This window comes from Pistacia vera, unplaced genomic scaffold (genome assembly GCF_008641045.1).
Source record: "Pistacia vera cultivar Batoury unplaced genomic scaffold, PisVer_v2 Contig1019, whole genome shotgun sequence".
NCBI classification, from domain to species: domain Eukaryota; kingdom Viridiplantae; phylum Streptophyta; class Magnoliopsida; order Sapindales; family Anacardiaceae; genus Pistacia; species Pistacia vera.
Genome location: NW_022195049.1, coordinates 196056 through 268144, shown reverse-complemented (window position 1 = coordinate 268144; position 72089 = coordinate 196056). Strand labels below are relative to the sequence as shown.

Here is a 72089-nt window from a genome sequence, read left to right as displayed (position 1 = left end):
TGTTTTTTTACCTTATTCTAACTAGAAGATGGTGAAAATTTGGCTTGAAGTTGTGAACAGCCCGTTGCAAACTGAAGAAAAATGTATTTGAACATGCATCAGTATTTTTTTCATAACGTGAGATGTAGACCTCAAATTTGGATAATTCTTGAACGAGTAGAAATATAAGACATAGGGCTACAATTTTTATTTTGGTCATGATCTAGTTCAGCTTATAAAATGGTTAAAAATTGAGCCGAAAGTTACATTAGTGTATGGAAGACAAGCAGATTTGTTATCATGTATTTTTAATTTAATTGTGGCTTTTTACCATAATACCCTCACAACTTTAATACCAAAAAGAGAGGTCCTTAGCAAGAGGGGAGGAGACTAGGGTTTAAAAAAAAAAAAAAACACATCAAAGAGGAGGAGAAGATCAAAGGAAAGAGGCTAGCACATTCATTCGGGAGAAGTTGACACGATACTTTTCCAGAGATCAATTCTTCAAGATTTTAGTTTTAGTTTTCTCTTACTCTACTTTTATGCATCAGTTTGGAATTGTTATGATGATGAGTTCAAAACTGATGTTGATTGTTATCACTTTGATTATGGAGTAGATTGTTATTGTTAAGGGGTAGATTCTACCAAACCATGTTGACTTGATTTTCAATTTTATTAAAGCATTCAGGAATTTATTGTTCTACAAGAATCTGTGTGATTTGCTTAATGCTTTTGGATATGATGTTTCTTTAATTATTTAGGGCTCTTATTGAATGATGAACCAGGCGGTGAACTTTGATTAGAAATCTTTTGATTAGGAGAAATAAGTAATTCATACCTAATACAAATATAACTCTCACAAGCAGTCATCAACATGTGTTCAAACAAATCCATCAATCACACAGCCCCTCATCAGACTAGTCTACTACATCACAAGTCCACACCAAACAAAACACAGCAATCTGGATCAAAGAGAGAGAACAAGTGTTAAGTGTGTACCTTGAGCTTGAAGTCCAACTTGAAGTTGAAGCCTGGAAGAAGAGAACAAGAGATGAAGAAAGCTGAAAATGTGAAGACTGAGGAAGAAAAGCTGAAGAAGAAATGAAGAAGAAGAAGAAACGAACTGAGGAAGAAGAAAGAGAATTGAAGAAGAAATGATCTGTTTTAATTTTTAGTAAAAACCCACTAAAACGACGTCGTTTTGGGGATGAGATTTGTTTTTTTTTTTTTTCAATAATTCGCAAATTATACGGGAAGCTTATTTATGGAATTATACGGCGGATTTTACAAAATACATATACGTGCGTTTTATACGCGAATTATACGACTGTCCGTACAATTCGTGTATAATAAGCGTTTTTACTAACTAGGCACAAAAAGTGTTTATTAGTAAAAGAAAAAATATAAATTACAAATGTAAGTTAAATTATACCTCCAAATCCTCATTCATAACACAATCAATACAAGGAAAGATAGGAAAAGAAGTAGATTTTAAAATCATCTGAACATTACAACTGTTGAATAGAGTAGTTAACAAACAAAATTTCAAAGTATAGTAAAACTACATTACCTGCACGTTCAGTTGCCTTTCTTGATTCTTGGGAACTCCCAGCATGTAATCAAATCAATTTTATAGTACAACACTTAATAACTAATGATATATAAATTCTATAAACAAATTTTAAATGTTATAATGTAGTTGCAACACTCACTTGGTTATGCAATTTCTTCTCTTTAACTTACGTACAATCTGTTCGACCTTGATGCTTCTTTTGAATGAAAGTCGACCTTTGGTACAAAAAACCCATGGAGTTAGAATATACTACTCTCGAAAAATGAAGTACAATGAACACTATCGCAATTCGATCTACTATGGATGACATGTTTACGCATTATCATGACCGACAGCATTGTCATTCAACATTAATATGGTTCTTCATGTCACATGATTATTTCCATCACCATATATTATCATCATCATTACTTGATGCCAAAATTGCACCTCAGAGAATGAATTAGACAAATGATCAAATCGTTGTCCTTCAACAATCGTGCTTCAACTATATAATTATACTAACCTTGGTGTGGCATCTGTAAACATTTTTTTCTCAACCGTTCTAAAATGTACTTTTCAGATGTATGATAAATCTCCCTATGAATTAACATTGCAATTGTATGTCGACATAAAACCCTCTAAACTCAAACAATTGACAATTAAAACGAACCTCACAACCACGTTCATAAAAGCAACCACAAAACAAATACGACGACAAGTCTCTCCCACCTAACATCTTCCTTGACTACATTCAATATTGGAATCAAACTCCTTGAAGAAGATATCTCACAGTGGAGCTTACTACCAAGCTCTTTTTGAAACTCTTTGAATTTTGCAGTGGTGTATGCATCTTGAAATTGTTTCTCCATTGGGTAGATGCTTATGCAAGGGATCTATTATTTGAATGATTTGAAATCAGCCTAATTTATTTTTCTCTTTATCAATGCATTCTCATATGTTCACATCTGTTTTAAAGTGGTTTCGAATTTACGTACTCATCAAAAAAGCAGCATACTTTTACTATGTTGATAATAGAAAATCTGCCCAGAAAGTATTTTTTACAAATGTCGGCACCAATATAAACCAAGCAACCAATCATTGTCGTGAAGGTTGTGTGTATCAATGAACGTATTCACACGTTCTTCAAACTCCTCATGTGTAATGAATCATACATGACATTTTGCAAAAGAAAACTTTATATGTTCATATTGTAATAACCTCGCAACTTTTCGTCAACTTCTCATTATTGCGCACAAAACACCATCTATGTTGTGTACTAGGAAACACATCTGATTGCATTTGCATTGCTAGTCTTGATAAGTGATTATTGCCTTCACAACACAATTCCGCATACATGCAAGTCAAGGCTCAAAAAAGCCATACCAATGCTTGTGTGTCTCTTTGGAGATTAATCCACAACCTAACAGTGTGGAATGGCCATACTAGTCAACATCGTCAAACGCAACAATGACATATCATACTGTGGTCAAATATGTAGTGCCCGAATGTGACAACATTGCCGAATTCCCTAAACACGGGCTACTGCTTGCAATCCACCATAGAAGATTATGTAGTTGACCTTCTTCATCTACAATCCTAGTGTAGAAGAAATTTGAATTATCATTTTCAGAAGATATTTAGGATTGCAAAAGCATCCTCAACACCAAGTTGAATTCTCCTAACTGTTCAACGTTATCCTTACAATCTTTTTGTAGAAAAGCCAAATTTTCAGCACTCCTACTTCAACTAACATGGAATTGAAATTCTTATTAGGTCTAATCCCAACCCTATCCTTCACTTCAAGCTTCCTTTTCACAAACGGTTGTGTTACCATTTCTTTTGGAAAACTAATTTACTAGGACTACTAAGTTCATGGTTATGATCATAGATGATTGACATTATGTTCCATTTCCATCACAACATCAAGATGCTGTACTATGTGCCTTACAACCATTTCTTGTCAATGGTAGCATTTTGAAGCTATTTCTAGACTACTATTCCACTTCCCACCTCAAGAACAAGCCAAGTTTGTGTATATCAACTCTCCATCGACTCCTTTCCTAGAAGATCTTTTAATAACTTCAAATCCTATTTTAATTATTTCCATAGCTCTGATAGTTTTGGGAAAACTTTTCAAAAGATTCAAAAAACCATTCCAAGCATAGGCTTTCATTCCTCTTATGGACTTTTACTATCTTTTATTTCTTGAAACTGATTATCCTAGTTATTGATATTAAATAGCCAAAATTTGAATATAATAATACTGTAGAAATAATACGATAAAAAGATAGAAACGGATTACAAAGGATAACTTACCTCACACATCATTGAATTGAGAAGAACAGCTCTTTAGGTTTTTTATTTTTTTTATTTTTTGCACTCTCGTCTTTGAGAGTGGTGGTGGAAGAGGAAGAGCAAATGATGATTGTTTACGGTGGGGGTGCGGTTGGGAGTGGTTGGGGCGCAGTTGACACTGAAGGTGGAAAACGATCGTGACTAATGGTGGTGCAACGATTATTTAACAAACTACTCATGCAAAATTATTCTTTCAGAAAATAAAGTTTATAGTAAACCATAACAACCTCTCAATTTAAGGAATTTGACTTTGACCTACAACAAGAACTACAAAAGTTAAGCAGCTACACTCATAAACAATTGAATTAAAACTAAATTATAAAAATTTGAGGGAAAAAACAAATCAAAATTACCATAAATTGTAAATCTATCTGATACTATTCAACAAAATGTAGAAATCCCAATAGGATGACAAAATTTAGAGAGAGCAAAAATAATTTATAGTATTGGGAGCAAGTCAACAGCATAAAATGATCAATAAAACAAATGATAAAACATCATATATACCTCTGGAAAAAGGTAACCAGCTTGAAGTTTGGCTATATTTGAATTGCGCGACCCTTTTGTCTGTAAGCTTCACCAAAACCAGGAATATATTAAGAACAATTCAATTGAACAATTGAACTGAATTAAAGTAGAAGCAAATCTACATAACATTTTTCCACAAAATAGAAAGACATAGTTCAGGCACTAGCACTTCAGGAAAGAACAGAGCAAAAAACGAATTCCATAGATATTATTCAAATTTTAACACCAGATATATGAAATAAACGCAAGCAGAAGCAAAATCATAGGTGTGCAGTATGTATCAGATGAGAACTAAAGTGTAAAATTTCTTTACACTTCAGATAAAAAAGGAAAAAGAAAAAAAAGATAGACAAAAAAGAATCTAGTAAACATAAGGTGGAAGGAAACACTATAATTTGTAATCATCTCCTCAGCAAGATCCTTTTTTGGGCATTTTCTTCACTATTTAGGTGGATATCCACAGAAAGTGTTATACCAACACGGTAGCAAACCAAAAAACAATAATTAACCTTTTTTTTTTTTTTTTTTCACTTTGTAAAACATTGTTTTTTTCAAACACAAAACCCTAGTTAGTAAATACAGGTACGGCAAAAAAAGGGTACGGGTATAATACGGCAAACGGTGAAAAATATGTTTATAAAAATTCGGCCACAAAATTCGGATACGAAAAAAATACGGTACGGGTATATACGAGTTTAATACGGTGCATTGTCAATAATACGTTTTGAAAAATACGGCAATACCAATCTTAGTTTTAACACTTTTATGGACTATCTGGTTAAAATCAACATAACATTTCAAATGCAAAGTATTCAATTAACCAATAACACAAATACACAATATATAACTGATATTCAAATTATAGTCTCAAAACTCAAACACAATATTTAGCCAAGATTCAACTATAGTGTCAAATTAAACACATAAGTCATAACAAAATCAAAATTCAAAGTCGAATAAGAGCTCCAAACAAATAAAATACACAAATAATACAACAAAGATTCAAATTATAGTTTTGTAACAAAAACCCACAAATTACATAAACAACAATAAGTCAATAACAACTTAAAAAAGAGCATCGTCCAACCAAGCAATGTCATCATTATCCATTAAGTCATTCATGTAACCCTCAACTATTGGTGTGGAATTAGCATCTTCGTCCATATGAATTTCTTCATATTCATAGTCTGGAAGCTCTCCCAATTTCTCAAGATCTATAGGTTCCAAGTCACGACATCATCGTGTTCATCCTCACATACACAAGTGTGTCTAGCATTTCATGTGACAACCTATTCCTTTTTTTTATTTGAGCAGCTTCAAAGGCACTCCAATTTCTCTCACATGATGAAGCGCTACAAGGTTGACTCAGAATTCGAATGGCATACTTCTTGAGCACAGGAAGATCATCCCCATTGTAATCCCACCATATTCTTGCAAATGACATAAAACACTTTCTTGAATATAAAGAGAGAAGCAATGTACGTAAAAGATATTGAAATTTTTTAAAACACTTACGAGAATGACTTGTTTGTAACATCATTTTTGCCGTATTGTATTTTTTAAAACACCTATGCATTATATTTAGAATAATCAGCTTTAATTTAGAAATTAGAATCAACTTTGAATATATCATTATTCAGAATAATTCGCAATAAAAGAATATTACATTTTCCACAAAAGTATGATTTGTCACAACTCACACGTATACATGAATTTAGTTAAGATTATTATCAATTAATCTGCCATGCAATCCATAGATTTGAGGCCTTGTACCATGCAGTGCATGTGAATGAAACCACTAATTAAGTGTTATTATCCTGTCACAATTAGGTTTGTCCTTATAACTTTTTTGTCACAAGATTTCTTCGCTCCACACTCAACATTTTCTGAAGAAACAAAAGTGTAGGATCCACATTGTCTGAGACTTTTCTCTGTTTGTTTTTATCTTAGAAAATCTAAACATATTCAATTATGCACCTTAAAGAAAGAAAATGCCCGATTCTTTTTACAAGGTATCTCGTGAATACTTCAGACTGATTGTAAATAGATTAAAATTTAACAGGATGAGGTGAATTTGGTCATTAGAGATCAGACAAAGACAAGTTTAAATGAAGGCAATTATGATAACAAAGAGTTAAAGAGATGTAGGAATTCAATAATGTAGACAGAAAAAGCAGTTGAAGACAAAAGTTGCTACAATTTGCGGTGAAAAGGCTCTGATTATGATGGTTTTAAAGCATAGCTACCATTGCTATAGTCAAATGCTATGTCTAAAAGTGTTTTAAGGTAAGATTTGTTGTATTTTTTGATTTCAAAAGCTAAACAGGGCCTTAATCTTTGAAAAAGAAAATGTGGGTCTTATGGTTGGAAGCAGGATGAATTTTTGCCTATATTTTTCTTTGCAATTAAGGAGTATATACCAACTTCACTTTGTTTTAGCTATAAATTGAGTATTTTGAGGGGGCTTAGATCCTCCAATTCTATTGCTGTTTTTTTTTTTTTTTTTGATAATTATGGTACCATTATTGCAATTAACCCAACAAAAAGGTGGAACAAGAAGGTCCATGGCACATAAACATTCAACAAAAAATACTAACTTCAGCCAAAAGAAACTGTCAACATTGAGAAATCTGGTAGTTTTTCAAGGTCAGAAACTGTGCGGGTGGAAAAAGGGGAAGAAATGGCAAGTGATTCAAGGCAACAGGAGATTAACCAAATTAAAGAGAAAGCTCTGTTTGACTGTGAGCGAGGTATTGCACCAAATGCTACAACTGATCAATTTAAGTGTGGTCGTTGTGGTCAACATAAATGCACTCACTATCAAATGCAGACTAGGAGTGCCGATGAACCTATGACAACCTATGTAACATGTGTAAACTGCAACAATCATTGGAAGTTCATCTAATTAGATTTCCTCTATATCTGCCATTCTTGTTGAGAAGAAAAGTATTATAAACAGCAAACCTCTATGTGATTAGATAATAAGTAATTCATACATATATACAAATATAACTCTCACAAGCATGTCATCAAACATGTTTCAAACAAATCCATCAATCCACCAGCCCCTCATACTACTAGTCTACTACTACTCACAAGTCACACCAACACAAACACAAGCAATCTGAGATTCAAAGAGAAGAGAACAAGTGTTAAGTGTGTACCTTGAGCTTGAAGTCCCGAACTTGAAGTTGAAGCCTGGAAGAAGAGAACAAGAGATGAAGAAAAGCTGAAAATGTGAAGAACTGAGGAAGAAAAGCTGAAGAAGAACTGAAGAAGAAGAAGAAACGAACTGAGGAAGAAGAACTGAAGAATTGAAGAAGAAATGATCTGTTTTAATTTTTAGTAAAAACCCACTAAAACGACGTCGTTTTGGTGGATGAGATTTTGTTTTTTTTTTTTTTCAATAATTCGCAAATTATACGGGAAGCCTTATTATATGCGAATTATACGGCGGATTTTACAAAATACATATACGTGCGTTTTATACGCGAATTATACGACTGTCCGTACAATTCGTGTATAATACGCGTTTTTACTAACTAGGCACAAAACTGTGTATTATTAGTAAAAGAAAAAATATAAATTCCAAACTGTAGTAAATTAATACCTCCAAATCCTCATTCATAACACAATCAATACAAGGAAAGATAGGAAAAGAAGTAGATTTTAAAATCATCTGAACATTACAACTGTTGAATAGAGTAGTTAACAAACAAAATTTCAAAGTATAGTAAAACTACATTACCTGCACGTTCAGTTGCCTTTCTTGATTCTTGGGAACTCCCAGCATGTAATCAAATCAATTTTATAGTACAACACTTAATAACATAATGATATATAAATTCTATAAAAACAAATTTTAAATGTTATAAATGTAGTTGCAACACTCACTTGGTATGCAATTTCTTCTCTTTAACTTACGTACAATCTGTTCGACCTTGATGCTTCTTTTGAATGAAAGTCGACCTTTGGTACAAAAAAACCCATGGAGTTAGAATATATACTCTCGAAAAATGAAGTACAATGAACACTATCGCAATTCGATCTACTATGGATGACATGTTTACGCATTATCATGACCGCAGCATTGTCATTCAACATTAATATGGTTCTTCATGTCACATGATTATTTCATCACCATATATTATCATCATCATTACTTGATGCCAAAATTGCACCTCAGAGAATGAATTAGACAAATGATCAAATCGTTGTCCTTCAACAATCGTGCTTCAACTATATAATTATACTAACCTTGGTGTGGCATCTGTAAACATTTTTTCTCAACCGTTCTAAAATGTACTTTTCAGATGTATGATAAATCTCCCTATGAATTAACATTGCAATTGTATGTCGACATAAAATCCCTCTAAACTCAAACAATTGACAATTAAAACGAACCTCACAACCACGTTCATAAAAGCAACCACAAAACAAATACGACGACAAGTCTCTCCCACCTAACATCTTCCTTGACTACATTCAATATTGGAATCAAACTCCTTGAAAGAAGATATCTCACAGTGGAGCTTACTACCAAGCTCTTTTTGAAACTCTTTGAATTTTGCAGTGGTGTATGCATCTTGAAATTGTTTCTCCATTGGGTAGATGCTTATGCAAGGGATCTATTATTTGAATGATTTGAAATCAGCCTAATTTATTTTTCTCTTTATCAATGCATTCTCATATTGTTCACATCTGTTTTAAAGTGGTTTCGAATTTACGTACTCATCAAAAAATGCATGCATACTTTTACTATGTTGAGTAATAGAAAATCTGCCCAGAAAGTATTTTTTACAAATGTCGGCACCCAATATAAACCAAGCAACCAATCATTGTCGTGAAGGTTGTGTGTATCAATGAACGTATTACACGTTCTTCAAACTCCTCATGTGTAATGAATATACATGACATTTTGCAAAAGAAAACTTTATATGTTCATATTCGTAATAACCTCGCAACTTTTCGTCAACTTCTCATTATTGCCACAAAACACCATCTATGTTGTGTACTAGGAAACACATCTCGATTGCATTTGCATTGCTAGTCTTGATAAGTGATTATTGCCTTCACAACACAATTCCGCATACATGCAAGTCAAGGCTCAAAAAAGCCATACCAATGCTTGTGTGTCCTCTTTGGAGATTAATCCACAACCTAACAGTGTGGAATGGCCATACTAGTCAACATCGTCAAACGCAACAATGACATATCATACGTGTGGTCAAATATGTAGTGCCCGAATGTGACAACATTGCCGAATTCCCTAAAACACGGGCTACGCTTGCAATCCACCATAGAAGATTATGTAGTTGACCTTCTTCATCTACATCCTAGTGTAGAAGAAATTTGAATTATCATTTCAGAAGATATTTAGGATTGCAAAAGCATCCTCAACACCAAGTTGAATTTCCTAACTGTTCAACGTTATCCTTACAATCTTTTTGTAGAAAAGCCAAATTTTCAGCACTCCTACTTCAACTAACATGGAATTGAAATTCTTATTAGGTCTAATCCCAACCCTATCTTCACTTCAAGCTTCCTTTTCACAAACGGTTGTGTTACCATTTCTTTTGGAAAACTAATTTACTAGGACTACATAAGTTCATGGTTATGATCATAGATGATTGACATTATTTCCATTTCCATCACAACATCAAGATGCTGTACTATGTGCCTTACAACCATTTCTTGTCAATGGTAGCATTTTGAAGCTATTTCTAGACTACTATTCCACTTCCCACCTCAAGAACAAGCCAAGTTGTGTATATCAACTCTCCATCGACTCCTTTCCTAGAAGATCTTTAATAACTTCAAATCCTATTTTAATTATTTCCATAGCTCTGATAGTTTTGGAAAAACTTTTCAAAAGATTCAAAAAACCATTCCAAGCATAGGCTTTCATTCCTCTTATGGACTTTTACTATCTTTTATTTCTTGAAACGATTATCCTAGTTTATTGATATTAAATAGCCAAAATTTGAATATAATAATACTGTAGAAATAATACGATAAAAAGAATAGAAACGGATTACAAAGGATAACTTACCTCACACATCATTGAATGAGAAGAACAGCTCTTAGGTTTTTTATTTTTTTTATTTTTTGCACTCTCCCGTCTTTGAGAGTGGTGGTGGAAGAGGAAGAGCAAATGATGATTGTTTACGGTGGGGGTGCGGTTGGGAGTGGTTGGGGCGCAGTTGACACTGAAGGTGGAAAACGATCGTGACTAATGGTGGTGCAACGATTATTTAACAAACTACTCATGCAAAATTATTCTTTCAGAAAATAAAGTTTATAGTAAACCATAACAACCTCTCAATTTAAGGAATTTGACTTTGACCTACAACAAGAACTACAAAAGTTAAGCAGCTACACTCATAAACATTTGAATTAAACACTAAATTATAAAAATTTGAGGGAAAAAACAAATCAAATTACCATAAATTGTAAATCTATCTGATACATATTCAACAAAATGTAGAAATCCCAATAGGATGACAACAATTTAGAGAGAGCAAAAATAATTTATAGTATTGGGAGCAAGTCAACAGCTAAAATGATCAATAAAACAAATGATAAAACATCAATATACCTCTGGAAAAAGGTAACCAGCTTGAAGTTTGGCTATATTTGAATTGCGCGACCCTTTTGTCTGTAAGCTTCACCAAAACCAGGAATATATTAAGAACAATTCAATTGAACAATGAACTGAATTAAAGTAGAAGCAAATCTACATAACATTTTTCCACAAAATAGAAAGACATAGTTCAGGCACTAGCACTTCAGGAAAGAACAGAGCAAAAAACGAATTCCATATGAATTATTCAAATTTTAACACCAAGATATATGAAATAAACGCAAGCAGAAGCAAAATCATAGGTGTCAGTATGTATCAGATGAGAACTAAAGTGTAAAATTTCTTTACACTTCAGATAAAAAAGGAAAAAGAAAAAAAAGATAGACAAAAAAGAATCTAGTAAACATAAGGTGGAAGGAAACACTATAAATTTGTAATCATCTCCTCAGCAAGATCCTTTTTTGGGCATTTTCTTCACTATTTAGGTGGATATCCACAGAAAGTGTTATACCAACACGGTAGCAAACCAAAAAACAATAATTAACCTTTTTTTTTTTTTTTTTTTTTTTTTGCGCTTAAATAAGCCCTTTTGGGACATTTTTAAGGGACTCTAAAGATGTGAGCAAGCAAATACGGAAAAATAAATGAGACTGCTGCAAGATGATAATTATATTTTTCATAGTGATCTTGTATGAATTTCAATAGGAATTGGATACTTCTCATATAGTTTGAGCCATGATGCTACCATATTCTATTAATTTACTTTGCAGGCCTAAACGATGATTTGAGCATTAAATGACGGTTGTTGAGCGTAAATTAGTAACTTGAGATTTTCAACTTGGAATGACCTGAATTTAAAGCTATGAAAAGCTAAGAAGCAAAGCTACAACGTTTATGTTGTTTTTTACCTATTCTAACTAGAAGATGGTGAAAAATTTGGCTTGAAGTTGTGAACAGCCCGTTGCAAACTGAAGAAAATGTATTTGAAAATGCATCAGTATTTTTTCATAACGTGAGATGTAGACCTCAAATTTGGATAATTCTGAACGAGTAGAATATAAGACATAGGGCTACAATTTTATTTGGTCATGATCTAGTTCAGCTTATAAAATGGTTAAAAATTGAGCCGAAAGTTACATTAGGGTATGGAAGACAAGCAGATTTGTTATCATGTATTTTTAATTTAATTGTGGCTTTTTACCATATACCCTCACAACTTTAATACCAAAAAAGAGAGGTCCTTAGCAAGAGGGGAGGAGACTAGGGTTTAAAAAAAAAAAAAAACACATCAAAGAGGAGGAGAAGATCAAAGGAAAGAGGTCTAGCACATTCATTCGGGAGAAGTTGACACGATACTTTTCCAGAGATCAATTCTCAAGATTTTAGTTTTAGTTTTCTCTTACTCACTTTTAGCATCAGTTTGGAATGTTATGATGATGACTTCAAAATGGATGTTGATTGTTATCACTTTGATATGGGTAGATTGTATTGTTAAGGGGTAGATTCTACCGAACCATGTTGACTTGATTTTCAATTTTATTAAAGCATTCAGGAATTTATTGTTCTACAAGAATCTGGTGATTGCTTAATGCTTTTGGATATGATGTTTCTTTAATTATTTAGGGCTCTTATTGAATGATGAACCGGCGGTGAACTTTGATTAGAAATCTTTGATTAGGGTTTCATTGTGTTCAATGTTTTATGATGTGATGAAAACCGGGTGGTGAAATCACTTTAGGTCATTAAAAATATATAGATCATAGATTGAATAGAATACTCAGGAGGAGTCTTATGAGGTTATGTGGCCAGTTTAGGTTTTAAGCAGGAGTGGAACCTAACCGTTAATAAATTTCACAATTGGTTATATTGAGGGATTAGCATCTTTAGATCAATAAATTTCTTGAATCTGATTTTTATAGCATGGTGTCAACATTGGTTTATGTAGAATCGAACCCTTAACATTTTATCATATAGTGATATTTGTCTTGTTATTTATTGTTTTAATTTCTAGCAATTCTTGTTTTTATTTTAAATTAATCATACAATTCATATCCAAATAACAATTAAGATAGTCAATTTATTTGTTGTTTGGCATTAGTCCTTGTGGGATTCGACACTTTATTCATCACTTTTTTACTTGTCGATTAGTGCACTTGCTAGCGTACGAAATAGTCACAACACAAGAACAGCTGCGTTTGTCAATGGACGATCGGCGACCTAGTGCGGCTCGATAACCAATCATCGTGGTGGTGGTGCGATGGGATGATTGCGACCTGTAGGTGGACAGCGGTTGAGATTGGCAATGGTGGTGCAGGAGGAGGAATATTTGAAGGGAAACTAGTTTAGGATGGTGGAAAGTGGACCTAGTCAGGGTGGGATTAGAGGAAAGTGGTGGCTAGGGGTTTCTGAAAGGAAATTTGGGGAGAAATTGTGTTGGGTGTTTTGAGGGAAATTGAAATTGATTTAGAGTTCTGATTTAGGAAAAAATGCATTCAAATTTTTTAGCTTGAAACCAATTTTTTTTTTTTTTTATTGGGGAAGTGACGTGGCAACTCGTTGACGGGGCAAAGAGATGGCACCATCACGTTAGTCACTACAGTCATAATGAAGAGAATGGTATATGGGGTTGATGTAAAAGTAGTATTACTGAAGTTTTAAAAATCCTATATTCATTCCAAAATTGCCCTATCTAATAATTTTCCTTCTAAATTTCTTTGATAAACCTATCATCCCTATTCTTAGGGATAGGAATTTGGGACTAGACCCAAAAAACCAACCCCCAAACCCAGGTTTAGAACTGGTCCTATAGGTCTGATCCTAAAACCGTAGCAGGACCATGGAGAAGGGCCCTAGCCCTAGTTCGGTCCCCCTCCAAGGCCCGAGTCCATACCTTTTCCCTTTTTTAAAAAAAACCCCCTAAAAAATATCAAAAAACTCTCTGTTTTTTAAATGACAATAAAAAATGGAAGTTAAATTGATATTTTACCCAAAAAAAAGTGAAATGCAACCAACAGTCACATAGGGGAAAAGTTTTTTATTTTGACTTCCCCCCCAAACCTCAACTATAAAACCCTCCTAAACCTTCATTTTCTTACAACTCAACTCTCAGTCTATTCTCATTTCTCAATCTCTCAACTCAAATTCTCAAATTCTTCATTTCAATTTATTTACATTTATTCATATATATTATTATATATTCAATTTTTCCATTTTTTAATTTCATTATATTTATATTAGTCAATTTCTTTCATTTTAATTTTTTATTATTTATTATAAATTCAATGGATTCTCGAAATTTGCATTCAGAGGATCATCCCAAAATGAGTTTTACGTCCATTCACGAAGAAATGGGAGGGTTTGATCCATTTTCACTCTTTCTAGAGGCAGCAATACAATTCCACAACCAAAATGGTTGAGACTAGGTCTAGCCAAACACAGCAAGCTGCGACTCCATGGTTTGACCAACAAAGAGGTTCGTGTTCAGGGGTGTGACAATTTGACCAAATCAAAATGGCCAAAGCCCATGAATTGGGGAAGAAACATGGCGGGGAATGTAATTTTTGCCAACTGTTATCGACACTGAGAATAGGATCGATGATACGGCGACACTGGAGAAGAAGCACCCCCTATATATGAAGTAGTCCGCCAGTCCAGTCAACTTCAATTGGACCCGATAAGAAAATTCAAACTCAACTAATTTTAATCCATAATCCTCAACTCTTCTAACATGGCAATATAAGTAGTCAGAGCATGAGAGTGCATAGCAAAATCATATGTGCTACAGACTCTCAATTTTTATCTGAAAAATCCTATTTTGTTGAAATGATTAAAAATGTTTTTTGTCCAGCAGTTACCCCCTATTAGTAGAGGTACAATTAAAAAGGGACATACTAAGACTTTACGATAAAATAAAAGATCAACTTAAAAAGAATTTGAAAATTTAGCATATATCTATTACATTACTTCAGATATATGGGCTGCTAGATCAAAAACAGATTTTTGGTATCACAATACATTACCTAGATCATAGTTGGCATTACAACAAAAATGATAGGTTTAAAGTATTATATGAAAAACATAGTGCTAACACATTTATTTTACAATATAAAGTTTTGCAAGAATATTTATTATTTGCAAAAGTTGTGACGCTAACGCTTGTAATGCAGCTGCTAACACCTCACAATTTCTTATTGAAAAGAGATTAATTATGCTTGGTGAAGGAAAAAATTTTCACCACATATGTGCATGCCACATCATCAATTTGATTGTTTAAACAGGTTAAAAGCTATACATTCGAGGATTGAAAAGGTGTGGTGTGGCTAATGGATTCATCACCGGTAGCAATTAAGATGGACTGAATTCCGCACAATATTGTCGCTAAGAGGATCCACCGATTGAACCAAAGAAGTTAGTATGGACATGTCTGTCTGTTGGAATCCATGTAGTGATGTTGCAAAAATTATACCAACCCGCAAGACAAATTACAGAGATTGGCAACTGGAAGACCTATCCAGAGGAAGTCGTCAATGAATCCAATTGGACGGTTTGCAAACCTTTTTTTTTTTTTTTTTTTTTTGTTTCTTAAAGTTTTTACGATTCCACTACTATATTAAGTATATTATTATCTTACTATAATGTGGCATTAGATATTTTACTTCGAATTTCTATAATTTTTAGCATAGAATGAAGATTTGAGCAACATTGTTGTTCTAATGGAAAAAAAAAAAAAAAAAATACCGGAAATATTAGTTAGATATTTCATTCTTATATGGATTATGTTTTATTATAGACCCTATATTTAAATTAAACATATTTAATGCACGGTTGCTAAGATAGGCCATAATTTACAATAGGACTATGGTTCTTATTTGATAGATTTTAACTGAATATTGGAAAGCCTTTTTTTCTTTGTATCAGACTAGGTACAATGGAGCGTCCAACGCCAACAGAGACGAGCAGCAAGACCCTAATGAAGAATAAGGAACAAGCATCTGGACGTTTGTGGAACGCAGCAGTGGTGGTGGTGGAAGTAGCAGCTCATACAGACAACTTGGATCAAATGGCTACATTGGTACCTACAAATGGACATGTCCTACATGTCTAAGAAGGAGAAGCGTGAGATGGATGTGCTTCAATGGTGGAACTACAATGCAAGTTGATTCCTTATAATAGCTCAAATGGCACGTGACATTTTATCTGTGCTAGTTTCGACAATTGCATCCGAGTCAACATTCTCAATTAATGGCCACATTGTTGAAGAGAGAAGATGCTCATTAACTAATGAGATGGTTGAAGTCATAACATGTTTACGGGATTAGACTCATGCAGATATAAGAGATCAGTAGGACCTTGAAGATCCCAGACTACTCAACCTCTTCAGAAACATAAATTTGGAGGATGTAAATATTGTTGATGATGTAAATTAATAATTTAAAAAAAATTAAATTTATTTAATTGTTTATTTGTGAAGTGTGATTGTGTGAATATTATATTTATGTTAAAATTAAATTATTATTATCTCTTTAAAGTTTAAATTAAAAACACCTTAAATTTATAACAAATTAAGAATTAAGTCATTATTCATTAACGTTTAACCATTCATTTATATTTAATTATTTATTTACTAATTAATTAAAAAAGTTTACAAATTACCCCTAAAAAATTACATAAACCCCCCTATATAGTTTTGATTAAGTCCCTTAATAGATAAAAAATAAGGAGGGTAAATGAAAAATTATAAGTCCATGAGACTGATCCTATGGACCTAGGACCCGTCGTAGGGATCAGTCTGAGCCTTGAATGTTTTCATGCCTAGGTCCAATCCCATGCCCATTTGAGACCGGTCCCATTGGGATCGGGCCCAAACCCGATCCCAATTGGGTCTAGTCCCTACCCACCTTTACTATTCTCCCTCCTAAGTTAGATCCCATCATTCCTAATTTTTATCCTATGTTGAACTCGAGTTGTCATTTTCATTTTTTATGGAATCCCTTTCCTTAAACATTTTATTTCCTATTTAAATTCTTATATGCAACTATTTTCATTCTATTAATCTTCAACTTCCATGAGAATTTATATCAATTGATGAATGTTAAAATGAATTTTATCTTTCCCATCATTCTCCTATAGTTCCAACATTGTTAAACTAATTTTCTAAATCAAACCCTAGGCAAAAACAGTTAATGAGAATATCTATTACTATTTTATTTTCATAGTTTGATTTAATTTTTCATCTCTTCCAAAAAAATTCAATTATGACAACATAATTTTGAAACAAAAAATTCAAATTCAAATTTTTGAAAAAAAAAATGAAGAGTTTAGAGAATTGAGAAAAATAGTTATATAATATATGGAGAAAGAATAAACTCCCCATTTGGTAATTACTAGTTCAAAAGAATATATGTTCTAAAAGATTATTATTTCGGCTTAGAAAGAAAAAAAAAAAATGGTGAGGGCTTAAATAACACCGATCTAAAGTTATTTATGTTAGAAAATTTCCTAATTGTGGGGTAACATTAATTATGATTTGGTTTGATGAATCTAGGAAAATGCGTAGTCNTTTACAATTTTGAAGTAACAATTTGTAATTGATTAGTTTACAATGAGTCTTATTTGTCTAAATATAAATCGACTAATCGCGAGCTTTATTTATTGTTTAATTTATTAGTTAAGTAGCTCTACTTTCCAACATATAAAACAAACTCGTCACTATTGGACTATCACCTTCGTCTTCCACTTTTTTTAGTGGTGAAATCCATATACTGTTGATGAAGAGAGCCACACAGGTGAGTGGAGTTCGCTTTTAATTGATGTCTAAGAAATGGGAGGACCCAATCACTTTCGATGAATAGCTTGACAAAGATTAGCTAAAAGAGCAGAAAAAACAAAAGAATCACAAGAAGTTTTGTATGGATAACGTTTGTGATTAGTTGCTCTTTATTCTTTGATGTATGCGTTAGCGAGGAAGGTTATATTAACAAGCATGCATCAAATGGTTTCAATTTCCTTCTGGAGAGACTTGAGAGAGGGCAAGAAGGTGAAGAAAATATGACCATTTCTCAATTTTATTCACATTATTATTGAGCAGATGTGGTCATCTTCTCTGATCTCTCTAAACCATTCCAATCCAATAAGCTGAAGTGCTTTATCTTAGTGTGAGAGTCAAAATCCAATCCAATAACACAACCATATAATCTATAGTAGAATGAACACATCAACTGAAACTGGCCCTGAAAGGATCAATACTATATCTTACCTAAAATGATTTTTAATAAAAATCCAGCTAAAAGACAACAGTATGTTGTTTGACAGCAAATTCTTTTTACAGTCTACAAACCAAGTAGAACTTCAAGGAAAATTTTTCATTTTACTCGATGTCGATGATCAACTTTTAGTTAAACACTTTCAGTTTCAGGTGCTGTACTGGACACCAACATGAATTCTGAAATTCGAGCAGAAGTTAAAAATGAAGCGTTATAGGAAAGAACAGAAAAAACCCAGAAAGAGAAAAAAAAATTTGGACCATTTCTCGATTTGTGCGTGTCATCCTTGCGCAGGGGCCATGCTAATCTTCTCTGTATCGTTCCAATTTTATCGAATGTCTCCGAAGAGACAGTGTATGGTTTGCTTCTATCTGTATATAAACAATTGTATTGTTCTCTTAACTAAAGGATGTGGGATAGTTTGTTTCTAACTAGATGACTGAGTGAGTCACTGTGCTGACTCCTTAGTCTTTAAATGAATGCCTAATTATGAAACGATTCGTACCCCGCTGTTGTTAATGTTGGGCCCGGAGCCCCACAAAGCTACACCATGGGCCTTATGTATAAGCTCATAATTGTTAATTTTATAAATTAAATATATTAAATTTCATCTATATTATTAAATTGTTGATTTCAGAGAATTTTTATCTGTAGTCACTCTTATAACTACATAAAAACTATGCCCTTTTTGTTTTTTTAATTTTTTGTCCAATAACTCAATTTAATATAAAAATAATAATATTTCTAGCTCACAAATAAAACCATATTTATTATTTTCAACCTCCATTATAAATTAACTCCATGTCATTCATATGAGATAAACCTCTAATTTCTACAAGAGAAGAGAGGTCATTGATATTTGATCATTACAAGAGAAATTATATATTTTTTTCTTTAAAAAAATAAAAATTTCAAAGGTTGTATTTAAAATTGAAAAAAACTGTGGTTAACATGTATAATATTGGTTGTATCAAATATGTTTTATATAGTTGTGCTATCACAATAACATTCATAAATTAAACTACACAAAAAAGTCATCGATCAAAATACTATCTCTGTAAACATCCGTATATTGTATATAAATCACAAGCACATAGTGTTCCAAAACCAACAATCTCCAATGAAATTTAATTAATTATATATTCAAAAAGAAAATACAAAATACAAAATCAACTAATATATAAATCCTATGTTTACCACTAAACAGAAGAGGAAAAAAAAAAATTCTAAAAAGTTTTTCCACGTCTTAATCATCCTAATTCCTAATAATCTAGTGGGCATACAACATATCTTCGATAGATAAGTTGTTAATCGGAGAAAAGAGCTTTCAACCATCCGACTCTTGTGCAAAATTGGGCTTCATTCCTACCATTCGCCTTGGATGATGCCGCAGGCCCCTCTTGCTTTTGATTAACTTTAGGAGTACTCAAATTTTTCTGTGATTGCGCCGGCATTTTGGTATCCTTTGTTGTGGAAGGGACAGATGTTTTGATCACTGGTTTCTGGCTCAAGCATCCCGCACAGAATGCATCAAATAAACTGAACAATGAATTCATGGTTTCTGAGACAACAAAGTTTAGAAATTAAAGGATATGTATTAGAGAGACTAGAGAAAGTTTCAACAGAGACTTGAATGAGGAAAATACAATATGTGCTTTTGAGACCTTTATTTATATTAATCTCAAACCTTAAATTATGAGGAAAAATAGGTAGTTTTTTTTATTAGATATCTTATTCTAGTAGTATTAGGAGTCTTATTTTGTGATTTTTTTTTTTTTTTTAAATGGATTAATCTTGGTCAGTCTATACATTATTTAAAGTTTTATAAGTCTTATGACTTATCTAATTAGGTTTAGGTTTAGGATTATTACTTTAAGTGGAATACTGATTTATAATTAATATCATACTTGGAGAATAATTTCTATTTAGAATAAAAGGAAAACTAATTAAAAAAAAAAAAAAAATTGGATTCCAAATCAATTGAGGAAAATGTCTTATTTTATTTTCTCGCAGAATATGAGAAGAAAACTTTTACTGGGTCTAGATTAGGATTTAGGAGTTGCCTATTACTTTATGGAAGAGAAAATAAGGTATGTAGTTTATACTAATCTTGGTCCTTGGAGACATGAAAAAGTATAAGGAAAATATTATTATTATAATTATATATAATAAAGTAATAATTAATTGTAACATAAGGTAAAGTAAACAAGCGAAGTTAAAAAATAGTATGCCAAATCCATTAAGAAAGCTACTCTATGCTTATTTTTGTGTAGAAAATTAATGGAAGATCTCAACTTTCTAGTTATTTCAAATTTAAGAATGAAAATATAAATAAATTGCATAGATGCCAAAGAAGTTATAAAATTTAATTTGAATAAAGTGGAAAAGCCACTACTAAGACAAGAACACCTAGGGCTATTCACGAGCTGAGCCGAGCCGATTTTTCAGCTAAACGAGCTCGGCTCGTGAAAGAGGAGGAAAAAACGAGCTGAGCCTCAGATTTTTTAACTCAACTCGTTAGAGATGGAGAGGATTTTGAGCCAGCTCGTTTAGCCGGCTTGAAAAAAAAAACATTTTTTTTTTTTTAAAATTAAGGGCAAATTCCAATTTTTTTTATACTCCTGTCTTGAAACATTACCCAACAACTACTCCTAGTTAAAAAATTAAACATCAAAAGAAAATGCAATGCAAAGAAAATCAATGCAAAGAAAATCAATACAAACAACGCAAATTGCTTAGAAGCAAGGTATACATTTGCAGAGAAGGCTTGAGACCCAATGTCAACATGCCCTGCAAGCTGCAATAAGTTATAAGCATTTGACAGCTGGTGCACCCTAAGGAAAGCACTAAGCAAGGAATTGCAAGTGGGCACATTATGTTGAAGAATAAAGAAGAAGTTAGTTAGTTGTTAAGAAGTTAGTTCCAAGTAGTTGTTAGTTTGTTATGAAGTTAGTTAATCAGTTGAGTTAGTTAATGTTTGTTAAGATTGTTATAGGATTGCTTTATATAAAACATACACTGCTATAACGCTATTTCTTAATTCAAAATGAATTCAACATCATTCTTTCATCTCTGAATTAATTTCATCATGGTATCAGAGCATTTTTGCTTCCTCTAAACACAAACTTATCCTTTTCTTCCAAAATTTTTTACTGCCTTTTGCACTATATCAATGGCGACCTTAACCTCCAATTCAACACAAGATATTTCTAATCCCTATTACCTTCATCCTAATGAAAATCCTGTTGTTGTACTTGTTTCTCCCGTCCTTGATGGCCCCAATTATCATACCTGGGCACGAGCTATGAAGATGGCATTACTATCCAAAAATAAGTTGAAGTTTGTCGATGGCTCCATTAAAGCCTCTCCACCCACTGATTCTTTGTTCTCTGTCTGGGAAGATGCAATACTATGGTACTCTCTTGGCTCACTCATTCTCTTTCATTATCCATTACTAGTAGCATTTTATGGATAGTTAAAGCTTATGATGTATGGGATGATCTTCAAGAACGTTTTTCACAAGGAGATATTTTTAGAATCTCAGATTTACAAGAAGAGATTTATGGTTTTAAACAAGGGGATCGAAGTGTTACCAATTACTTTACCGAATTGAAAATTCTCTGGGATGAGTTGAAAAACTTAAGGCCACTTCCTACATGTACCTGTGCAACACCTTGTTCTTGTGGGGTATTGACAACTTTCAAGAAGTATCAGAATAGTGATTATGTCATTCGATTTCTCAAAGGTCTTAGTGATCAATTTGCTGTTGTCAGAACTCAAATCATGCTCATGGATCCACTTCCTCCAATCAACAAAGTCTTTTCTTTAGTTTTGCAACAAGAAAGACAGATGAGTTTTGGAGTTGCTAAAGTGTTTGTTAATAAAGATGTTAAAGAGAATTTTCAAGCTAACAAATCACAGAACACTCGGAGGTTCAATTCATCAAATTCACAGCACAATGGAGATAATCGGTTTTGCATATTCTGTGGCAAACCGAGACATACTGTTGAAACTTGCTATAAAAAGCATGGTTTTCCACCTGGTTATAAGTCCAAAAGTCATAATTGTTAGGAAACGACCCGGTTGTGCAGCGGAAAACAAAATTTTTTACAACCATGGATAATTCCTTGATGCCCAAAATCAGGGCACAGAAATTACAGTTTATGTTTTACATCAAGAATCTGTAGAAAAGTAAATCTAAGTTTAGATTCATACCCACGTTGGAGGCTCCACCAATATTGTCTCTGAACGTGTTTGCTACCGATCAAAGTGTAGGATCGAACCGCAAAAGTCCACACGAAGACAATCGCAAGGAACCAAGGAGGGATTTGCTAGATCCTCCTTGGCCTTAAGAAATCAAGAAGAAAAACAATGATTTTGGCACAAACCAAAGTTGGCGTGGGACAGAGAATGGGTTGTGTTGTGTTTTTTTCTTTAATCAAAAGGCAAACTAAAATAATCATCAAAACACACAAACACTATTCCTTTTATAGGCAAACCAAGTTGCTCTATTCCCATATGGAATGGGCTTGGGCTCCAACCCAAACACCCTTTGTTGCCAAACACTCCCAATTAGATATTTTAATTTATTTCATCATTATCTCAATTAAAAAATCAATTAATATTTAATTAACATTTAACAATAATGATGATTTAATTAAATATGTGCGAACACATATTTAAACGTAATTTCACTTATTTAATTTTTTTAACAAATTAAATAAAGGCTATGACCTCAGCAAATTTAATTGCATTGTGAAATTAACAAAATACCCTTTCGCCCAAAAAGACGAAAACGCCCTTCTATCTTCCTGGCTCTTTTATCTTCTATGTGTGTGACCCATAGGCTCTCATCATACCGACAGTGTATAGTATCGCGATTAACACCAATTAATCGTCTCACTAATACACAGACCAAGATTGGCCCCTAGCAAGGCATCATGGCCACCCGATAGATTCGGATTCAGCAAAGTAGCTACCTGTCAACGATATGGTTACCGTACAATACGATCCTTTCATCATACGTTATCTCGACGAGACGAAGGCATAGAAATAGTGTCAACCTCCGGTTACTCTCGATATTATGTATTCAGTTTCTAGACCAATGACCTGTATTATAAACTGGATAGAGCAACAACTCAATCCCACTGTGGCCACAGTTTTAGTGTCATTGCCATATACTAAATTGCGCCATGAGATAACTTCTCCCGTACCCGGGAGTGATGAATCCTTGTTAATCCACCATAGTCTTGATACAGTCCTTGATGCAGCCAATCACCACTGTATTGACAGCTTTAAATAGAACTGCGTTAGGCTAGTTCAAACTGCACCAATCGGTGCACAAGGCGCTCCGGTGATCTCAAGTCTAAGGATCACATGCATCACCATTTGTTAGAGGATTTGTTCCATAGACACTAGGGTTACCATCTATATGGAATCCTCTAGTGGGCCAGTCCAGTGAACTTGCTGCGGTATATCCACCTACAGCAAGCACCCATGTGTTGCACCAGGTTGTCACCAAACAACCTTGACAAGTGAGATCAGTCACTGCCTTTCGACAGGGTCGCTCAACACTATGATAGCCTTACCGTATTATCTGTTCCCTTACTTTAGAATAATACTAGGGCTAAGGACGTTTCTAGAATGGCCACTATTTGTGCTCATAGGGTTCTCACTATCAAGATTTGAAACACTTGATACCCTCGTCACGATTCTACCATTCTAAGGACATATATCAAAACATATTGCAATAATAATGATTTACGCGATATAGAATAAAATGCCTTTTATTGATTAATAAACATTATTACAAAGAGTCAATTCTACAATAATTGATTGACTCTAGGGCATCTACTTTAACAATAATCCCATTGCTCATAATGTAACTGTAGAGGAAAATGGCACAGATCTTCCTATGCAGTCGGATGCTTCTGTCAATAATCAAGAAGATTCTGGTGTTTCTTTGACTCAAGATCAATATCATCAATTGCTTGCTTTGCTCCAATCATCCGATTCTGAGCAATCATCTCATGTGACTAACCAAGTTGTTGTTTCTCAACCTCAGTCAACCCTTACATCTCATTTTTCTTCAGCTCCAGATAACCATTTTGCTTTAACCTGTTCTAAATCTTCATTATGGATTGTAGATACAGGTGTAACAGATCGCATTGCACATTCTTTGTCTTCCTTTGATAGTTATAAGCAAATCAAACCAATCTTAGTCATATTACCAAATGGTTCCAAAATCACTGCTCAATATTCTAGGGTTGTAAGTCTCATTGAAAAATTGGTTCTTACAAATGTACTTTATATTCCTGAATTTTCTTTTAATCTGATATCTACTACCAAATTAACCTCCTCACTAAATTGTTGCCTGATCTTCCAACATTCTTATTGTTTAATCCAAGATTTGACTTTGTGGAAAACGATTGGTTCAGCTAAAGTGCATGATGGCCTATATGCAATGACAAAATCTCCTGTTTCTACAGCCAGCCCTTTACAATCTGCGTCTGTCTCTTTAGCATCAAGTACTACATTGTTTGATATTTGGCATTATAGACTTGGCCACATATCTGATTCTAGAATAAAATACTTAGCTTCTTGTATTCCTAGCCTTAAATATCATGACAATAAAGCTTGTACCATTTGTCATTTGGCAAAACAACCAAGGTTACCCTTTCTTATGAGTCATTCCAAAACTTCTAAATGCTTTGATATGATTCATGTTGATATTTGGGGTCCCTACTCAATATGTTCTGTTCATGGTCATCGATTTTTCTTAACTATTGTGGATGACTATTCTAGATTTACATGGATTTACTTGATCAAACAAAAATCTGAAGTTAGGCAGCTTGTTCAGTCATTTTTTGCTCTCATAGAAACTCAATTTTCAGCTAAAATAAAACCATTCGCACTGATAATGGTGCTGAATTTATAATGCCTCATTTCTATGCCTCAAAAGGAGCCTATCATCAAACAACTTGTGTTGAGACACCTTAACAAAATGGTGTGGTGGAACACAAACACCAGCACATCCTGAATGTTGCTAGATCCTTACTATTTCAGTCTAAATTGCCCAAAGAATATTGGACCTATGCAGTACTTCATGCTATTCACCTCATCAATAGACTTCCTTCTCCTATCTTGCAAAATAGATCACCATTTGAACTTTTATATCATAAATCTCCTCATTATGATTCATTAAAAATATTTGGCTGCTTGTGTTTTGCTTCCACTTTACAGGCTCACAGAACCAAATTTGATTTTAGAGTTAGGAAATGTCTTTTCTTAGGATTCCCATCTGGTACTAAAGGATTTGTTCTATTAGACATGCATTCTAGAGACATTTTTCTCTCTCGTAATGTCTTCTTTTACGAATACATTTTCCCTTTTTCCAAACCGGCAGATCATTCAGTACCCTTACCTCAAAATTCAATCTTTTTTTACTCAGATCCTTGTCCTCCTAATGACACCTCCTTATCTACATCACTGTCATTACCACCTGATAACATTTCCCCTGCTGATTCATCTGTCCCTTCTCCTGTTATACCACCTGACCGTACCTCTCAAAGATTGAGAAAGCCTCCTTCATACTTAAAAGATTATCATTGCAATATGGTCACTGCACCTGAAACTTCGTTCCCTCAGTCAAGTACTACTTATCCCTTATCTTCTGTTCTCTCTTATTCCAAACTTTCACCAAATTAGTTTCATTTTACATTAGCTGTTTCAACTACATTTGAACCTAAGACTTATGCACAAGCCATTAAACATGACTGTCGGAGACAAGCCATGCAAGCAGAAATTACTGCCCTTGAGCAGAATCAAACTTGGACACTCACAGATCTCCCTACTGGCAAGTCCCCAATTGGTTGCAAATGGGTGTTCCGTGTTAAGCATAAAGCAGATGGTTCAGTAGAGCGTTACAAGGCTCGGTTAGTAGCCAAAGGTTATACCCAAACCGAGGGTATAGACTATTTTGATACATTCTCACTGGTCACCAAAATTACAACTGTCATATTGCTTCTTGCTTTGGCTGCTGCTTCTCATTGGCATCTTAAGCAAATTGATGTCAACAACGATTTTCTCCTTAGTGATTTACTTGAAGAAGTATATATGGTATTACCTCCTGGTTTTAATTCTTTAAATCCTAGCAAAGTTTGCAAGCTCCAAAAGTCTCTTTATGGACTTAAACAGGCCAGTAGACAATGGTTCTCCAAGCTTACTTTTGCCTTGATTTCTTTGGGTTACACATAATCTTCATCATATTATTCTCTCTTTGTTAAATATTCTGCCTCTTCTATAACGGTGTTGCTAGTATATGTAGATGATGTTATATTAGCAGGTAACAATTTATAGGAGATTGATGCTGTCAAAGCTTATTTAGATAATACTTTTCAGATTAAGGATCTTGGTGATTTAAAATATTTTCTTGGCTTAGAGGTGGCTCATTCCCAGTCTGGTATTGCATTATGCCAAAGAAAATATGCTCTTGACATTCTTTCTGATGCTGGCTATTTGGCTTGTAAACCTGCCAAAACTCCAATGGACTACACTTGTAAACTCACTCAAGCTATTGGTAACCTTTTATCTGATCCTTCTGTTAGTGTATATTAGTGTATGCCCTAGAACCATTCGTGTTGTCGGTTTCAGAGCATTTTGTCTTGTATCTATATATATCATAAATAATAGAAGAAAGAGTTCTTCAATTCATATATATAAATTACTTCCTTTATTCAGTCATGCATTTAAAATAAAGTATGTATATGAATTGTCTAGATGATTTATTTAATCGGTAAATGAATTATCGAAAAGGGTTCCCTACGGACGCAATTTAATTTGGGCAATTATTGCACAGTAGGCATATCGGATGCTTCCGAAAGATATCATGAGTTGATATAAGTACGGATGACGATGATAGTCATGTCACTGGGGCATTGGTATGGATTAACGGTTGGTGAACTGTTTTTCGAATGTGACCGAATAACGGCAAATCACTTGGAAAGCATGTAGTCAATGATTTATCGTTTGGTTATATCAGTGCACGATGTAGTCCTTGACCTGAGAATTGTGTCGGATCCGATATGATGTGTAGGTTCATAAGGTGTATAAGTACGAGACTAATCATGTTTGTAAATAAAGCCTATTGGTCATGCGTTGTTCATATGCGGAAACGAACGATGGTCAAGAGGGGATCCATTGACTCGAAAATATAGGATGGGAGTACCGCTGACTCCATCCAGATTCGAGTTCCTAGACGAACGTCGATAAATGTCGAAAATCAGAATCTCTGGCTAGAGTCTATTATTAGTCATACAAAGCAAGTTTGTAATGACGAGTTCGGACATATTGATCGACGATTCGGTAGAAGAAGAGTTTAGGATTTTGACATTCCATGAATCCGTGCTCGATCAGGATATCTCAATAGAGGGACTTTACCTGCATGTACGTATGATCTGAAATGGGTTCGATGAAGTATTTCTTCATCGTGGTTTAGGGACTATGGCACATTGCTAGATGTTTACCATAGTCGTTGGGCCTCCGGACGGTTTCGGATTCATCTAGAACCACTCACGGCTAATCCACGGTGGACCTACATGGTCACACCAATAGCCTTGAGAAGTTAGAGAAGGATGAGAGAGAGAAATGATTATCGAAGAGGGCTAGCACCTCCGAGGGTAATAACGGGATTTTATAGTAATAGTTACATAGAAATATTTGTGACATTTTAAGGGTTAAAATGGTCAAGCAATAATAATATATTTAATTATTATATTAAAGTGTTAAGATTAATGAGAGAACAAAAATAACCTTTAATAGTTAAAGGGTAAAAGGGTAAATTTATGGGTGTTAATGTAAACTAGTTTAGTTTACATGGGCCCTTGAATAATATTGATTATTCAAAGGGTAGCATAATAAATTCGTGGGGTCCCTTTTTAAAATAAGATTTTATTGGGCTTGGAAGTGAAAAATAAATAATTGCAAAATTGCCCAAGTATATATAAATGCAAAAGGTTGCATTTTAGTTCATTCTTCACTTGTTCACTCAAAAACAAACTAAAACTCTCTCTCAAACCCACGACCACTCTCTAATCTCTCAAGGTGGTGTTAAAGTGTGGAGGTTTCATCCTTTTGAGGCTAATCTTCATCAATCCAAAGCAAAGGAGTAGGTATAATCTCTTTTCAAGCTTTGCATGAAAAATGTTTTTTTTTTAATCCATACTTTTCATGCTTTCTTCTCCATTTCCACCACTCTTCATGCATGCATGCTGGTCTTTCACCTTCCTCTTATAGAAGACTGGTTGGTAGATTATTATATTTGACTTCTACACGGCCTGATTTGTCCTTTGCCATTCAACAACTTAATCAGTTCCTTGACAAGCCTACATCGGTTCACCAACAAGCTGCTAATCATGTTCTTCGATATATAAAGAGTTATCCTGCTAATGGTTTATTTTTTCCAGCTGAATCATCTCTTTCTCTCAAAGCTTTCAGTGATTCCGATTGGGTTGGATGTTCTGATACACGGAAATCTATCACAGGTTCCTGTGTTTTCCTTGGCTCTTCCTTGATCAGTTGGCGTGCCAAGAAGCAATCCATTGTCTCTCGTTCTTCATTTGAGGCTGAATACCGTGCCCTTGCATCCACAACATGTGAAATTCAATGGATTCATTACTTGCTGTAGGATCTTCGCGTCACTCACTCAGGTTCAGCTCTCCTTTTTTGTGACAACAAGTCAGCTCTTCAGATTGCTGCCAATCCTACCTTCCATGAATGTACCAAACACATTGAAATTGACTGTCATATTGTAAGGCAGAAAGCTCAAGACGGTTTGATTCATCTCATGCCATGCTCTTCTTCAGATCAGTTAGCTGACTTGTTCACGAAAGCTCTGCCCCTGCTCAATTTCATACCAATTTATCTAAGTTGGGAATGCTTAGCATCCATTCTCCAGCTTACGGGGGGATGTTGAAGAATAAAGAAGAAGTTAGTTGTTAGTTTGTTATGAAGTTAGTTAATCAGTTGAGTTAGTTAATGTTTGTTAAGATTGTTATAGGATTGCTCTATATAAAACATACACTATTGTAACTCTGTTTCTTAATTCAAAATGAATTCAACATCATTCTTTCATCTCTGAATTAATTTCATCACATTAGGGTGCAGACCCGCAAGGAGCATGGCCTGATACCACTCCCAAGCCTTTCTAACGTTACTAGTCTTTCCCCATAAATCTACTAAAAGCCCATAAACTGGTTCATCCGGCACCCAGTTTTTCCTTCTCATCTCAGCAAAAACTGTTTTTGCTTCTTCAAGATAGCCACAATGTCCAAGAACCTCCATCACTATGCTATAAGCAACTTTGTTTGGCTCCAATGGAGTACACGGTGACACCACGCCGGTCAACGACAACAACACAATCAATACAAAATCGGTTTCACTAGAAAAAACCACCTGTTATAGCAAAGAGTTTACAAAAATCATGAGAAGCTAATGGGTTTCACAAAAATCAATCATACACAAGTAACAACTACTCAACAAGATTCAAAGCAATCAAACTTACTGCGAACAAGATGATGGTCGATGACGGAGCAATTGGGTTTTACGGCGAGGACAGAAAAGGAAAACAAGCAGATTTCAGTGTTTCACGGCGAGAGTTAAAGGGGTAGATGGGTTCGACGGCAACGAGTCTGTGACAACACTCTGGTGAAGCAGATGGTATTGACGACGATGACGAGGTACACCGGAGATGGCTGGAAAATGTGTTGACAATTTTTGGATTTGGTTTGATTTTAAGGCGAATAGTTAATGTCGATGATTTTAGGGATTTTAAAATCGGGGGGGTCTTTTCCATTTTTGAAAACTTTTTGTTTTGAAATTTTTAGTGTAATCCCCCATATTTTAGTAAACCCCCAAAAACACCCCCACTTATTTAAGCCAAGCTTGGCTCACAAGCCTAACGAGTTGAGCTGAGGTAGGCTTGAACTCGGCTCGATCTCTCTCACGAACCGAGTTGAGTCGGCTTGAAACCATACGAACCAAGCCAGACTCGAGCCGAGCTGAGCCGACTCGCGAGCGGCTCGTTTCATTAACCAGCCCTAAGAACACCAATTGTTTGGTAAAATATGACAATGGTCAATTAATGGTCTACTATCAAGTAATTTTTTAGTGAATTAAAATAATTGGGTTGGACAAAAGTTAGATTTGCTCCCCACCAAGTAGTTTTTTAGTGAATTATGAACTGTTCAAATTAAATTTTATGTTTACAGAGGCTAAACAGAAGTTTGTCAAAGTTGGTTGATAAGATTTCTTGTAATTAAGAACTAAAATCATATATCTCCTTGACTCCTTCAGACAAGCTAGGTTTGGGGGGTGATTTTTTTTGTTCGTTTTGTCATGGAATCAAAATTAACAAATAGAATAACAAATAAAAGGTGCTTTCAAATAAAGGATATTAGTTGAAAACCAAGAAATTAAATACTTATCATGATATCTACTAATTGATCAATTAATTAAAGCAAGTCTTTAGAACAAATTAAAATCATTAATCAATAAATGAATAAAATAACAGAAAATAATTCAAAAAAGATTTTTGATATATCTAATCATTTACTTTTTCCTTACATAAATTATTTATAGAAGACGAGGGTTTCAAAACAGTGTAGTCCATCCAACTTTGGTGAAAACATGGGCTTCCCACGACTCGTCTTCGATGATGTGTGACCCTCTTGTTTCTTTTTCAACTTAAGATTACTACTTGAATAATCCTGTGACTGAACTTGCATATTGTTACTCTCGTTGGTTGCACAAATCAAAAAGGCTCGCTCTCGTTTTGGGCTCAAGCAACCAGCACAGAACGTATCAAATAAACTGAACATCAAATTCATCCTTTGTATTTCTAGTTGGTGTTTGTGTGTTTTGATTTGTAAGCTGTGAGTGAGAGTTAGAGAACAAAGATATGAGAAGAAAATCAAATAATGTCCCTTATTTATACTATTCTCTACAACCTTAAAACATAAGGAAAATATTGTTGTTGTCATTTATAACATAATTTTGCTAACATAAGGTAATTTGGATAAGAAAATTAACAAAAAATTAAAAAGGATTTCCAAGTAGTTTCTTTGTTTGAAGTAGAATTAGGAGTTGCGTGGCATAAAAGAAAGTGAGGATGTCTTCTCAAACTTGTAATAGAATTACAATTTATCTGGTATTTATTTTAGGGATTGATTTTTTAAGAATCAATGAATTCAAAAAATTCATTACTAGTAAAACTTTTTTTAATTACCTTATCGGGATGGGTTTCTATTATAAAAAAAAAAAAAAGTTGTTTGAGTTCATTATATTAAACTCAAAAGTATAGGTGTTTATTGATTCTGATTTCCTAATATATGTGATTGTAGCTAACAAGGGCATATTAATCTTGATAACATTGTCGAAATTTATATTATAAATAATATTAAATATTCTATATATTTATATTGAAAAATCGTACGTATCATCTTATTAGAAATAGTTCAGTTAGTGTGTCTCAATTTTGTGACTGAGAATACTAAATAAATCTTGATTAAAAATGTTTTAAAGAAATTTTAACATAAATTTATATTGGGAAAGATGAAAGATTGGGGTAACAATGGTAATAGCAGATGTAAAACAGACTTTGTATTTACTGTTTTTTATTATTATATTATTACAATTTTATTGAAGTATTGGGAACTACTGAGGGGTGGGGAAAAAAAATCACTCCCTTTCATATAGTTATGCGCTATGGCCCAACATGGTTCATGGGGCGTCCAAGAGTCTTGCTCAGGCTGACGATTGGGCTTTTATTTTTAATTAGAGTGGATTAAAAAATCCACACTTTTTAATAAATTTTTTAATGATAAATTTGTCCTTATATTCAATTATTAAAACTAATTTTAATTTCTTATTTTTTACAAATACTTTTGACACACTACTATTAGCTCGTAAACTCTAATTATTATTATTATTTTGTTATTCACATTATTTTAGAATTGTAAGTTTTTAATTGCTTAACATTTAAATTTATTGTTATTTGTTCTTCATAGTATTGGTAGTCACATTTTTTTTTTTTTTTTGGTAATTTTAGCTCTAATTTTTTTCTGAACTTTTATCTAATTATTTAAAATTTTATTTTAGAAATAATGATAATAGGGTATAAAGCATAAGTGAAGGGAATGAAATGTTAGTTCTTTTAAAAAACATATTAAAAAAAAAAAAATGAAGAGCATTCATGGAATTTAAAGATGACATGAGCAAAGATTTAATTTTAAAATTTTAAAATAAGGTTTCTTCAGAAATGGGACTTCTTAATCGATTAATAGGGTGCTAATAACTTCACACTTTTAATTAAATTTTAATTGTGTTATTGGGAAATGATATTTATTCATCATATTTCAATAGATTGGTAAGTGGAGATTACTTTTCAAGTGCTTAAAAAATGGACCACCCATTTATTAAAGTATGGTCACTCTCCATCATTAGCGTCCCAAATATGTTATGATAGCAGAAAACTATAATTTAGGTTTTATAATATTTTATATTTAGTTAATAATTATTAATTAAAAATGAACTGTTTCAAAGATAAAATGGAAAAAAAAAAAAAAATTTAAATAGGGGCATAAAGAGAATTTTATCAGTACCATTGAAAATCTTAAAATGGTGTGATTAAAATAAGCTGAAATACACGAAAGTAAAAGAAAATATTTGTTAGTTATACATTTTTTGTTTCCCCCAATAACTCATATTTCAAAATAAATAAAAAAATCAAATTTTGATATACTTTTATCTTCTCCCAACATAATGTAGTAGTAAATAGTTTTCATCTTAATGTGCTAACGTTGATCATAAGTTGCAAAACTATTCAAGTAAAATATCATGCTATCTTTACGGCTTTACCCAAGCTTCGTCACACCAAAATTAATTGCCGAATTAAAAAAGAGAAAATAAAGAAGTGTCATGAATGTCTTCAACCCATTTTTACTAATTTGTGTAAAATATTATCTTTTATTTTATTGCTTAAGTAATTGTTAAGAAGGTAGTATAATATAAAACAGATGCAACACGATTTGTTATTGTCATGGCCTATGGTGACATTGGGCCATATCGAGCTCCACACATAGGCTGTAATATGTTTTGAGTATTTTTAGCCTCCACACTTTTGAATATATTTTTGCTTTGACAATTTTAATCTAAATTATATAATATTAAAAAAATTTAAATCTGAATCTTTTGAATCATCGAAACATTTTAAAAAAAAAAAAATATTTCTTATGAAAATATATTACTAAGGCTATGAAGAAAATAATCATACAAAATGATGAATTTAAATCTGAAGAAGAAAAAATAAGTTTCGAATTTGAAAGTGGGAAAAAAGGGTATGAACAAAAAAAACTAATTAAGAAATTGGGAAAACTCAATTTCACAATTGAGAAGAATAGGGAAAAACTGTATTAGAAGCTTATTCTTTAGTTATATCATGATAGTATGGTGAATTAAAAGCTGCAACATTAGCATTCCAATTTTTACCTACCTTATGAAAGCAACACCTATTTATTTATTTACTGTAGACGTAAAAATCTACCTGTACGGAAAGAGGGTCTGATCCCGTGAGGTTGAGGCCATTAGCGATCTGTTGCACCTGCATACGTAAGGAAACAAATGTGAAGCGACGGAAAATACCATGGTGGTGTTTGCCGTAAGCACTTTGACACTCGAGTTAGCAAGGCTGAATGAGACAAATTTAGTGAGGGCTAGGGAGAAGAAAGGTTACTAGAAGTCTAGTCGGGGGCTGTGACTACAGTTGTAATGCGAAGTTCTCAAGAGCAGGAACTTCAAGGTCTGAGGGTGTAATGGAATATGTCCTTTGCGAGAGGGCTAGCCTCTATTTAAATAGTGAGTGTATGGTCTCCGAGTCCTAGTAGGATTGGGAATCCTTATAGTGGTAGTCTTCCCAAAGGGTGTAACTTTTGGATCCCGTATCTTAACATGAAAGGGAGTTCGAATGTGCCTCGGATACGGACCTTGGAGGAGTTGGGATTGTAATGGATTTCTTTAGCAGAGTCCAAGTAGGAGAGTACTTCGTAGGCGACTGTGGGCTCCGAGTTGATCGTAAGCCCAATAGGTGTTCAAGGATCAGAAGGCTTGGGTCTAAACGGTGAGAAGCTAAGAAAGCATATTGAATGGGCCTCATCTGTAGAACTCTGATTCGAGCCCCATCGGAGTTGGCCCCAAGCTTCCGGCTTGGATGAAAGTGTCTTCGTCTTTGGGCCTATTTGGGCCAAGGACATTTTTTGGCCCCAACAGTTTGCCCCCCACTCTCTGAGTTAATGAATGCTTAACTTAGAGAGTAGGCATCGCCTGGGGCGTATCTTGTCGGCCTCCGTGGTTGACCGATCAATCGCATGATCGTGCTCATAGTCGGTGAGTTCTTCGATACAACTGACCGATTGGATGGAGGCGACATGCAGTCATGAATGCACTCGGTGCCTTTAACCGGGTTGGGGTGTGTAGTCAACCCAAGGGGATGTTGTCAATCGGTGCATGGAGTCGAGGGGACTGGTGTATGGGTGAACAATCTGGTGTACACGTATTTGCTCGGTGTGTTTGACCTGGTACATAAATGAATGTGTTACCCATTGCAGGTGTCTTCAATAGGTGTGTCAGGTCGAGTGGGCGAATGAATGAGTTATCAACTGAAGGTGCATTTACTCGGTGTATTAGACCGAAAGGGTGAATGAATGAGATCAATTAAAGGTGCATTCACTCAGTGTCAGACCGAATGGCTTGAATGAATTAGGTATTCGATGAAGTCGACTCATCCGGCGTGTCTAACCATATGGAGGACAAGCAAGCTGTCTCACGAAGGTGTCCTCCCTAGGTGCCATTCAGCTGAACGGGTTACATTGGGCCCAACGTTGCTATGGAGGCTCGATCGCATCGGTCGAAGCCGAGCCAAGGGATGTGTGCATGCATACATACCCTTCGCTTCCAACTCGTCTATCAGGGATGACCGGTTAGCCAGTACCCTTATTTTTTGCCTTGTTTGTTTCGAGGCAAAAGGCAGGGTTGACAATTCTAGGCTCGTTGCCTTGGTTGGGAGGATCTCCTGAATAGGCGAAGTATCGAGGAGTGTTGGCTTTGTCACGGGTGATTGGCGTGCTTCAATATGCTAGCTTGGTCAGATAGGCAAGGCGATTCAGCGTTGCTCTTGTATGGGATTGCAATTTCCTAGGTGGCGCGGATCTCTTCCACGTGTACGATGGTGATTTGGTCTTCGTTTTGGGTGGGAAAACGAAGAGTCACTCTATCACTTGGCCAATTGGGGGCCGCCACGTGTCTTGCTCTGTCAGATTTTTGTCCATAAAAATGATGGAGGCGACTGTACATATTCATTTTCGTGTTTTCTTCCATTTTTCTTTAGTTTCTTCAGCTTTTTCTCCTTTTGCTTCAAGTTTCTTTAGTGACAGTGGTTTTTGTTGGCGGATTCAGGCTTTATTCATGGTAATCTCTATATTTTTGCCCTGTTCTTTTGTATTTTGTTCTTCTTTCAATTGGCGTTGCGTTTTTGGGAGATTTGGGGTTGATTTGCTTGATTTTGAAAAGTTTTGAAAAGTTTTTTTGGAGAAGGTTAGAATTTTGGGTTAAACGGAGAAGATAAAGGAATTTTCTAGCGACCGGGGGTTGTGGGTTTACGGTGGTTTTTCTAGGTTTTGGAAGATAGAATTAATTTTATTGATTTCCTGTTCGGCTCGTCTCGTCTCGTCCTGCTTGATCGAGTCGAGCTTGCCTAGGGCTATTCAACGAGTCGAGCCACTCGCAAGCCGACTCGGCTCGGCTCGGCTCAAGTACAGCTCGTTAACGGCTCGTCTCGTCTGGAATCGAGCCGGCTCGGCTTGATTTGTGAGAGAGCATGAGCCGAGTTCGAGCCTGCCTCGACTCGGCTCGAATTATTAGGGGCGTTTTAGGAGTTTTATTAAGCATATGGGATTAAGCCAAAATTTTAAAAACAAAAAGTTTGCAAAAATGACAAAGAACACCCTGATGTTAAAATCCCTAAAAACACGACTAAAATTCTTTCCCCTAAAACCAAACCAAACCAAACCATTTTAGGCAAGTTGTGGGCGTCAGATTTGGTGGAGAGTACAGGGAAACAAGGAGAAAGAAGGAAAGAAATCAGAGTTGGTGGAGAGTGAAGGGGAAACAAGGATAAAGAATGAATGAAAGAAAAAGAAAATAGGAAAAAAAGGAGAACGAAGGAAAGAAAGAGAAAATTTGTATGCTTTTTACTGGCTCGCAAGGGAAACAGGGAGAAAGAAAGAAAGAAAGAAAGGGAAAAAAGAAGAAGAGAGAGTCGTGAGCAGAAAGAAAGAAAGAAAGGGAAAAAAGAAGAAGAGAGAATCGTGAGCAGAAAGAAGGAAAGAAAGGGAAAAAAGAAGAAGAGAGAATCGTGAGCATTGGAGTCTGGAGAGAGAGAAAAGAAGAAAGCAATCAATGTGAAAGAGAGAGTAATAAATGAGAGAGAGAAAAGAAAGAGTAATAAATGAGTGAGTGAAAATCTGTGCTGAATTTTAAAAAAAAAATTTGTTTGCTTTTTACTGGCTCGCGAGCCGGCTCTAACTCGGCTCGTTAAGCTGGCTCGCAAGCTAGGGTTGAATTTTTTTTTCTTTACGAGTCAAGCCGAGTTAGAAAATTAAAGGCTCGGACTCGGGTCAAATTATTTTTCTTTGTTATGAGCCGAGCTCATTCAGCCAAAAACTCGGCTCGGCTCGTTAACACCCTTAAGCACGCCGTTTAGCTAGATTTTTTTAAGTTTGGCAGTCATTCTGGGTTGGTCGGTCGGTCTCTCAAACTGAGTGATTGGTGTTTGTCATCCGGGCGAGTCAGAGGTCGAATAGGAATTGAGAGAGTTTTATTTTGATCAGTCAGTCGGTGGCTTAGGGTGATCGAATCACTAGAGCTGGGTTGGATTCGGGGCGAGCGGTGATCAAGTCATTGATTTTGAGGACTAGGTCAGTCGGCGGAGAGGGGCGAGTAGAAATAAAGGGTAAGAGGTTTTGAATGAAGCCGTTTGATCGATTGTAAGAGACGTGTAGTGATCAAGTAATATAGTTTGAAGGAATTGGGTCGATTGGGAAGGACGAGTAGTGATCAAACAGTTAGTTTGAAGGAATTAGGTCGGTCGGGAGGGCAGAGTGAATAGGTTTAGTGATGTCTAGGTCGAAGTCAAGTGGTTCGAGTGAGGCTGAGGCAGATGTTGGGAATGAGTACGAGAATGCCCCGACCATGGTGATGGTGCTTGAAGGTGGAGGCGTTCCGGTTGGTATATCGACCGGTGTGAACGTAGCTGCCCCAGGGACGAGTGTTGCTAATCCGAGTGATCTGGACAGGCAAGGAGGGAATGGCGAAGACTTCGAAGGAGTTGGTAGTCCATCCTCATCTAGTAGTGGCTCTAAGGACGAGCCGAGTCGGCCGGGCGGTGGCATACTGAGCCGAGATTATTCGTCCTTTCTAAAGGATAATGATATGTGGTGGATTCGGACAATGTATCACATTCCAGAATCCGTTAAGATTATGTGACTCAGTCGTATGAACGGGTCGACTAGGAGGCAAAGGGATGGGTGAGCGTCTATGAGAAGTGATAGGCTCAGGCTTCCCATTCCCCGCTTGGTATGGGAGGTCCTAGACCATTTTAAGATTGCTTCGTCCCAACTCATGCCGAATGGGCGAAGGTTACTTATGGCTCTAGAGGACCTTTGTGTGCGGCATCAGGTGATGTTTGGGCTGCACGAGCTACTTTATTCTTACTTCCTAAAGGAGAACGATAAGGACAAAGGTTGATACCTACTGAACCTTAGGCACGAGCGGACCCATCTCGTGACTGACCTGATCGAGTGATAAGAACTGGAAGGATTGGTATTTTTTTTTGCGTGGTGATGTAGTCTTTGGGGAAAGAGGCCAGGGCGACATCCCATATACTTGGCGAGCTACTGGTGAGAAAAATTGTCTTTTCCTCGAATTTTGATTACTAAAATCTTATTGTGTTTTACCTTTGTAGAGCTTGAATACAACCGAGCCAGGCAGAGCGGGGACAACTTGGACATGCAAACCCAGAAGGTTCTAGCCATTCCAAAAGCGCGGAGGGATTGGCGAGTGGTGTTGGAGGAAGCTAACCTCAGGACAAGCCATCTCTGGGCCAGAGTAGAAGTCATCCAGCAAGGTATACCTTTCCCTTCGGTGAAGCAAACCTGGAGTGTGCTGCTCACTTGCTACTATAATCATACCTTGTATAATAAGTCGAGGTTGAATCCACTAACTGTTGGAGAGTTTGTGATTACAAAAAAGCTAATGAAAAAGTTGACCGTCTCTGAGCGAGTTCCTTGCGAGGCGTCAGGAGAAACGGAAGAGGGAGTCCTTGGCCAGAGAGGAGAGACAAGCGAAGGATGTGACGGCGACTCTACCGAGTCGTCAGTCTGCGACCGATGCTAGATCATAAAGGATAGTAGTCTTAGATGAGGAGACTGAGAGGATCACCTTTAGCATCTCGGCTTTTTCATCGACCTACTCGAATGTTGCTTCCATGAGTCAGTTGGCTGACTCATTCCTGATCCCGGCTCATGAGACTTGTTTGAACCAGATGGGTGCAGTCGCAGCCTCAGACTGGGGGGTTTCCCGTGCTTTCCAAGTATGAGTCGGGATTTCACTTTATTATGTTTATTGTTGATGTATACTGATCAGGTTGTTTTGTGATGCAGGCGTTCACCAGTAGCCTTTGAGGAAATCCATCATGTCGCAGGAGAAGAGGATACAGGGTGTATCAAAATCTAACACCAACCTGCAACAGAGGAAAGCGATAGTGCAAAAAGTTGAGCGGGAGAGCCAGCAATGTTTGAAGGAAGCCGAGAGTGAGTTAGAGAGGTTGAGGAGGGAGTTGGCCAAGAAGACTGCAGAGGTTGAGTCCCTCAAGGAGCAATGCTTGAGCATTGTTGATGACACCATTATTAGGGCCTGGGGAAAGCTCATGCTTGAGTACAAGACCGGGAATACCTCTCACTGGAACCCGAACGAGGACAGCTCATGCAGGAGATGATGAAGGAGGAAGCCGCTAGGCATACAAAGGAGCAGATTGATGAATAGGTGCTCGATTTTACAGCCAGCTGGGGCCATCGATTATTGAAATTGTGAGCGACCATGCTATAGGGGCGAGTGCTGGGGCTGGTGATAGGGTGATCAAGTCAGAGATGGGTGAGACGACTCGCACTGATGAGACTTAGTTTTTTTTTTGTTTTGCTCATGTATTTTGGGGCCTGCGATACCCTTCCCTGGCATGTGTGCCTTACTTTGTACTAAGAACTTAGCTGCTTGAGGCTCTTCTTATATTATACTTGTGATTATGTTTTGATGCTTTCCTTATGGGTGAATGAGCCGATTACTTGTTTGTTTGTAGATGCATTAGGGGTTGAACCGCATGCTTGTGCTATGACTTTGGTGCGGCCGAGTGGCTGAGTCGTGTGGACTTTCTATTGGGTTGGGTCGATGACTTGTCGATTTTGAGGTGCAAGTACCCTTCAATCGGTTTGGGCCGACTTAATGTGTAAATTCATGAATCGGGCAGGGCCGATCGAAGGTGTGAACTTGTAAATCGGGCAGGGCTGATCAAAGGTGTAAAAACTCATGACTCGGGTAGGGCCGACCGAAGGTGTAAGTTGCTAAATAATACTTCATTGAATTCAGGCCATGAGGCCGACTGTCTGTGAAAGAGGTGGATAGGCCCACTCATCTTTTTTTAAAAATAAAAACAAAAAGAAAACAAATATGTAGACGAATGAGTTCACCTAAAAGTAGTAGTGTTTGAGATAGACTGCATTCCAACTGTTGCTGATGTCTTTGCCTTCGGGAGTTTGGAGTCAGTAGGCGCCCTTTCCTGCTTCTTTGGTGATTTTGTAGGGACCCTCCCAGGTGGATCCAAGCTTGTCCGAGTTGATCTCCCTAGTGTTTTGAAAGACCTTGTGGAGGACTCAGTCGCCTGTTTTGAAAGTTCTGATCTTGACGTTGCGGTTATAGTATCGGTCGACCTACTGCTAATAAACTGCATTGCGGAGTTTTGCCTGTTCATGTAGCTCGTCGACGATGTCCAGGTTCTAGCAAAGGTTTTGGTTGTTGATTTCCTCATCCGCCCATTGGAGTCTGGCCGAAGGAACCAATACTTCGGTTGGAATGACAGCTTTAGATTCATATGCGAGGGAGAAAATGAGTTTCGCCCGTGGATGAGCAGGCTGCAGTTCGATAGGACCAAAGGACTCCGAGTAGTTCATCCGCCCATGCACCCTTGGCTTTCTGCAGGCGCTTTTTCAAAGTCTGCATGATGGTTTTATTTGATGATTTGGCCTGGTCGTTAGACTGGGGGTTACGGGGGATAGAGAAGCTTAGCTTGATCCCCCATATGTCGCAGAAATCCTTGAAGCCTCGAAATTACTAGTGATACGCCCCGCCACTAACCCCATTGATGCCGAATTCAAGATAGTAGAGGTCTCTATTGGGTTGCATTATATGAATCACTACTTTTAGGGGCAGTTCTGAGTGAGTACATACAGAATGGTCAATTTATATAAATTTGGTTGGGAGGAAATGGGCTATGCCAATGCCATACATCCTTTGATAACGACACCTCGCTCACATGTCTAGTTTGTGTTTGTTAATAATTAAGGAATTGAAAATAAAACTAGACAAAAATCCCATATGTATAGTCTTTTCTAAATTTCTATACTTTTATAATACATCACTTGTTTGGATTTGTGATTCCAAATGTGAAGTAATTATCCTATAACAATAGTTGGATTAATATCAAAAGAAAATTACCCTATTGATTACCATGGATTAATAATAGGATAATATTACGCTAAAAAACTCTTCTCATAAACTTTCTTTCACAAACTTGATATAACAGCTTCCAATTGGTTAATTTATAATGAATCTCACCTGATTATGTTTATTGTTAATAATAATCCCCTTGTTGTGGCCTAAATGATGTTTAGTTTTGAGTTGTAGGGCCATATAAGTAGACCTGGCAAAACGGGTCTGGACCCGTGGGTTGGACCATACCCGGGTAAATAATATAGGGTACGGGTCCAATTTATTAAACCCATTTTTTTAGACCTGTACCTGTACCCGACCTTAAAACAAACGGTTTATACGGGTGAACCCGCGGGCACCCGTATTTGCAGAAATCAATTTTTTAATTTTTTGAATCCCTAATTTTTTTCACGCAACACAGCAGTCACGCTCACGCCTCTCACTCTCTCAGTCTCATACTCTCAATCTCATCTTTGATCTGATCTCTCAAACTCCACATCTCTGATCTCTCACTCTCATAGTCTCATCTCATCTTTGATCTCTCACTCTCCTCTCACTCTCAGATTCTCAACAACTTTATCGTGGCCGCATCTCAATCTCTCGTCATTCATCTTCGTCTGAAGTTNGATAGAGTTACCGAAAAGTTTACACCGAATTTGTGCACCGAATGACGTGGCAAAATCCTGACCGTTGATTAATATTAACTGATAATAAATCAACGGTCAGGATTTTACCACGTCATTTGGTGCACAAATTCGGTGCGCACCCGTCGGTAACTGTAGCATTACTCATTTCATTTTTAATACAAGTTTTTGATCCTTGACCCACGTGGCTTACGTTTCTCAATATCAGTATTGACTTTTTTAACTGTATGGGTGTTTTTCAAAGGGTGCATGTATCTCGTGATGAGATCTTGCTTATTAATTTTGTGGTCTGTTTGAAAGTTTTTTTTTTATTACTTGTTTTGGGAGGTTTTTAATTTTACTGGTTTTGAGGTGTTCTAAAACCATTACTTGCCAGATTTTTTATGCAGTGGTTTTAACCTCTGTTTTAAAATCCGGACTGAACCGGCCAGTCTGACGGGTTCGACCGGGAGCCGTCTTTTACTTCGGTTCGGGTTTACATAAAATCGGGAATGTCAATAAACCCGTTTTGGACCGGTAATGGACCGATGGAACAGTACAAAACCGTCGAACCGACCAACCCAGGGCTTAAAACAGTTCGTCTAATTCAAAAATATTCGTATTCCTAAACTAATTTCAGCACCGTTTCATTATCTTCCTTTTTCATCATCAACTGTAAAGAAGAAGTAAGTGGAGGGGAATGGAAGGGAAGGAAGAAGAAAGAGAAGAGGAGACACAAGAAAGAGTAAGGAAGAAGATTAGAAGAAAGAAAAGAGGAGATGAAGAGAAAGAGAAGGAAGAAGAAAGTGAAGAAAAATTACATAGAGGAAGAAGAAAGAGACGAAGAAGAAAGAGAGAAAGAGAAGAAAGAGGAAGAAGAAAGTGACAGGCAATGATGGGGGAGAGAGAGAGAGAGAGAGAAAAGGAAAAAGAAAGAAATTGATGGAGAGTGGTGGCGTGATGGGGAGAGAGAGAAAAGTGAAAGATGAAAGTGATGGAGAGAGAGAAAAAATAATTAATAATAAAACTTGAGAGTGTATTTACTTTATTTTAAACTTTATATGTGACTTTTAGTAGACCTGGCAAAACGGGTTTGGATTCGCGGGTTGGACCGTACCCAGGTAAATAATATAGGGTATGGGTCCAATTTATTAAACTCATTTTTTTAGACTCGTACCCATACCCAGCCCTAAAACAAACTGTTTATACAGGTGAACCCGCGGGCACCCGTATTTGCAGAAATCAATTTTTTAATTTTTTGAATCCCTAATTTTTTTCATGCAGCAGTCACGCTCACGCCTCTCACTCTCTCAGTCTCATACTCTCATCTCATCTCTGATATGATCTCTCAGACTCCACATCTCTGTTCTCTCATTCTCATAGTCTTATCTCATCTCTGATCTCTCACTCTCATCTCATCTCTGATCTCTCACTCTCAGATTCTCAGCAACTTTATTGCGGCCGCATCTCAATCTCTCGTCATTCTTCTTCGTCTGAAGTTCAACTGAATCAACTCCCTATCGCGGTGTCTCCATCTTCGATTAATAGTCAGTTCGTCACTCGTCGGCTGTTAATGAATCCCTAACCCCTAATTTTGTGTGTTTGTTTTTGTTTTTTTGACAGATTTTGTGTTTTCTTTTTTGTTTGAATGGTTAATATTTTGTATTTTAATTTTTGTTTGTGAGATTAACATTGTTTACACTTATATTGTTGTCTGGTTGAGCTTTCCCTGTACGTGGATCTGTAGAGTTGTTTGGGTTGAGTGTGTTTGTGTTTGGTTCCCCTAGTTGATGGGTTTTCCTTTTGCAGATTATTACACTGATATAAAGATTAAAGACAGGCTTCCAAGTAAAAGAAACTGTGAAGTGTGGATTCTGTGGAAGAATAATCTCTTTTGGCAAGGCAGAATCGAAATTACCTTCTTCACAGATCCCTAATCTTGATACAGAGGTACTAAAATTTCAGTTTTGCTGAGTTAATCGGAACTGAGTTAATTTGTTGCAAAACATGTACAACTCTTTTAGGCTAGATGTCGTAAGTGAGGCTTGGTCCAAATTTCCCTGTGCAGGATTCATACAGAGTGTTATTCACCTTTGTGTAGATCTTTGCTTTGAATAGAAATAGGTATCAACATGTGTAATCTAAATCCTGAGCGAGGGATGTATGATGTATTGATGTATCATGTATGCAAATCCAATCATGTATGCAGGATAAATGTTTGAAAATTTTGAAAGGAAATAACGAGTGATCCACTTGTGTTTAGAACATTGATGCATTGATGTTTTGGGTTTTGTGGAAATCCCTTATACGTGCTATAAGATGATAGTATGGTGTAATTGTGCTATTTTAGATCCTGCACAAATTTGTGTTTTGTTGTTGTTATGGGATTGGATTTATTGTTGTTTTGTGGAAATCCCTTATACGTCCTAATCTGTTTTCTTGAGAAGAATTTTCATCAGCCTAATGTGATATCACATTTAGATCTTTCATTATTTTGCAACAGGGAATTGCAAAAGAATGAAATAACTAATTGGCAGGGAATTGCAACAGAGAATGAAAAATCTTTTCAAAACGTTTTGTGTACAAAGGCAGATCTGCTTATTAAACTTATCAGGAACTGAATGACTGTCCTGGATGAAGCCAGATGGAAGTTTCTTAATAAGAGAATTTAATTAAAAACATTAGCCTCCAAAATGGACCTAGATTCAACAACTCCATACGACTATATGAAGCAATGTGTTTTGTATTTGTTTTATGGATCATATTAAAGAATAGATTAGACATGATTGACATGTTGTGTTATTATAATACAGTAATTAAAGATAAAATTATAATTGAGTTAGTGTGAAAAAGCTTGCTTCTTTTGGTATTTAGTCCAATTCCAAATGAAATCATCTCATCTTTTTGCCTTTCCTTCTCCAACTGGTTATCTTCTCTCTCAGTCGAAATATGTTGCAGATATTCTTGAGGGGGCTAGACTTACTGATAATAAGACTGTCGATACTCCGATTGAGGTTAATGCAAAGTATTCTTCTTCTGATCGTTTACCTTTGTCAGATCCTACTTTATACCGTACTGTTGTTGGGAGTTTGGTATATCTCACTATTACTCGTCCAGATATTGCATATATTGTTCATGTTGTTAGTCAGTTTGTTACTTCTCCTATTACAGTTCATTAGGCAGCTATTCTTCGTATTTTGCGGTATCTTCGAGGTACAGTCTTTCAGAGTCTTTTACTTCCATCCACCTCTTCCTTGGAGTTGCGTGCATACTCTGATGCTGATCATGGCAGTGATCCCACGGATCGCAAGTCTATTACTGGTTTCTGTATCTTTTTGGGTGATTCTCTTATTTCTTGGAAGAGCAAGAAACAATCCATTGTTTCTCAATCTTCAACGGAAGTAGAATATCGTGCTATGGCATCTACTACCAAAGAGATTGTTTGGTTACATTGGTTACTTGCAGATATGGGCGTTTTTTTCTCATCCCACTCCTATGTATTGTGACAACCAGATTTCTATTCAGATTGCTCACAACTCGGTTTTTCATGAATGAACTAAGCACATTGAGATCGATTGTCACCTTACTCGTCATCATCTCAAACATGGCACCATTACCTTGCCCTTTGTTTCTTCTTCTTTGCAGATTGCAGATTTCTTTACCAAGTCGCATTCTATTTCCCTTTTCGTTTTCTAGTTGGCAAACTCTCGATGCTTGTAGCCGCAGCATCGTGAGTTTGAGGGTAGATTTTAAGAAATATGGATTATTTTGTTTTATTGTTTATTAAGGGTAGATCTGTCTTTTCATTATTTCCTTTGTTTAGCCTATATATATATTTGTATTTAGGTTAAATCATACTTTTTGTATTCAATTGAATTGTGTAGTATCAATGAAACCCTAACCTCCTCTTTTTTATTATTATTTCTTTGGAAACCCTAACCTAAGATTGTTGAGGATCTGTAAAGTGCAACTTCCTGAAGGCCTTGAATACCTTTCCAACAACTTAAGGTTACTTGAATGGTTAGGATACCCTTTGCAAACTTTGCCGTCGAGTTTGCAGTTGGATAAAATTGTCGAGCTTAAATTGCCATATTGCCACATCTCGCAGCTGTGGAAAGAAACAAAGGTAAGATTAGTTCAGTCACATACATAGTTGTATTTTGTTTTTAATGTATAACAATAGAAAAGTGCTTTTACATTCAGCCTTTAGCTAAATTTGGAAAAGTACCAATTTCTTTTTTTTGTTTTTTTGGCTCTTCTTTTCCTTTCAACAGCCCTTTAGTAACTTGAAAGTCATCAGCCTTAGTCACTCTACAGACTCGAAAGAGACACCTAATTTTATAAAGGTCCCAAATCTGGAGGAGTTGATCCTTGAAGGATGTACAAATTTGTGTGAGATTCATCAATCTTTGCTAGTACACAAAAAGCTTATTTTGTTGAATCTCAAAGATTGTACAAGTCTTACTACTCTTCCAAGAGAGATGGACATGGAATCTTTGAAAACACGTATACTTACTGGTTGATTCAAACTGAAGAAATTTCCAAAAATTGTGCAAAGTATGGAATGTCTAGAAGAGCTTTTCTTAGACAGAACTCCTATCAAAGAACTACCATTCCAAGTTGAACTTCTAAAACGAATTGTTTTGTTGAGCATGAAAGACTGCAAGAATCTTGTGAGTCTTCCAACTAATATAAGCGGTTTGGAATCTCTCAGAACTCTAAATCTTTCTGGTTGCTCAAAACTTCAAAATGTGCCAGAAAATTTAGGGCAAGTAGAATTACTAGAGACTCTTGATGTAAGTGGAACAGCTATAAGGCAACCAGAGTCTTCCATTTTCTTTATGAAGAATCTTAAGGAAATATTATCTTTTCGTGGCTGCAAAGGACCACCATGAAACTCATGCTGTTTGCCCTTCTCATTCCGTTTGATGTTGGGAAGAAGCTCAAATCCAATGGCTTTGAAGTTGCCTTCTCTATCAGGTTTATCTTCGTTGAGAGAATTAGATCTCAGTGACTGTAATCTAGACGCAATTCCTTGTGAAATTGGTGGGTTAGTTTCATTGAAGGAGCTACATCTAGGATGTAACAATGTTGTTTCACTACCGGCAAGCATCCGTCATCTTTCTAAGCTTAAAAAACTTACTTTAGAGGATTGCAAGAGGCTTCAATCATTGCCAGAACTTCCACCCAAGTTATCTATTATTTCAATAGATTATTGTACTTCACTAGCATCATTACCGACTTCCTTAAAATCATGCGGATCACTAACTTGGATCTCCTGTATTAACTGCTTCAACTTACTTGACTGCAACAACATTATGGCATTTCCAATGCTGAAGGTCTTTTTCTCTTCCTCTCTTTCTTCCTTTCTTAATTTAAACATATCCAATGTATGACTTTATCTATTTATTTTCATAGAAAATGTCCATTCCAAGGGATCAATGTATTTGCTTTCTTTTTCCGGGAAGTGAAGTTCCGAATTGGTTCAGCCATCAAACTGAGGGTTCTTCAATAACAATAAAACGTAATCCGAATTTGAAGTTGAAAGGATTTCTCATATCCGCTATTATTTTCGTCGATAAACATCTGCCTGCCCTAAGTAGGCGTATATATTGTCGTTTACGGAGTTTTTCAGAGGGGAAGTGGATCGATTTAAGTTTTATCTCGTATCTTTAAATCCGAGTACTGTGTCAGACCATCTTTGGCTATTATCTTTACCTATTAGCGAAAACCATGTTAAGCCGTGGTATCAGATTGAATTTGACACATCAGAGTATCAATTAATGATTGTGAAGAGGTGTGCAGTCCATCCAAAATATGAACAAGAAGCTGAAGAGTTAGACCAATGCAGTAGCTCTACGCGAAACCTTGCTGACAATGATGGGCAAAAACTAGTGAAATTTTCTAGTTCTCTTAATCATCGACGAGGAATCAGAATTAGCAGGTAAGCAAATAAATTCTCTTGTTTTGCTCTTACCTTAATTTCTCTCCTGTATCCTTTGGAGCTGCTATAATGCTTTTTGATTATGTGACATTATCTTGTAATTAGCATCAGACTTTGATTTGAAAATGAACATAATGTCGACGTTATTGAGTTTTACTACCTTCACAAAATGTAAAATAAAAAATCTAGAAATGAGTCGCTCATATTTAATTCGCACGTTAAAAACTATAGAAGATCCACACTTGAGAATATATATATATATATTTGTGAACTCAACATATTATTTATTTGGTTGAATATACGTGATTCAGGGGCTGTTTTAAGTTGTTCAAATAATTCTCAATTTGCAGCTCCCTGGCGTATGAAGATAGAAGGGAACAATTCAGATGCTCTCAAATCTATCATGAAGGAAATTCACTGAACGTTACCTTGTTGATAAAGGTCTTCTTCAAATCATACTTAAATTTCTTTTGCATGATTCTTGTAGCCAGTCATATTTCATCCTACTTTGAGTTTTTGAGTTTGCACTGTTGTCTTTTTCTTTTTATAATTTTTATTACATATGTACTGTTGAGCATCGAGAGAAAAGTGTTCAAGCCAAGTCAACTATGACTATAGTCAAGTCAGCTGTTACAAAGTCACTGATGAGTGATGACTGAGTCAGCTACTGCTGGGTCTAATTAGCTACGGCTGACTTGATATTAAAAGAGCAAGTTGTGGAGATTAGTCAGTTAGCTAAACATGTCTTAGATGTGTGTTTTGTGCCAGTTGTGAATGTACTCCTGAATTTCTTGCGACTGTATATATCTATGTTAGATTCTCAGAGATTGTACGTTATTGAGAAAACTAATACTAAGAATCTCGTTCTAATCCTAATTCTCTCTCTCTCTCTCTCTCATTCTGATCTTCTACTTCTTAGCTTCATTGAAGATTTTTCTCAAACATTTTGGTAATGATTCAATCCTTGTAGCTTAAGTGATCAGTGATCTATGTGAAGTTTGCTCTTAAAGTCTTAAGGACACTAAACTACTTCTTAGCTTAGGTTTTGAGTGGATAGAAATAGTAGTGGGATTCTGTTAACTCAGAGTAATTATGCCCAAGACCTGCTGCTCAAGGCCAAAATGTCAAATTGTAATTCCTGTTCCACACATATGGTTATGGGAAGAAAAATTAATCTTGGAAGATGGTGCCTTATTGAACAGCCCTCTCTATTCTGGTGCTATCCAGTAGCTGACTATGACGAGGCCAGACTTGTCAAACTAAGTCAAAAAGTTGAGCCAATTTTTGCAGGCTCCAACAGTAAATCATTGGCAAGCTTGACATGTTAAGAAATATATGGTTATTTTATTTTATTTTTTATTAAGGGTAGATCTGTTTTTTTATTATTTTCTTTATTTAGCCTTTATATAGTCTCTTTTATTTAGGTTAAATCATTCTTTTGGTATTCAATTGCATCGTGTAGTATCAATGAAACCCTAGCCTCCTCTTTTTCTTATTTTTTTGGATTGTTTAACATGGTATCAGAGCAATGTTTCATGGGACGAGGCTTAATCTTAAACACAGCCGTGAGGGTATTTGTTCAGTTTCTGCAATCTGGTATTTCATTGGTATTCGTTCGATTTGCTATCTGGTATTTCGTTTTCCTTTCTTTTGCATTATGGTTTTCTTTGTTTTTTGATTATGGCTACTGAAAGAGACGATTCGCTTCAGTCTGTGAGTGTGAGGTTAGATGACAAGAATTATTCATATTGGAGTTATGTAATGAGAAATTTTCTTAAGGGTAAAAAGATGTGGGGATATGTTAATGGAACTTCTGTGAAACCTAAGAATACCGATGAGGGTTATGTTGCTTTGATAGATGCCTGGGAAGCAAACAATGCAAAAATTATTATTTGGATTAACAATTCTGTTGAGCATTCCATAGGTACACAGTTGGCGAAGTATGAGACAACAAAGGAGGTTTGAGATCATTTGCAAAGGTTATTTACTCAATCAAATTTTGCAAAGCAGTATCAATTGGAGAATGACATACGAGCTCTTCAACAGAAGAATATGAGTGTTCATGAGTTTTATTCTACTATGATAGATCTTTGGGATCAATTGGCTCTTACAAAATCTACAGAATTAAAGGCATGTGGTGCCTATATTACTCGTAGAGAGCAGCAACGGTTGGTACAGTTTTTAACGGCACTTCGCAGTGATTTTGAAGGACGTAGAGGTTCAATTTTGCATCGTTCTCCATTTCCTTCTGTTGACTCAATTGTCAATGAGTTATTGGCTAAAGAAATACGTCTTAAGTCTTATTCTAAAGAGGAAATTTTGTCTACTTCTAATCCTTCTGTGTTAGCAGTACCTTCTAAGCCACTCTTTAATAATCAGAATAAGCCTTACACAAGGGTTGCCTTCGACGAGTGTAGTTTGTGTAAGCAAAAGAGTCATTGGAAGGCTCAGTGTCCTAAGTTGAGACAGCAGAATCAATCGTAGCAATAATCTCAAGCTTGAAAGCCTGGTAACCAGTCACAATCTAATGCTTATAGACCACCTCAAGGTTACAAACCACGACAGTCTAATACTACAGCAATAGTTTCATCAGGTCCTTTCACCGATCCTAGTACTCTGGCTGAGCAATTTCAGAAGTTTCTCTCCTTACAGCCACAATTTATGTCTGCTTCTTTTTCCGCAAGTCAGTTCTCTCATAATTCTTCAAGTATGTCATATTCTGTATGGATCTTAGATTCTAGTGCTTCACATTATATGCCTCCAGATTCTTCATCTTTTGCTTTTGTGTCTCCTTCGTCTTCTAAACCTGTCATGACTGTTGATGGCACTCCTATGCCTTTAGTAGGCGTTGGTTCTATTGTCACACCTCACTTGTCTCTCTCTAGTGTTTATCATATTCTAAAACTTACATTAAATCTTGCTTCTATCTATTAGTTATGTGATTCTGGTAATTTAGTCACTTTTTCCTCTTCTTCTTGTTATGTGCAGAATCTACAGTCTCGGAAGCTGATTGGGACAGGCCGTTGGAAGGGGGGACTATATGTTTTGGATGACTTAAAAGTGCTAGTTGCTACTGCTACTAGTGTTGCTGCTGCTACTACTAGTCTTGATTTGTCTTCTTTTCGTTTGAGTCATTCTTCTTCTAGTTTTTATTTATGACATTCTCGTTTAGATAATGTTTTGTCTTCTCGTTTGAGATTTTTGGCATCCACAAGGGCTTTAAGAAATTTACAAATTTGTGATATTTCTGATTGTAGTGGATGTAAACTGGCAAAATTTTCAACCTGACCTTTTAATCGAAGCATTTATGTTTCTTATTCTCTATTTGATTTGATTCATTCTGATGTATGGGACCTTCTCTTGTTGCCACAAAAGGAGGGTCTCGATATTATGTTTCTTTTATTAATGATCATACTCGTTATTGTTGGGTTTATTTAATGAAACATTGTTCTGAATTCTTTGAGATATACACAGCCTTTCAAGCTCTTGTCAAAACTCAACATTCTGCTATTATCAAATGTTTTATGTGTGATTTGGCTGGGGAATACACATCTAATAAATTTTGTGAGTTGCTTGCATTAGATGGAACTGTTCACCAAGCCTCGTGTACAGATACTCTTGAGCAAAATGGTGTTTCTGAAAGAAAACATAAGCACTTTGTTGAAACTGCTTGTTCTCTCTTGTTGTCTGCTTTTGTTCCTAGTGTATTTTGGGGGGAAGCTGTTCTTACTGCTGTAGGTTTGATTAATAAAATTCCATTTTCTCATATTTTAGGTTTTTCTCATTTCAAAAAGTTGTATGTGTATGCCCCTGATTATTCTTTCTTTAGAGTTTTTGGTTGTACTTGTTTCGTTCTTCGTCTTTATGTAAAACGTAGCAAGTTGTCCTCAACATTTGAATAACCCTCTCTATTCAGGTGCTATCCAGTAGCTGACTATGACGAGGCCAGACTTGTCAAACTAAGTCAATAAGTTGAGCCAATTTTTGCAGGCTCCAACAGTGAATCATTGGCAAGGTTGACAAACATTTGCTCAGGTATATAAAGGGAACAATTGGTTATGGTCTTCATTGTAAACCAAGTCCAATTGCTTCTTGAAGGTTATTCAGACTCTGATTGGGCAAGTGATGTATCAAACAGAAGGTCTACAACTGGATATTTTATTTTTCTTGCTAGAAATTTAGTTCAATTAATTTCTAGAAAGCAAAGAGTAGTTTCCTTATCCTTCACTGAAGCAAAGTGCAGGGCCTTATCTATTGCTTCTACTGAGATGGCTAGGGTTTGGAACCTATTCCAAGAACTCGGTATTGGAATCTCAGCCACTCCAGTTATTTGGTGTGAGTGTGACAATACATGTGTTGGAGCATTGGCCTCTAATCTAGAGTTCCATGATGGAATGCATAGATATTGATGTGCATTTTGTAAGAGAAATGGTGACAGGAAGAAGATTATTTTATCTATGCAAGCTTCAATGTTTTAACCAAGCCACTGTCCAACTCAAGATTTCAGTGGCTAAGAAGCAGGTTAAATGTCACTTCATCATTGCTTGTCTTGAGGAGGCCTGTTGTGCATAAGGAGAAAAGTGTTCAAGCCAAGTCAACTGTTGGCAATTCACTGATGAGTCGGCTGCTGCTGGGTCTAATTAGCTACTGTTGTACTAATTTTTATTATTTTTTTCTTTTTTCTTTTTATGAGAAATGGGGGTGTTTGGGCAGTTTTCTTGGACCATCAACTATCGGTCAGGTAAGAATTATAATGGTTACCTTATTAATAACTGAAGAAAGATTGGAATTCAAGACTTTTTGAGTAATAAACTCAAGAGTCCCTATCGAACCACTCGATCAATCAAGCGTTGGGTACTAAATTTTATTCTTGCTTCATGTTGATTAGTTTATGTGCATTTATGTTTGTATTTATTTTGTCAGTGATTATGTGTTTCATAAGGGGGAAACCAGAAGCAGATAGTGATACATTTCCGGTAGAAATGAACTAGGGAATAAACTACATTACACTATGTTACTGGGCTTTGTACTGGGCCTGTATATTTGATGCATAAATTTGGGGAGTTGTGCTTTGATATTGTACCCAAGATTTAATAATTTAAATCATTTCTAATTCTATCATAATTTTGCTGCTATCTATTTTTTTATTTTTATTTTTTCATTTTATGATAACTAATTATCCTTTATTATTAAAAGTTTTATTTTATAGAAATAATTAAAATATTTCTAATGAAAATCTTCCATTTATCTCTTTGGAGGGTTGATCCAATTCTAATTTCTAAGTGGGCCTTTATACTCTGAAATGAATATAAACATCCTTCAACTTTTTAAAATGATCATAAATATCTTCTAAATTTTTCAGAAGAACTTCTCCTACACATGTGAGAAAGAGGTTTCTACTAGTACTTTGATTAGAAATGTCTACTTACTTTTTCGGGGTTGATCCCTCTGGCAAATCACTTCATAAGAGTAATGTTATACTTACTCACCATCTTTAATACGGGTATCATACGCATAGTACATGTACTATGTGTAATTTTAACAAAGGTAGTAAAGCGGTTAGTAAAACTCGTGAGTAAGTATAGTATTTCTGCACTTCATAAATTGCCCCATCTCATCTGCTAGTCACTCTTACACAGTCATTGGACCTTTTTTTTTCTTTTAAGAAAATAAATAAATTAATGAAGATGAGAGGATAAATTCCATAAACTAGGGATGGGTGTTTGACCCACCCACGGCCCGATTGGGCGGGGATTTCCCCTAAATTTCTGGGTAACAGGGTGGGGATGAGGATGCAGTTTGCCCCGCCCAGCCTGGCCTAGTCCGTCTATATTAGATTTATTAAAACTTTTTTTTTCAATCTTTAATAGATTTTGGATAAAATTAGAATCTCAAGATTTAAGATTTTAAGTCATGTATCAAATTATCAAAATTTGTGATTATTATCTTAAACATATTATTTTATATTTTAATTATAAAATAAAGGTAACTTAGAGGCATGAAGTCTAATTTCACAAAAGCGTTAAATTTATTCTTCCATGATGGAGATGAAGTATTGAAGTTAATAAATTAAAGATTGAAAATAGTTTTATTAATTTTATGAAAATGTTTCTCTTAATCCTCTATAATATTCAATTAAAAATTTAATATTATATTAAACATTAAAATACAACTAAGATTTTTGAATTTAGAATCATATCTTCCTTCGAAAATAACATTATTTTGTTTTTATTTAATGGTTTACAAATTACAAAGACTTGATGTATGAATTATGATGTTGAATTGTTGATGTATCTCTAATTATATGAATATTTTCTTATTATTTGATTATGATTTATGTCCCCTTACAAAATTTTTCCTAAATTTTAAAAAATATATTAATCATATTGTGATATTAAGGTTTTTTTTTTTTTTTTTAATACTATGTTTAATGGTTTACAAATTACTAAGACTTGATGTATGAATTATGATGTTGAATTTTTTATGCTCTTTAAGATTTATGACTATTATTGCACTATCACATAAAGTAATTGAATTTATATTCTAAGTAAATTATCTAAACTTTGGAAACATTTCAGGAGAAATTTAGATTAGAAAAAAAAAAAAAAATCTCAAAATAAATGGTCTCATGAGAGGTATATGAAATTAATCCTTCATTGCACATACAAAGTATTTGAATAGATGTTCTTATATAAAGATCAATCTATCATTATTATGTTATTATAATATCATTATTCATATTTATCTCCTTACTTATGTATGCTTTTAGGTTATTGCATTTATATGAAATTTTTTGTATAAGTCAAATAGAATGTAAATAATAAAATTATACTATTTACAGTAATATACTTTAAAAATATATTTGGGCTTGGGTCAAGACTTCCTTGGGCCAAAGCCTTTTACCAATGAGCAAGAATACAAGCCGGAACTTTTATTTAAAGGGCTGTCATATTTATAAACATTATATTAAATAGTTAGTCAAATTTTAGATAATCTATAAATTAATTTCAACATTATACCTTCTTCTTCAATATTTAACACATATCCTTGCAAAATTAAATTAAGTGAAATCTCATTTTCTTCTACATTTATATTGCTATTTTTTACATAATCTCTTTTTTATATGGTTTAATTTCGTTTGCTATCATTTTAAACTCCCCCATAATTTGGGAATTATGGTGACCCCCACATAAATATTACTACCCTTCCTTAAGATTTTACTGAATTAAGCCATACGTTGATATCTGTGTCCTTTAGCATTTGGGAAAGCAATTGTTTTTGCACATGAAGCAAAACCATTTTTTCCTAGAATTTTTCTAACATTGGCAAGAAAACTATCACTTTCAAATTATCAAAAAACCCTGTGAAGAACGGAATTAATTTTAGATAGGGCAAATTTAAAATAATATAATATTGTTGGTGCTATGATTTGCATCATCGAAAAATACGTAGATTCTTTGGTGAAATTTACGCAAGGGATTGTATGAAATCCTTGATATGATGCAGGATCAATGAATGCAATAAAAGAAAAACAACAAAAGATTTTTAAAGTGGTTCATATGCTAAGTGCAAGTTTTACGTCCACTGATTATGTATTCTTTTTTAGGTTTCTCTATGTACAAGTACAAGTTACAAAAAGTATAAATAAAAAAGTCCTCCAATTAGGATAAAAAAATCAGTTTATATACTATTACAATGACAAACTCATAAATAAAATTAATCTAAAAAGAATAACATATATAGTAAATTCACGCTTCAGAGATTGACTGCACAACAAATACAAAATATGGTCAAAGTGAAAAACTACAGAAAATTAATTTAAAAAAAAAAAAAAAGATTAAGTGGGTTCACCAGCCCATTTAGGACTATTTAGGTCCATTCATCGCCCCTATCTTAAGCTTATTTAATACCTTTTAAGCAAAACAGATAAGAGTTTAATACAAAGAGTAATGCTACAGTTACCGACTGGTGTGTACTGATTTTGTGTACTGAATGACGTGGCACAATCCTGACCGTTTATTTATTATCAGTTAATATTAATCAATGGCCAGGATTTTGCCACGTCAGTTGGTACACAAAATCGGTACACACCAGTCGGTAAGTCTATCATTTTCCTAATACAAAACAATCTCACAAGGGAAATATAGAATTACTAGATTAAATATATAATAGATTTATTTTAGATGGATTTTTCGACATATGTTTTATACATGACGTCTGGGTCATCTTCATTTAACTTTTTTAGCCTAAGGTACAATAATTTGGTCAGCAGACAATGAAATTGACAAAAATGCCCGTCTTTACATTGACATTTTAATTGATAATTTAACCATTTTCTTCTCCCAATAATTGGGAACACAAGAAAGAGGTAGAGAACAAGGAAATTACTGTATGTTACTGGGCTTGGTAATGATGCTGGGCCAAAGATTTAATAGGGTAAATCATTTCTTTTCCATTATAATTTTGCTACTATACTTTATAATATCAATTGTAATATTTCTAATGAAAACCGTCCATTTCCATTCACGTCTTCTGAGGGTTGATCCAATTCTAAGTGGCCTTTGTTACCTTGAAAATAAATAAAAGCATTCTTCTACTTTTTAAAATCATGAGTAAAGGACATGTTGCCACCTGAGATTTAGTAAAATGACAAGTTGATATTCTGATTTCATTTATTTCATATTCCTACTCTTAAATTAATATCATTAATTTAGTGATAATGGGGTTGAGATTTAGCAAAATGACAAGTTGATATTCATGATTTCATTTATTTCATATTCCTAGTTTTAAAGTAATATCGTTAACTTGGTGGTAATGGGGTTGACTTCTGGGCAATAATTGGGTGAGGATTTTAATTAAGCAAGTTATGGGCACTAATTTGGGCTTCGATTTCAGGCGACTGAGGAGTCAATAATGGCCAAAAAACACATCACAACAATCAGCTGATGCAGAGAAGCTAGTGGTGAAGTCTAGAGAGATCGGTTGTACCCAAATTGATCAGTCTCACAAACTTATGTAAGTATAGTATTATTACAGAAAATAAATAAAAAAATAAATATGATGAATTTAAAACTTTGTATTAACTCTTTCATTCATTTTCTATGCACCACTTTGTATAAAAAATTTTGTGCATCAAACATTATTGACTACGCAAACAACCCTTTCCATGTTCATATTAGGCAAGGAATTCGGATGACAAAACCTCCACCAATCCTTTTGTTGTGTTTCTTGAAAAAATTGAAACCCTTCTTATTAAATGAATCATAATACTTCCCAAAAATCGAATTCTTGATATATTAAAAGTATCTGTTGAAGTAATATAAAGAATATTGATATTACCCCTTAATATCAAGTATCCAGATTCCTTTTTAGTGTGATTATGTTACCTTATTTTAGATGATTACAGCCTTTATGTTTCTATTGTATTTCCTTTGTGAGCTTCATGCTTTTGTATAAATAGGGATCATGTATATATATCAAACACGATTCAATATACAGAAAACATTCTTCTATTCTATTATTCTCCTTTATTGTTCTTAAGGCATACTCAGGCAATCTCCTTTTTCCTCTCCTTGCCTCTCTTGCCGACTCATAATCTGACAGTATCTTTTCTTTTCCAGACTCATCACCATATAAATAAGAAAGCTTAGTAACTGCACACGTAAATCTTAGTCAACAAATTTGGCATCCCTTGTATTTTTTTTACGTTCCATTGTGTCCAGAATTTTCAATATTTTTAAACTTCTTTATTCCATTACTTTTGACAATGAGTTAGAAAAGGGCCTGCACTGTGATTTTCTAATATTAATCGATTTGTCTGCTGCACCAGAATGCATCCAAAGAATTCAGAGGTGCTACCAAATCCTTAAAATAATTGAGACGTATCCAATCCGAATTCCAAAACTCGTGGTAATTATTTTATCATTAATATTTTATATTATCACACTGACTGGACTTAGCTTTCGGCAAAACAAGCGGTCGTTCTTTTTTATTTGTTTATGATGCATTAACTAAACATTATAAAACTCTGTGTCTGTCTACATATGAGTTGTAACGCATGCTTTAGAGTATAAGATGAAATAGCGCAATTAAACTAATTGGTTATAATACAGTGCCCTTTGATGGTACTATTACAACTTGTACCTGCTAACATTTTTTAAAATATAGAACAAAATATATAACATATAGACCTGGCAAAATAGGTCTGGACCCGCACGTTGGACCGTACCCAAGTAAATAATATAGAGTACGGGTCCAATTTATTAAACCCCTTTTTTAGACCCGTACCCGACCCAAAAACAAACGGTTTATACGGGTGAACCCGCGGGCACCTGTATTTGGAGAAATGAATTTTTTAATTTTTTTGAATCCCTAATTTTTTCACGCATTCGCCATTCACGCAACAGTCACGCACTCACGCCTCTCACTGTCTCAGTCTCATCTCATCTCATCTCTGATCTCTCACATCTCTGATCTCTCACTCTCATCTCATCTCTGATCTCTCACATCTCTGATCTCTCACTCTCATCTCATCTCTGATCTCTCACTCTCAGATTCTCACCAACTTTATCGTGGCCGCATCTCAATCTCTCGTTATTCTTCTTCGTCTGAAGTTCAATTGAATCAACTCCCTATCTCGATGTCTCCATCTTCGATTAATAGTCAGTTCGTCACTCGTCGATTGGTAATGAATCCCTAACCCTAATTTTGTGTGTTTGTTTTTGTTTTTTTGACAGATTTTGTGTTTTCTTTTTTGTTTGAATGGTTAATATTTTGTATTTTAATTTTTGTTTGTGGGATTAACATTGTTTACTTAAATTGTTGTCTGGTTGAGCTTTCCCTGTACGTAGATATGTAGAGTTGTTTGGGTTGAGTGTGTCTGTGTTTGGTTCCCCTGGTTGATGGGTTTTCCTCTTTGCAAATTATTACACTGATATAAAGACAGGCTTCCAAGTAAAAGAAACTGTGAAGTGTGGAAGGATAATCTCTTTTGGCAAGGCAGAATCAAAATTACCTTCTTCACAGATCCCTAATCTTGATACAGAGGTACTAAAATTTCAGTTTTGCTGAGTTAATCGGAACTGAATTAATTTGTTGCAAAACATGTACAATTCTTTTAGGCTAGACGTCGTGAGTGAGGCTTGGTCCAAATTTCCCTGTGCAACATTCATACAGAGTGTTACTCACCTTTGTGTAGATCTTTGCTTTGAATAGAAATAGGTATCAACATGTGTAATCTAAATCCTGAGCAAGGGATGTATGATGTATTGATGTATCATGTATGCACTATGTATAATATGTTCTTTGATTGTGCTCAAAGTCTGTTCACCAATACTACTAAGCTCATCACATAAACTAGACAAAAGCATCTTGAACACATTAGATTATATACATAAATTTTAAGTTTGTGTTTCCCTTTCAATGATCCAAAAACATTTTCAATTGATATAAACAAAATGGTTTCTTTTCGATGGTGAAATCATGGCCAATAACGTGGGTTTATCTCCCCTTACAATGAAAGATCAATAAAGAGCAGGTTCTTATCTATTTGATTTCGAAAGGGTGAGTGTTGTTCTAAATCTACATTCCATGGATTGTTTATACGTAATTTCCAGTGTTAAATGAAATTTAATCCTTTCTTTTATATATATATAAAATTTAATCCTTTCTTTTAGTTTCCTCTGCTTCAACGCTTTGCCTTAAGCTTTCCCTTTTTCATCCACAAAATCCCAAATGAAAATTTAACTATAGAAACTCTTAAGTACTAATAGGAAATTTGTAACTGGAACGGGCAAACCTTCTGCATTTCCAGTCAATTGAAGAAGAGCATGATCAACTTAATTGGTCTTAATTCATTTACCTAGTAGATGTTATCAAAGGTTTAGATTTTCTTTTTGCAACACGATCAACTTAATTGGTCTTCATTTACTATGATTAATACAGACTTGACAGTATTGGAAGTTATTGGTAAGTTACAAATTGCTATTGAGGTTGCTTAATTTTATTTTATTCTACTAATTAAAATGAAACATAAACGGAATTGGAATTGGAATTGCTTATGTTTAATATTTAATTTTACTACGTTAGCAGTATTATAGTCAAATCTTTACATCAATCATCTTTTGGTTAAGATTCTTTTAAGAGTAATAATAATGATAAGAAGAGATTAAATAATTAAAAGTTAGGGCATTGGTATATCATATATGTTTAGAAAAAGTAGAGAACTTTACAAGACACCAAAAGGCATCAAAGATTAAAATAATATATGACTGAAATTGGAACCAATGTTGTTAAATATGTGTGTGCATGGCCATGGGTCTTCTACATCTAAAATTAGTTGGTGTTTCTTGATATCACCAATTTTATAAGAGATTTCAATTATATAGTCCTAATAATTAAAACTACAAGATGTTATTCATTAAAGTTTAGGGTTAATTTCATTCAGGAGAGATTGTTAACTCTTAAGCTTCTCATAATTTAAAAAAATATTAAATATCCTCTTAAATTATTATAAAAGTCATTTTTTAAAAAAGAAAACTTTATAAATAAATGAGATGGAGATGGATGAATAAAGTTACTCATTTAAGTTTGAAGCAAAACTCTTATATTAAAAAAGAAGTAATTTGTCAAAAATGAATAATGGGAATTGTTAATGTGGAGAATTAATAAGCAATGATTAAGAAGAAGAAAGGGGGAGGGGCATGTGGTAAGTGGACCTAATTTTAATGAATAGAAAGCCAACATGTAACATGTATGTTGGGATCAAATGTGTAAGCTCGCCTGCCATTAGGTTTATCATTAAATTAAATTACAAAAGAATTGAAAAAATTTAGTTGTAGTGACCATAACATAATGAAGGTGGGTCAGCCACTGTGCACATAAATGCAATTATAATTGTATTTGTTCTTTTATTTTTTATTTTTTTATTTTTAATTTATTTGTCATAATCAATCCCCTTGATCGTTTGGTTAAAGCAAAGGCATGAAAATGTTAAATCTTAAATCTTACTAATGCAATTATAATTTGAATTTTACTAATGAGGTATGTACTTAAATCTTAAAAAATGAATGTGAATAGAAACATATATTATTTAGGCATGCTGATATAAATGTTAGTTTAGATTAATTTTATTCTGGTTATGGTGTCCTTGATGTTTGTTTCTTTATTTTTATTTTTATTTTTTGTAGTCTCAAGCATTGACATGGCGGATTCAAAAACTATAGATACGGATATGGTTAACGTGAGAGCAAGTGACGATGCTTCTAGGGTAATGCCACCTCCTTCTAATTCTAGTATTCCTACAACTAGTTCTAGAAATAAACGTAAAACATTAGAAGTTTGGAATCATTTTGAGATATATGTTGAGAATAACAGTGAGAGGACTAGGTGTAAGGCATGCAGTAAATCTTATGCATATGGTAGTGCCACACATGGGACTAAAAATATGAAGCGTCATATAGGAAATTGTCCAAAACGTGCCAACCATGATGTAGGGCAATTATTGATTGATCATAACCATAGATTGCAAAGTAGGAAGATTAGTCAAGAGACTTATCGTGAATTTATGGCGTTATCAATTATTCAACATAACTATCCATATTCATATGTGGAGAATGAAGGAACTAGGAGAGTCCTTTCGTATGTGTGTAAGGAGCTTGTGCATTATTCTAGGAACACCGCTAAGGCGGATTGCTTAAAAATATATGAAAGGATGAAGAAAAAAACTAAGCTTGAATTAGGGAGGCTTACAAGTAGAATATGCTTAACTTCTGATGTTTGGACTTCTGGTACAACTGAGGGATATATTTCTTTGACAGCTCATTATATAGATGAGGATTGGGAGTTGCAAAGTAAAATATTGAACTTTTGCCATATTCCTCCTCCACACTCAGGGGTTGTTTTGGCAGAAAATATTATGAATTTCTTGCAAGAGTGGGGAATTGAAAAGAAAGTTTTCTCAATTACTTTGGATAATGCAAGTAGTAATGATAGGATGGAGGATATTTTGAGGAACCAGCTTTGTGTGCAGAATGCTTTGTTATGTAGAGGTGAATTTTTCCATGTGCGATGTTCTGCACATATCTTGAATCTTATTGTTCAAGAAGGGTTAAGAGCTACTAGTGTTGCTTTGAATAAGATTCGAGATAGTGTGAAATATATTAAAGCAACCGAGGCTAGGAGAATCAAGTTTGGAGAACTTGTTATACAAATGGAAGCGAAAAGCCCAATGGGGTCGAGATTGGATGTTTCTACTAGATGGAATTCAACATTTTTAATGCTTGAAACAACGTTAATATTTCGTCCCGTATTTGTAGCTTTGTCAATAATAGATCCTAGTTATAAATTTTGTCCATCAAATGAAGAATGGGATAGGGGGGAGAGGATATGCAAGTTCTTGGAACCATTTTATGATATTACGACTTTATTCTCAGGTTCTAAATATCCTACAGCAAACTTGTACTTGAAATGTGTGTGGGAAATTCAATTGCGTTTAATTGAAGAGAGTACGAGTGAGGATGAAGTTGTTAAGAGCATGGCAAAACAAATGTCCCAAAATTTACAAAATATTGGGATTCTTATAGTTTTGTGTTGACGATCGCAACTATTCTTGACTCACGTCTCAAGTTTCAGTTTGTGGAGTATGCTTTCAACAAAGTTTATGATTCAAATACTTCTGTACAGAAGTTGGAGGTTGTTAAGAATAACTTGCAAAAGCTTTTTCAAGCTTACGAGGCTAAATGTTGTAAAGAAGTTCCTGCCTCACCTTCAGTTGTTTCTCCTGCGACTAGTTCTACTTCTAGTAGGCGTATAGATCATTCTTCTGTAAGTCACTATACTCTTTAGTTTTTATAGTCTTATAATAAATAAAGTATTGTTTATTATTTAATTTTAATTTTTGACACTTAACTGTTTAAATGACAGGATTTTGACAGCTATGAGAGTGTTTTCATTTCCACTAAGAAATCTGAATTAGATCTTTATTTAGAAGAGATGAGGTTTGATCGCGTCAAATATCATAATTTGGATATCCTCGACATTGGAAGAACAATCGTGATCGTTATCCAATACTTACCATGATGGCTCGTGATATCATGGCAATACCAATAACATCCGTAGCCTCGGAGTCCGCTTTTAGTATTGGCAGTAAAGTGCTCAACAAATATCAAAGCTCACTTCGACCAAAAAATGCAGAATCTTTGATGTGCACTCGAACTTGGCTATATGGATATGAGTTTGAAGGTAACATGTTAACATAATATTTCATATATTTTATTATTTACATTTATTAATATTTGTAGTTGATCATTGTTTTGTAGATGAGGTGAATGATGATTCGGATGATGATCTTGATGTGCCATTAACTAATCTCGAGACTGTGGAATCAAGAGACTCTGTCAAGCCCACTGTAGGATGAACATTTGCTGTCCTAAGAATGTTTTTTTGTTGAATATTGGATTATGTATTTGTTTATTTTAGTTGGTATTTATAGTTTATTGACTTATTTTGTTTGTTTATGTTATGTGTAATTGTGTATTAGTGATTTTGTATTTGTTTATTTTGGTTGGTATTTGTAGTTTTGTATTATATGTTATTGTTTGTTTGTTTATGTGTTATTTGTCTATTTTGATTCCTATTGGTTTATATTCTAAATTGAATTGAATTTAGAGTATTTGATTTAGGCGGTGTAAATGTAAAAAATTAAAACTGCAGGAATTTTGGGGGTGTAACTCTCATAATTGAAAATTATTAGGGGTGAAATAAAAACTAAAATCTGGAGAGAGAAAATATGGGTCCACCCGTGGGTCCACCCGTACCCGTATAGGGTAGGGCACGGATCCAACATTTCAGACCCGTATAACTCAACCCATATAAGGACCCGTACCCGTTTGACCCAGACTGTACACGGCCCACCCACCCGTTTTGCCAGGTCTAATAACATATTATCAAATTCAGTCTTGTTTGTTTGTTTACAGATCTTAGTTCGATAAAATACATTTTTTACTTGACTAAACATTACAAAAGTTTGTTGACTATTACTTGCCACAAAAGAAGAGATATAATGCGATTGATCTTCACTTCGAAACACAAAAAGAATCCTCATAATCCCCTTGAAATTGAGGCAGAACTATAACTTCTATAGGAAGAACTCAGTATAGGTAGCCTCATCTTCTTTCTTTCTCTTTCTCTCTCTTTTGTATGTAAGTTTCTTCAATTGTTGGCTAATCTTGATTAATAGCTAATTCTAATCATTTGTCTTTGAGGATTAATATTTGTTATGCCTTAGGAAAGCAGGGCTGACGTGGACCAGGTCAGCATGAAAAAGTCAGAACTTGGGAACCCACAGCTGAGTATGTGACAAAGGAGCAGCCTGCTTCTGTCAGTGTAGTGGGTGCGCGCCAGGCCAGCCATGAGCCGGAGAGCTTCCACGTGTCCACTTGCATGCACCAAATCGCGGAAATCGTTCTGGAAAACGGACAATGGGACATAAAGGAAGATTTGTATAGATAATCCCACCAACTTACAGATTCAACAATCATCACCTTGATCCATCCCACTATAAATTGAGAGTTCCTCTCTCAATTTCGGGATTAGATAACCTCTCAAAGAAAAAAAGTATATATTGTATCTCTCTCTCTCTCACTTGTAAAATCACTTGTAAAGTCAGCTCGCTGACCGCGACCAGGTCGCTATTATTAATATACATCAGTGGACGTAGGATTTGCTTCCTTAGCATCCAAACCACTTTAAAAACTGTCTTGTCACTCTCTTTTATTCCCTTTTCATCATTCACGTGTGTCTTATGGGCCAGCTTAGCATTTCACACGTTCGTTTAGTTGGTGCCAAAATCTAGCATCAACAGTTTGACACTAGAAGGAGGGCGTGATTTAGTGTTCATCCTTCATCAGGAGAGTCTCTAACCTGTCGACCCTGCAATAGCAAATGGCTCGCCGATTTGAACTTGAGCAAACCAACCAGAGTACTGGGGAGATCCCCCAAATGCAGGAGGACACCTCTCTTGGGATATCCTCGATCCTAAACTACCTGGAGAGGTTCAACAATACTCTCCAAACGGTCGCACAAAGGCTAGACCGTTTGGACCAGGATGTACCACCCAAATCAAATGAGGCAATGCAATAGCCAAAAACGCCTACAGGTCGCACGAAAGCGTGGCAAAGAGCGATAACCCGTGCCGCGAGAATTGCAGTGCGTCGAAGAAAGGCGAAGCAAGTGGCAAAGAATGGGCCTAACAGCTTAATAGGCCCAGCAGACACCGACCATGGCCTGGGTAGAATACCGATGGCTCTACCCGTGGCATTGAGACTCGGTGAAAGGGTACAGCCTGAGCCATCCCACGCCACGTCGTGTGAAAACCCCCACAAAAGTGCTGGGCAGGTCGATTCTCATCACCGCCAGAGCAATCCTAATCGCAATCATGCAGGAGTTTCCCACACTCCCCGAAGCAGTTCGTACCACCGTAGAGGTTGTGAAAATCCCCCGCATCGTGCATCGCCATCACACAGCTCCAACCAGCGTGTGTCGAGAGTAGCCGGAACTGTCGGCTGAGGCAAAGTGGAGTCTGACCTCCAAACTTTTCTTAATCGCCACCACGAGGGTCGAACTTGCGTGGGCGAAAGCAATCCACAGATGGCTTCGATGGCTCAGATCGAAGAGCTACAGCGAGCTTTAGACCTGCTGAAAGCCCAGCAGTATGAGCAAGGGCAGGTCACATCGGCGTCTCCATTTTCTCCGGCAGTGTTAGCCACCCCATTCCCATCGAGATTTAGAATGCCCAGACATGCGAGCATCGATGGAAATTTTGATCCGCAGGATCACTTATATGAATTCAACGACCTGATAGAGCTTCACCAGGTCTTGGATTTGGCAAAGTGCCGTTGTTTGGTAGTGACCTTAACCTCTCATGCCAAACGATGGTTCAGGTCACTCCCAGTGGGATCGATCAACTCGTGGACTCAGATGAGCACGACATTCCTGAGGCACTTCCAAGCGAACAGAAAGTTCTCAATATCTTTAAGCTATCTCAGCAATAATGAATCCCTCCAATCGTACATAGACCGATTCCACATAGAACTGAACAAAGTAGCTCACACTCTCAAAGAGTCTGTTCTGACTCTCATCATTGTAGTAGTCCATCCACAGACCGATCTGTGGAAAGAGCTACAGGCTGAGGATGTTGTTTCCTTCACCTGCTTTTACAACCTTGTGGAGAAGTACCTCCATATTGAAAGTTCTGTAGCGGCACCTCCGATAGTATGCCTAATCGGGAGGAAATGAGAGTTGATCGCAGATGGGCTCCTGACGATCAACAAACAGGAAAGAAGCCACGCTATGGGCCTAAAAAGTCTTATGCCCCAGTTCCTCGTCGCGATCACGATAGGAACCAATATATGCCCTTGAATGCGTCCGTATCTATTCTTGAAAAATCCGAAGAGGCCAGCCTACTTGGAGAAGTATGGGTGGGTGGGGGTGTTTTTGCTAATTTTTAAACTTTTTTGGGAGTATTTAGTGAAATTAATAAACTTAAGGGGTCTAAAAGTAATTAAAAATACACTAATATTTCTCAAATAATGTGCCAAACAATATTTGGGGAAGAGGATTGGGAATATGGGTAGAAATATTGAACCAAACGCACCAAAACATATTATCGAATTCAGTCTTGTTTGTTTGTTTATAGATCTTCGTTCGATAAAATACATTTTTTAATTGACTAAACATTACAAAAGTTTGTTGACAATTACTTGCCACAAAAAAGGAGATATAATGTGNACTGCTGATGGGTTGACTTCTGCTTGGCTTTGAGAGACAGTGAATACTCTGGCATTAGCTCCTCCAATTGTTTGAGTTACCGGGGGACGAGGATTTCGACAATCTCTTACCAAATGCCCTGGTTGTTTGCACTTGAAACACACATTTTTCCCCATTAGACATTCCCCTTTATGCTGCTTGCCACATTTCTGACAATAAGGGAGATTATTCTTCTTCTATTGTTGCCTTTTATCCTTCCAATTCTTCTTATTTACCAGAGGTTGAAAGTTCTTCTTGTTCTTACTATCTTTGGCAAGGGAGAGGGCTTCATCACTACTCTTTAGTGGCTTTGAAGGAAGATTATTTGCAACCACCACTGGTTTGGATTGTTGAACAACTCTATTGACATACACTTCTGCCCACAGTGCTCGATTCAAAGCTTCACCATATGTCTGTAGAGGTTGAGCACCCGTCATAACATCTCGAGCTATCTCAGGGTGTAACCCATTTACAAATCTCTCCATTCTCACCAGAGGAGTACCAACCATAATAGGAGCAAATCGAGCTAATGAGTTGAATAGAGTAGAATACTCCTTAACTGTCTTACTTCCTTGCTGCAGATTCATAAACTCTTGAGTCTTAACAAACAACATATCTGTTGCCCTATACTCTGCATCAAACAACCCTTTAAAATCACCCCAAGTAAGAGTAGCNTGCAGTAATTTCTTTTTGATAAATGAAACTATTTTCAGTTATCAAATTATTGGCAGGCAAGTTTTTAGGATGGATCCAAAACATGGTTGACTTAATTTTGGCTTCTCTTTGGTACGTTTATAAGTCCTAAAACACTTGTAAGCATGAGTGAAAAAGGAATTACAAGTTTTAACACACTTGCTTATTCGGTTGAATCAAATAAATCCATTTCAAATCTTGAAACACTTGCTTTATAGAACGTGGATAATAATAAAGACTATTTGGTCCAAACAAGTTCTAAAGAGAAGATGAGTCCAATCAAATCGGCCCAAGTCATTACAAGTCCAAGCACATCAAGAGAAATCCAAGTCTACCAAAAAAGAACCTCAATTGTCCAAAACACCCAATTTGCATTTATAAATGAAGAATTCACATGACTCTTTATTAGGTTCATTTCCATGAACCACAAGACCCAATTTCATGCACCCTTATTAGTAGAATTAATTAAGATCACTAATTTATTTTTGATCCAATAGGAGTAAGCTTATACAAGTAACAATAATACTATGTGCACTAACCATTTGTACTAATCCAAATACTAACATTGAAATTCCCCAAAAAAATTCCAAATTTTCAATATTAGTACTTGGATTAGTACAAATTGGTTACTGCACATAGCGTTACTCTACAAGTAATAGAGTGGTCAAGACAAAGATCCTAGATTCAAGGGTTTATGTTCCATCTGCATTAAACAAGTGGTGTGCTGTCGCAGGCAACCAAAATTAAAATCTATACTCCCAAAAAAAGAATACATGTAGCAATGCGAGTAAGGATCATTCTCACAGAGAATGTCTAGCCTAGTTTTATGCTATGTGAACAAGGATGGGAGGGTTTGAGGATAACGAAAACAATTTCAGGAAAAACAACTAAGGAGCAATTCAAATTAAATTATCAAAATCAATCAAAAGAACAAACCTTGGTCGAAGTCAACATCCACCATCGGAATTTTACAACTGATCATCAATGCAAGTATATATCAATTCATACTTTGAATATTCACCATTTAAACTATTTTCCTATCTCTCCTTAGCTGCAGTTAATTAGGAAACAAACGATCTAATTAATCTTACTACTAAACAACCCAAGACAAGCGTTGAAGGTTTAATCTAGTAGCAGCCTTAAGAACTAGAGAGATCAATGAAGCTGAACAACGCAAACACAAGCGATTGTATTTAATTTAATCACACGTTCTTCTTAAGATTTAATAATTCCTAATGCAACAAATTCTTAAATCTTAGTTACTCACAAATTAGAGGGATTTATGGATTTGATATCTAATTTAGTGATAGATTGCAACAAATAATAAACTAGTAGGTCTCCTAGTAATTAAATGAGACAATCATGAAAATAGGCATAGAAGAACATCCAATACTCAAAGCATGTATTGAACACTAAAAACATATTTGATCTCACAGTTTTATTTATTTTGAGGCCTCCGTTTCCTTCGACCAAGTTATGAAAACTTAGCCGCTCATGGCCATCATCAAAACACTAAGGAGAAGTTGAAGAAGAGGGGAAGGAGAGGCGTGTGTAGTGTATCCCAATCTGATCTCTCTCCCCCTTTTAAAATATCCAATTCAAATCTTTGAATTCTACTCAATCTCCTAAAAATATTCTTAGTTTTATCCTAAAATAACTTTTATCCAAATCTGATTAATTAAAAATAAAATAAAGTCCTAATATAGCAAGGAAAGTGGTGTTTCCAACTATAACTTTCGTGCATCAGATCTTCAAAACTTCCAATAACAAACTGCATATTTGAATTGCATGATAAGGCCGAATGTTCCATAACGTCAGCAGTGCAGGTGCGTTAACTGTAAGCCCAATTAAAACCTTGACGTAGACAGTATATCTCCAAACTCAAAACATCAAAGTTGTAGATATATTTCTTGGGGTTCCATATCATTTTGAATCATCTCAATCGGAGCTCGGATGAGAGAGTTATGCCCCAATTACAAAGCAATGTCGAAAGCATCTGAAATCACCTAAAGTTTCGTTTTGCATTTAACGCCTCCATTTGTATCCTAAATCAAAATAATAACAATGAGTACATTTACGTACCAAATAAGTGTAAAAGACTAGACATTAAGGGGGGAAAATATGACATTTTGCATTCTCATCAAATTCCCCCACACTTAACTTTTGCTCGTCCTCAGGCAAAACTCAAATTCACTTCCCCCCCCCGCTACCCCCCCCCCCCCCCCCCCCCCCCCACCCCCCCCCACCNTTTTTGTTTTTGCTAAAAATTATTCATTTGACATTTGTCTTTTGCATTTAATGTCCTATAACATTATTTCCCTTTTTGCCCTCAAAAATTGTCTATTAATTACTCCTTAATCCTTCATCATCTTTATCTTGTCAAGCCAATAAAATATCATTATTCTTTTACCACTTTACCCCTAAGGCATATGCATGGTAGTTAACTTAACACATAAAAAAGAAAAGACTATTTTACCCTTGGATGCATCGGTGGGGTTTACAGATTCATCTTTCCAAAGTAGAAAACTGGAGAGTTCTTCTTCTTTCGTAGGGGAGTATTTTCGCAAGGGAATATTTTCGCGACTTTGGGATTTTTCCGGCATCTTTTCACGGTAATCGCTTCTTCTGGGTTCTCTCTTTCTGATTTATTGCCTTTGGTTTGTTTCTAGGGTAGTTTTGTGTTGTTTTTAAGGTGATTTCAGGTATGTAGAGGAGGGAATTTGAAGAGAAGTTTTTTGGGTTTTTCGCATTTGTGAAGAAACTAGTTTTGTGTTTGCATTTGGGTAAGCTATTGTAAGGATTTGAAAAAGTTTTTGGGAGAAGGTTCGAATTGTGGGCTGAGCGGAAAAGGTAAAAGATTTTTGTCGGTGACTGAGGATTTTAGGTTTACGATGGCTTTTCTGAGTTTTTTCTGGGTTTTTAGAAGACGGAGTCAATTTATACTGTTTCCTATTCAGCTCGTCTCGGTCTGCTTGATCAAATCGAGTGCAGTGTTTAGCTAGGATTTTGAAGTTTGGCAGTCTTTTTGGGTCAACCGATCTTTCAGACCAAGTGGTTGGTGGTTGTCATCTGGGTTGAGTCAAAGGTCGAATAGGAGTTGGGAGAGTTTGGTGTTTGATCAGTCAGTCGGTGGCTTAGGGCGAGTGGGGCATTAGAGCAGGGTTAGATTTTTGGGGAGTGAGTCGATTAGTGGTGCGGGGCGAGTGGGGCATTGGAGTAGGGTTAGAATTTTGGAGAGTGCGTCGATCAATGGTGCGGGGCGAGTAAGGCATAAGAGCGCGGTTAGAGTTTTAGAGAGTGCGTTGATCGGTGGTGCAAGGTGAGTGGGGCATTGGAGCAGGGTTAGAGTTTTGGAGATAGTAGGTTTTGAATTGGGGGAGATCGGTCGCCTGGGGCGAGTGAGTAGACTACTCAATGTCTGGGTTAGGATCTAATGATTCGAGTGGGACCGAGGCAGAAATCGGGGATGAGTATGAGATTGCCCTGACCATGGTGATGATGCCCGAATGTGTGGGCATTTTGGTTGGTATACCGATCGGGGTGAATGTGGTTGCCCTTGGACTGAATGGTGCTATCACGCGTGATGATGAGTTGGATAGGCAGGGGGGGAATAGGGAAGACTCCGATAGAGTTGGTGATTCTGGGAGTTCACCCTCCACCAGTAGTGGCCCCGAGGACGAACTGAGTCAGCCTGGCGGTGTGATCTTGAGCTAGGATTACCCGCCCTTACTGAAGGATAATGATGTGTGGTGGATCCAAACGATGTATCACATTCTGGATTCAGTCAAGATCAGAGTGTCGTGGTCATACGAGAGTGTCGACTAGTAAGCGAAGGGTTGGGTGAGCGCCTATAAGAAATGGTTCCATGATGGGTTGAGGCTTCCCATCCCACGCCTCGTATGGGAGGTCTTGAATCATTTCATGATCGCTCTGTCCCAACTTATGCCGAATGGATGGAGGTTACTGATGGCTCTGAAGGACCTTCGGCATCAGGTGATGTTTGGGTTGCACGAGTTGCTGTATTCATATTTCCTAAAGGAGAAGGACAAGGACAAAGGTCGACACCTGATAAACCTTAGGCACGACCGGGCTCACCTCGTGACCGACCTTCAGTATAGTGACAAGAATTAGAAAGATCAATACTTTTTTATGAGGGGTGATGTGGTCTTTGCGAAGAAAGACCAGGGCGAGATTCCGTGCACTTGGCAAGCTATTGGTGAGAAACTTTGTATTTACCTTGGATTTTGATTACTAAAATCTTATTGTGTTTCTTCTTTGCAGAGCTTAAATTCAATCGAGCCAGGCAGAGTGGGGACGGCCTGGACATGCAGATCCAAAAGGTTCTAGCCATTCCAAAAGAGTAGAGGGATTGGCAGGTGGTGTTGGAGGAAGCTAACCTCATGACGAGTCATCTCTGGGTCGGAGTAGGAGCAATCCAGCGAGGTATCCCCTTCCCTTCACTGAAGCAAACCTAGAGTGTGCTGCTAACTCGCTCCTGCAATCATACCTTATATGGTAAGTCGAGGCTGAACCCACTAAATGTTGAAGAGTTTGCAATTGCAGAAAAGCTAATGAAGAAGCTGACTGTCCCAATTGTGATCGAGTTTATTACAAGGCGTCGCGAGAAACAGAAGCGGGAGTCCTTGGCTAGAGAGGAGAGGAGAGCAGAGGATGAGGTGGCGACTCCACTAATTTGTCAGCCTGCGGCCGGAGTTGGGTCATCCAAGATCGTAGTCTTGGATGAAGAGACTGAGATGATCACTTTTAGCATCCTGGCTTCTGCGTCAACCTACTCGGATGTAGCTTCCATGAGCCAGTTGGCCTATTCATTTCTATTCCCAGCGGACTAGATTCGTTTGAACTAGATGGGTGCGATCATGGCCGCTGACTAGGGGGT

At 35.8% G+C, this 72089-nt stretch overlaps 2 protein-coding genes and 1 non-coding gene across 3 annotated transcripts; 2 read left to right on the top strand and 1 right to left on the bottom strand.

Moving 5' to 3' along the window:
* Positions 1 to 18510: 18510 nt before the first annotated feature.
* LOC116117746 lies at positions 18511 to 18613 on the bottom strand. The gene has a single exon (XR_004126028.1). It is a non-coding gene; the product is annotated as a U6 spliceosomal RNA (small nuclear RNA).
* Positions 18614 to 28523: 9910 nt separating this feature from the next.
* Positions 28524 to 28946, top strand: LOC116117191 (uncharacterized mitochondrial protein AtMg00810-like). The gene has a single exon (XM_031403254.1). It carries the CDS (start codon positions 28524 to 28526, stop codon positions 28944 to 28946), a length of 423 nt encoding a protein of 140 aa, XP_031259114.1.
* A 15690-nt stretch (positions 28947 to 44636) lies between these two features.
* Positions 44637 to 45257, top strand: LOC116117099 (uncharacterized mitochondrial protein AtMg00810-like). Its single transcript, XM_031403149.1, has 2 exons — positions 44637 to 44843; positions 44931 to 45257. The coding sequence occupies exons 1-2, from the start codon at positions 44637 to 44639 to the stop codon at positions 45255 to 45257; spliced, it is 534 nt and encodes a 177-aa protein (XP_031259009.1).
* Positions 45258 to 72089: the final 26832 nt, after the last annotated feature.

What these genes read in the sequence shown, in the direction of transcription:
- LOC116117099 (XM_031403149.1), top strand. Translation starts at nt 44,637, where the DNA reads ATGAAATCATCTCATCTTTTTGCCTTTCCTTCTCCAACTGGTTATCTT. An exon ending in GTACTGTTGTTGGGAGTTTG is followed by an intron (nt 44,844 to 44,930) that starts GTATATCTCACT and finishes ACAGTTCATTAG; the next exon opens with GCAGCTATTCTTCGTATTTT.
- LOC116117191 (XM_031403254.1), top strand. Translation starts at nt 28,524, where the DNA reads ATGCATGCTGGTCTTTCACCTTCCTCTTATAGAAGACTGGTTGGTAGA.